The following is a 71358-nucleotide window of genomic DNA, read 5'->3' on the forward strand; positions in this document are numbered from 1 at the left end:
TCCCCAAAGCCCTGAGAACTGGGAACATTCGGCACGTGTTCCCCTACTGTTCTATTAACGATTATTGCCATCTTTCCATCTCAGCCCTTGCTATGAAGTCAAGTGGCCTTCATCCACCCTTAGACAAATGAGAAGTTTCTGCTCCTTGGAGAAGATTTTAAGGAAGGCATTTCCAGAATGTTCCTCAATCCCTCCTCCCACTGCCTTGTAAACGTATAACTCCTGGGAACCTCTGGCCAAGATAAACTCTCCCTCTGGTTCCTACCCAACCTCCACCGCTGTCTGTGCCCAGTGAAGAGGAAAACCCAAGATGGCACCCCTGATGTCAACCCTTGGGCACTGAAGAGCACAGTTCTTACACCCTCCGACCTTCTGCTGCCTCACCCTGTTGCTTTCCTCCCTCCTAGGCCCCTTCGTCCCGAGGCTCTTTCCCTACGGCTCCTCCCGGTTCACAGAGCTGCACAGCACACTGCCCATTAGGCACCCCACTGACCACATCCCCCAGAGCCTCAGGCCCAGGAGCACAGAGGGGAGACGGAGGCGGTGGCATCCTCACTCTGCCCAGCTCAATGGCTGAGGCCACCCAGAAACCATGTGTCCCGTCCTGTCCTAGTCACAGGACAAGTGGAGTCACCGGGAAGTCCCTGCCTTGCCAGTGGCCTGATTTGCCACCAGGCACACCTCCTTCTGGGGTGGCTGAGCCACTTGCCTGACACCTGTCAGCACCAGGTCCCTCAAGTTCACAGAGTAGTCTATCCAGCCAAAGACACGGCATTTGGACGCCTGTCACTCAGCCCGCCCTGCAGTCACCTGGGAAGCCAGGGAGGTTCCCACGCCGCTCTCTCAGGCTACCGGGGCCCAGCAGTGGAGGTAGAGGAGGAGGAGGTGGAGGATGCATTAGGAGGTGCACAGAGGGAACAGGCACCTTCTCTGCTTTCCTTTCCAGGGGTGCCTCGAGTAGGGGGACAGCAAGAGGAACTACAGGAAGGCCTCCCATGTGGCACCTCCTGCCCCCAGACTGTCTCCTGGCTTCTCCAGGGGAAGCTGCCCACCCTACCATTGCACGCACACTGCCTGGAGCAGGTGCCAGCCGGGATCCTTCTCCCCATTGCTCCTCCCCAGAGGCTGTCACGCCCCGTCCCCCGCACAACCCTATCCCTCTCCACTGTGGTCCTCTCTTCCCCTTTCATCTCCTCCTACACATGTAACCCACATCTGTGAATCCCTGCTCACAGCCCATGGCCATCAAGGATTAAGGCTCTGGACGGACTACTCCACCCCTGTCCCCCCACCACCCTGCACCACCCGTGCTCAGCGGGACAACCCACAGAGCCCCTTAGCGACAGCACCATTCCCCTGGGGTCCCCACGGTTCAGCAGCCCAGAAACTCTGTCTCCCTCCCTCTCCCCAGTGGTATGCTGCTGGTCCCAGCACTGCCACACACCATCTGCCTTTCCCTCCATCCACTTAAGCCACACTCTAAGCTCTGGGACCCCCAAGGTTCCACATTTAAAATCTGAAAACCCCACTCTCCCATTCTAATCGTAGTCTACTATGAGACTGAGAAGAATGAGGCAAGAAAGAAGAGACGGTTTTACCTAAGAGAGACAGAGAGCCTTTGCTTGCCCCTGCTTGAGTTTTCAATCCATCAGCCCTCTCTGGCTCTGCTGCTTTGCCTAAGGAGACCGAAGCCCACAGCTCCACACTTGGTGTCAGCTTGTCTTGGGCTCCCCTGCCCTGCAGCACCTCAGCCCTGTCCGGTCAGCACCGTCCCTCCTGCACGGCACTGCTGAGCCCCACAGGGAAAAGTGCCACTATTGGGTGAGCTGACATCACCCCAGAATCCCCAGGCTCAGACGGCCCCACATCCTGCCTGGGAAACCTATTAGAGGCCCCAATCAGATTATTTCCCCCACTTTGCCCTCATTTCTCCAATGCATTGTACCACCTTCCCTCATTCCTAGCAAACACCCTTACCTTCTCCCTATCAGAGAAAACCAAGGCCAGCAGGTGAGAACCTTCCCATCTCCCCATCCCAATCCCTACAAAGCTACCCACAAAACCACCCACCACACTCTTGTCTCCTCCCCTGCCAGTCCTCCTCTATTCCCAAAGACAGCCGCTTCCTGTGCGCTCCCCACCTGCTGGTTGGCCCCCCACCCATCAACCATCCCATCTCCCCTGTGTTGGTGACAGGGGAAAGGGGGAGGAGGGAATAGAGATGAACCATGGCCTGCAGACAGAACTGATGGACCTTGCTCAAGAATTGTCATCGGATGAGAACGAGGAAAAGTCGGGGGTGTCTTCTCCACCCAGTGTCCCTCAAGCAATTCAAATACAATTTGTTCCATGTTGAACTCATCCTGTAAGCTCAGGCACTTGGCCTCCCTTATCATTTTATCGTATGCCTTACAAAGTAGAGGTTCAATAACAACACAATTTGAACTCATCATCTTCCCCACTAAGCCATCCCTCTTCCTTCTCTTAATTCTTCTTTAGCCCCCTCCTCTTCTTCCCCATTCTTCCTCCTCCTCCTATTTGCTGTCTCAGAGAACGACACTGCATCCACCCAGCTGTCCAAGCCCAACCCCCGGCCTCAGTCCTGCCTCCTCATTTACCCCTTCCATCCAATAAGCCACCAGGTGCCAGGAATCAGTGACCTCACGGACCACCCTCACCCTCGGGCCTTCTCTCCATCTCCCTGGCCCTGATTCATTCAAATCATGCTCACTTCTCCCCTGGATCCTTGCAATTTCTCCTGCAGGAATGTTCCACCCACTCCCACTCCATGTCTTGTCCTCCACGCTGGACATCACAGTTGCAGTTCACTTTCTTTTTTTTTTTTTTTTCTTTTTTTTTTTTTTTTGAGATGGAGTTTCGTGCTGGGGTGCCATGGTGTAATCTCAGTTCACGGCAACCTCCGCCTCCCGGGTTCAAGAGATTCTCCTGCCTCAGCCTCCCAAGTAGCTGGGATTACAGGCAAGTGCCACCATGCCCAGCTAATTTTGTATTTTTAGTAGAGATGGGGTTTTACCATGTTGGTCGGGCTGGTCTTGAACTCCTGACCTCAAGTGATCCACCCGTTTCAGCCTCTCAAAGTGCTGGGATTATAGGCATGAGCCACCGTGCCCGGCCCAGTTCACTTTCTAAACACCAATCCAATCATGCCCATCCTCTGCCTAACTTCCTTCCTTGGTACTTAACCTTTGGTCCAGAGTTCAAATCCCTCAGCAACACACCCCAAGTCGCTCCTGATGTGCCCTGGCTTCCTCTTCCTCTTGTTCCTCTTCCACCTGTCGCCTCCCTTCACCATACATATCCCCAGCCATGTGCTGGTGTCCAGGGTCATCGTCCAGCTCATGACTTGAAGGTTTTGCAGGCCAGGCATGGTGGTGCACTCCTGTAATCCCAGCATTTTAGGAGGCCAAAGTGGGAGGATCACTTGAACCCGGGAGTTCGAGACCAGCCTGGGCAACATAGTGAGAACCCCTGTCTCTACAAAATAAAAATTAGCCAGGCATGGTGTTGTATACCTGTAGTCCTAGCCACTTGGGAGGATGAGGTACGTAGGAGGATCGCTTTAGCCCAGGAGCTCAAAGCTGCAGTGGACTATGATCATGCCACTGCACTCTAGCCTGGGCAACAGAGTAAGACCCTGTCTCTAAAAATAAATAAATACGGACATGAAAATAAGATAAAGTCTCTGCACATGCTGCTCCCTCTGTCTGAACCCCAGCCCCCAACACCAACACCTGCACACACATGCATGTGTGATGCACACACGTCCTCCCGCTCCTCTCCCCAATCTCAGCTTCTTCCTTCCAACTCTGCCTTCACCCTCTCTGAGACACCTTCCCTGACACCAGACTTAACTATTCCTCCTAACTGCCCCACATCCCCTGCTGGAGGGGTACCGCCATCCATGGAGGGCCATCTCTGGGTTTCAGGGCTGTTTCCTTCCACAAGAATCTCAGTCCTTCAGGACAAAGGCCATAATCTTCTTCATCTTCATCATCTTCATAGCCTGACATCCTAACACTGAGCCCGGGATACAGTAAGAGCTACTGTGTGTGTGTGTGTGTATGTGTGTGTGTGTGTATGTGTGTGTGTGATGGAGTCTCACTCTGTTGCCTAGGCTGGAGTGCAGTGGTACAATCTCAGCTCACTGCAACCTCCACCTCCCAGGTTCAAGTGATTCTCCTGCCTCAGCCTCCCAAGTAGCTGGGACTACAGGTGCCCGCCACCACACCCAGCTAATTTGTGTGTGTGTGTGTGTGTGTGTGTGTGTGTATTTTTAGTAGAGATGGGGCTTCATCATGTTGGCCAGGATGGTCTTGAACTCCTGACCTCAGGTGATGCACCCACCTTGGCCTCCCAAAGTGCTGGGATTACAGGTGTAAGCCACCATGCCAGGTCGAGAACTATATTTAGGCAGCACTTACCATGTGACAGAAATGATTTTATATTCTCAAAGCAAATCTTTGAGATAGAAACTATCCCAATATTTAAAGAGGAAGTAAATGAGATTCACAGAGATTAGAAATATGTCCAAAAGCACATAACTCAAGAGAGTCCAATTCTGTTCAAAGACCACCTCACCTCCACGGTCACGCTTTTAACCACCACATCTTGTTATGCAGCTAGTATTCAGGACACATCGAACAGATTCAGGGACGACAGTGGTTACTGTCCAAATATAGAGAGCATAAGAAGAGGGGTAGCCCCATGGGCATGACCTGTGCAGTCACACAGGGCTGGCACTTGGTTTAATGTTCTGCTATTTCTGTCTTCACATTCTTAATAATTTCTGAATAAGGGACTCCGTATTTTTACTTTGCCCTGGATCCTATAAATGAAGTCAACCAGTCCTCCATAAGAACCACACAGGAAGCAAGTTTCAATGCAGACTCCCAGGCCCCTCCCCGAGCTTCTAACTCAGGGGGTCTGGGATAGGGCCAGTGGTAACAAGGTCTCCAGCTGACTCCTTCTGGACCGCTCCTCTTCAATGCCACAGGCTCTCTAAGGCCCGATGTATGCTCAGCTGCAGTTCCGCATCTTGCCACACAGTGGCAGTATAGCCCCGGTGTTTGCTTAACCTTTAAAGAGGCAGATGTACCTGACATCTGCAAGATCCCTGCCCAGCCAGCCATCTTCCCACATGGATGCAATGATGCTTCCTCTCGGCAGAGGTTTCTAGCTCGCACTGCACATCAGTTAGTGTGGTTCCTGCAGCTAGAGCCACAGCAGAGGTGCTGCTCACCCACTCACCCATAAAAGCTACCTCTTCAGAGAGTTGGGTACAAGAGCAGTTAGGGTAATGCAGGGGAAATGGGCAAGGAGGCTGAGGCATCCTCAGAAGCCCTCTGCAAAAGTTCAAAGAATGGACAAGGTGGCAACCGTGGGGCGTGAAGTCTGGCAAACAGCTGACCCAACAATGGTCCCATAGTAACCCCTCCCATTTTATACAGTCCTATAGTTTTCAAAGCACCTTCACATCTAGTCTCACACTGATACCACCCTGTTATTTGAGGCTGATAACATCCCCAACAGACAGATGCGAGAAGGTGGATGGCACAGCCCCAGGCGATGGAAAACGAAGTGGTGGGAAAGGATCCAAGCCCAGGTGTCCTGACTACGGCATTCTTCTTGCCTTATCCCTGGGCCACAATCACCATGGAACCTAAGAAAGGAGAAGGAACCTGCCTGGGCTCCGTGGCAGACCAGTTACATCAGAATGTCTGAAGCTGAGGTACTGGCATGAGTTTTTGTTTTTGTTTAAGTGCCCCCGTCGAGTCAAATGTTCACCAAGATTGAGAAACACCAGGCTTCCCAGGAGAGCAGGCACGGGCTGCTCCACCCAGGGATAGCAGCTCCACCCGGGGACAGCAGCCGCGGTGCTGACTGCTCTTTGCAGCAACTGAGAGGACCGGGGGAAGGGCCAGCAGCAGCACGCATGCGCTGAATGAAAGCCAGTCAGACCCCACGCAGGGACTGCTGAGCTTCAGGCCCCAGGTCCATCCAGTGCCCAGAGCCCTCTAGGCCCTCTCCAAGCATCCCGCCTGCTCGTATAATTCAGGGGTGGGTGGGTGCCACGCGCTGGAGTTAGGGGTCCCCAGACCCAGGGCAGGAGAGTTTGGGCACTTCTGGGGACCCTTTCCTCATCTGTAAAGTGTAACTAACAATAGTGCCTGTTTCATGGATGCACAAGGATCCGCTGAATGAATACTTTTGGGGCAGTGGCCAAGTGCTGGCCTTGGCCCGGTGCAGCCTAGAACACACCCTCCTGGCAGGACTCCATCTATTCTTGGGGATCTGGTTTTCCCGCACTCCAAGAAAGCTCATCTTGTGCCACTTCCGAAAGCTGTCTTGCATTCCAGCTACACTTATGTCACACCTGGTAAAGGGCCCGCCATCCCTCCGCCTCTCCACACTCACCAGATGGAAGGTCTGGAAGGTAATGGATTGGGCCAGGTCCCTGGGGAGCCCCTCCTCTGTGGGAAGGGATCAGACTCCAGCCACAAGAGAGGGGAGTGACAGGAGAGGCCAGGCCCTGGGCCACGTGCTGAGGAAGGTTAGGGGGCAGGGACTGTGGGCCTCGAATGCTGAGCTTTCTCCCCCCTTGGCCCATTGCAAAGGCAGGGGTGGGGGTGCATAAGCCCCCTGGAATTCACTGGAGTTGAGAGGCCAGAACAGAGTGGCAGAGGTAGGTGAGCTCTGATGTGGAACTCTGCTAAGGAAACAGGCCACATTCTGTGTCTCCTTCCACAGTCCCTCAGCCTGCACACCTTGACAAATCACAGCACTTTGTTTCAATTGATATTTGCTGGTCTGGAGACCAAATCATTTGGTCGCCTGAATTCTCAGTGGTGTCGTCTTTATGAATAAGCCAGTTAACCACAGCCCAACTCCCTTTCTTTGGGGGCTGAACAGAAATATCTCACCCTGGGCAGGAGGGAGCTTCCTTTATTTCAGGGGCCAGACAACCCCAATTCCAACATTTCCTGTTCCTTGTCTCCCACTGCAATGTTATCTGAATGTGGGAGGGAGGAAGCTGGACCCACGCTCCACGTCTCCCCTGACCCCCACCCCATGACTCATGCTGCCCCTGTAAAGTGCCAGGCAGGGGCTGCATGGGGGCAGAAGCCTCACCTGAGAGTCCTAGGGCTGCACTGGAGGGTTTGATCTGGATTCATGAGGTTCCCATTCTTTCTTATTGCCATTTCATGAATGAGAAACGGAGACGGGGCCTTTCCCATTTTCCTAGGAGCCAGGGGCAAAGCTGGACGCTGGTAGGTAGGCCAACCTAGGCCAGGCTCCGCATCTCTCCATAGAAGACCCCAAAGACTCAAGCAAAAGACACACACTTTACTTTTCCTTCCTTTAATCTTATGCAAAAGGGACACAGGGGTTCAAAAATAAAAATTTCTCTTCCCCCTCCCCAAACCTGTACCCCAGCTCCCCCACCACAACCCCCTTCCTTCCCCGGGGAAAGCAAGAAGGAGCAGGTGTGGCATCTGCAGCTGGGAAGAGAGAGGCCAGGGAGGTGCCGAGCTCGGTGCTGGTCTCATTCCAAATATAAATACGTGTGTCAGAACTGGAAAATCCTCCAGCACCCACCACCCAAGCACTCTCCGTTTTCTGCCGGTGTTTGGAGAGGGGTGGGGGCGGGGGCGCCAGGCACCGGCTGGCTGCGATCTACTGCATCCGCTGGGTGTGCACCCCGCGGGCCTCCTGCTGCTCATTGTAGAAGAGATGACACTCAGGGTCCCCCCGGATGGTGGGGGCTCCCTGGATCAGCTTCCCGGTGTTGGGGTTCACACACCAGCACTCCCCACGCTGCCCGTTCAGAGACATCTTGCACTGGGGAGAGAGGAGAAGAGCGTGGAGGAGCCCGCAGCCAGCAATTTTCCTTCCCTCCCGCAACCCGGCATCCACTGAGCAGCCACCCCTTGCAGCTACCCACACGCTGCGCTGCCAGGTGGAGCTTCGCAACCTCAAATAAGCGCCAGGGAACCTTGATGAAATGCAGATTCCCATTCAGGAGGTCCCTGGAGGGCTGGAAATTCTGCATGGCTAGCGAGCTCCAACGTGACGCTGATGCTGCCCGCCCAGGGACCCCTCTGATTAGCAAGGCCATTCAGGACACCCGAAGACGAAAAGACTCAGTCCCCAGTCTCAAGGGAGGTCCTATCCAGTGGAGGGAACCCAGCCTGCTGAAGCTTAGTCACACTGTAAGGTGAAAACCCTCATGTTGCGATCAAAATCAGTGTGTGCCAGGTACTGTGTGAGCAAAGACACACCGCTCATTCAGTTTCTAACAAATACAGTCACTTAATCCTCACAACCACTTTGTGAATTAGATGCCATTATTATCCCTGGTTTACAGATGATAAAACTGAAGCACAGATGGGCTAAGCAACGTGCCCAGGGTCACACAGCTGGTAAGAAGCATAGCTGAGATGGAAGCCAGGTATTCCCCAGGCATTCCCACTCCAAGGTCTGTGTTTGACGCATAAGCTAACTACTCCTGCAAATCACATTAGTTACCCAAAGACGCAGCAGACAGCCTGTTTTCCATGAGAAGTGATCAAGATTTTTTTCTTCTGAGCTCCAAATGGAGTTAGCTGGCTTACATTTAGAGGGCATGTATACAAACAGCTTTTAATACTAACGAATATTTAGAGGGTCAAGGTGCCGGGATGGTGAAGAGGGTGGAGAGGTGAGACCCCGGGATAGTGAGGAGGGTGGACAGGTGAGACCCCTGGGCCATCAGCAGAGCCCTGTTCCCACCTTCTGGCCCCACACATCCACACTATAGGTCAGCCCAGACTGCCATTAGAACCACCAGGGCAGCTTTATTAAGTCCCAATGCCCAGCCAGGTGTGGCAACTCATGACTGTAATCCTAGCACTTTGGGAGGTCGAGGTGGGCAGATCACCCGAGGTTAGGAGTTCAAGACCAGCCTGATCAACATGGTAAACCCCATTTCTACTAAAACTACAAAAATTAGCCAGGTGTGGTGGCGGGCACCTGTAATCCCAGCTACTCAGGAGGCTGAGGCAGGAGAATTGCTTGAACATGGCAGGCGGAGGTTGCAGTGAGCTGAGATCGCACCACTGCACTCCAGCCTGGGAGACAAGAGCAAGACTCCATCTCAAAAAAAAGAAAAAGAAAAGTATGTTACAGGGAAAATATTGCATATGCACACTTGACTATTAAAATGTGTATGAACAGAAGGTGGAAAGAGGAGGAAGAAGGGCTCCTGAGTAGTTTACTTAAACTTCATTTTCTCCAATGTATTTACAATGTTGTTCTAGCTGGCTTTTCAAAATCTTTCCAACAGCATTTCTCCATCCCTGACTCTTCATTCCCTGAGATATTTCGAAACCATGAAGGCAACTCGGCCAATGGTTGAAATCAATGATGGTGAGAGTGTGGCTCTCAGATTATCAGCCTCACCTGAGGCTTGTTAGAGCTGCAAACCTGACCTACCACATGGCAATTTGGGGGCGGGCCCAGGAAGAGCTCCAGGTGATGCCAATGTCCGATCAAAGCTAAGATGCTTGGTTTAAGCCACTTCCCTTCTCCAAGAGCCTCCTCCTAACCCAGAATCCAAGTGAGGCCGGTGGGTGGTTGGGCGAGTGGAGCCAGCAACTGACCCATCGCAGGCAGGGAGAAAAGCCACACCCTCCCTGGCCTGGCAGCTGGCACTCCAATTCCCATGGTGACAGGAATCTGAGTCTCTCACTCAGCTCAGACCTCAGAGGATTATAGGCGAGTGGGGCAGAAACAAGGCACATCTGGGGCCCAGGGCTGAGGAGGAGACGCCCTGGCACAGACTGGCCCCACACTTACCTGTTTGAGGTTGTACAGGCCATGCTTGTCACAGTTGGGGATGTGCAGGGAGTAGAGGTGCTCCAGAGGGCCCCGCTCATCCGGAAGGCGCATGGTGGAAATCCGCTCCAGGACCTGGTCCAGTTCCTGTTGGCAGGGAGTCTGCGCGCACAGACAGCAGGGGACGCCCAGAGTGAGGACAGCAGGCCCACGAAGCACGCGCCAGGCGCAAGCTCAGGGAGAAGGTGCTGCATGGGGAGGGGACTTTCCCATGGTCGCACAGCCAGCAGGGGGCACAGGGATTCTGACAGCCTACCCAGGAATCTCCCTGCCATGCTGGGTGCCCAACCCTAGCCCCTAAAGAAAGTTGTATGGATGGGAATGTTCACTCCTCTCCTTGTTCTGTGACCGTGGCTTTCATGTGTCAGAATGGGCTCTACCTCCAAATATCGATCCAAGTGGCTGTCTCCAGAGTCTCTATGCCCCCACCCCATGCCCCAGCTCCATTTCTTTCCATAAAACCAACCAGGGCCAGGACCCAAGATGGCAGAGCTGGGAAGGAAAGAAGAGAGGAGGTAGCTCAGTGAGAGAAGCATATGGCAACGAGAGTGACTAAGTTTCAGGCCAGGTGCAGTGGCAGGCACCTGTAATCCCAGCACTTTGGGAGGCTGAGGTGGGAGGATTGCTTGAGTCCAGGAGTTTGAGACCAGCCTGGACAACATAGTGAGACTCCCATTCCCACAAAAAAATTACAAAATTGGCCAGGTGTGGTGGTACACGCCTATAGTCCCAGCTGCTCAGGAGGCTGAGGAAGGAGGATCACTTGAGCTCAGGAGTTGGAGGCAGCAGTGAGGCGTGATGGCACCACTATACTCCAGCCTGGGCAAGAGAGTGAGACCCCATTTCAGGGGGAAAAAAAAAGAGTAAGCAAGTTTCAGGGACTCTGTCTTCATCTCTGGCATTCATTTTCTTTGTCTGTGTTCCAAAACCATACAGAAATGTGGAGGTTTTAAAAGGAAAGAACATCAAGAAACCACACGTCCAGTCTATTTCACAGCCAGAGATCCTGACTGCCCCAAAGGTCACTATGTTCCACAGCTATGTTTGTGGAAAGAAAAGTGCTTTGCCTACAGGTCACACCAGACGAGGGTCCTATCGGGATGCCCTCCTCCAGCTGAGACCCCACTTTCCTTGTCCTCCCACCCCTCCCACCAGGCCTGACCCTCACTGACCCTCGCAGGGGGCGGTCGCAGCTTCTTGGGCTCCTCCAGGCCGAGGTGATGTTTGCCACCCTTGCCCATCTGCCGGTGCTGCTCAGTGACCTTCTCCCGGAACACAGCCAGCTCCTTCATACCCGACTTGAGGGGCTTCCGGCCTGCACTGCCTCCCCCGCCCAACATGTTCATGGTGCTGTCCACATGGTTCTCCACCAGGCCTCCTTCCGAGTGGTCATCGCCATTGTCTGCCGAGACAGGAAGGGAAGAAGAGCTCCAGGTCCAGTTTCCCAGAGAGACGTGCCCTCCGGGAGCCACCTGGACTGTAACGATGATGAGGGTAGAGATAACGCACGGCTAATGAGTGCTGATAGCCTGTCAGGGCCCATGCTGAGCAATTTACACGGATGATCAATTTCAGCTTCACCCTAACTCTTAGGTGGGTACTACCAGCAGCCTCCCCAACTTTCAGAGACGGAGAATTTGAGGCTCACAGAGGTCTGTTACTTGACCAAGATCACAAATCTGAAAAGTGATGGATTCAGGATTTGAACTCAGGCTGTCTGGCTCTAGAAGAATGACAGGGACCCTCTTACAAGGCTGGGGCAGAACAGAGGCGCACAGAGGGACGAATGTATTCGAAAGGCCCTGACCATGGAATGGGTTTAAGTCCTTTTCGGGACCCCCCCCAGATTCTACCATAACCCCCAGTTTAAAGTTCTTCATTTTTGGTCTGGAAGAGCACCAATTAGTTGAGTTTTTTTTTAAACTTGTGCCACAGACATCACCGGGCTGCAGCATGTATGGCAAAGAAGTGAGAAGGTGGAAGGCCATGTCGCCACCCAGAACCTGGTCCCAGCACCCTCCCTGCTGGTACTTTGCATTTGCCCACCTGGCCCCGCCTGAGGTCCCATAGTGCTGCTCCGAAGCAGCTACAGCTCTGCCCCACTGATGTTCCCTTGTTCCCAAGTCTGTCTATGCAGCCCACCCCAACCCCATTATACTGAGAGCACCAGGAACAGGGACTATGACTCCTTCCACTTCATAGCTTCAGCTTACTGCGGGGCATGAAGCTTCGTGATGTCTGTCCAAGAAGCATCCATTAAGTCCCCTTAGACTTTCTTCAACCTTTTGTGTGCACAGCCCAGGTGAAGGAGGCCTTGAAAGCAGCTCCAGCCTGCCACGGTCTCACTCTGGCTGAGGCACGTCCAGCCAAGGGAGGCAGAGGGGATCTGAATCGCACAGCAGAGCTGTAACCGGGTGACAAGCCCCAGCAAGCTCCAGAAGGGCAGGGACTGCTCAGCCCCAGCCCCAGCCCCAGCCCCAGCCCCTTGGAACACAGCAAACAGCCCCAGACCATCCCACCCACAGCTGCTCTCCTGCAGGTCCCAACACGATCTGGGTGGGTGCAGAGGGGTGTTTTTCAACCAATCTTGCACATTTTCTCTTCCCCATTAATGCATCTTCAAAAACTTACAGCCCTAAGAACACAAATGAATAACTCCTATTCTATACGAGGGTATTAGCTCACTCACCAACTAAAGGAGGGGGCGCCTCTTCCATGCCAGGGACGGCACCGGGTGCTGGCACTCCAGCAGCACCTGCTGTCAAGGCGTGTCCAGCACAGGCCCCGGCATATGGAACATTTGATGGAGGTTTGCCCCGTCCCTTCCCCTCCCTCCGAGCCTGATAACTAATCAGTCTTCACTTGCAATGCAGCAGCATCCTTTAGAAGCCAGCACGCCGTCCCCAGGGTAGCAGCACTGGTTAAAGGGGTGTAGTTAGGTTCCCAGCTCTGCCATTTTCTATATCAGCTGCACATGTTCTCCCCTGCACAGACCCTCTCTGTGCCTCTACTTTCTTAACTGTAGGATGCTGGATAATAACAATTCTTTTTTCACAGAGCTGTTTAGAGTTATGACGAAAGAAAAACAGTTAAAAGACGATTTAGGCCAGATGCGGTGGTTCACACCTGTAATCCCAGCACTTTGGGAGGCTGAGGCAGGTGGATCACTTGAGGTCAGGAGTTCAAGACCAGCCTGGTCAACATGGTGAAACCCCACCTCTGCTAAAAATACAAAACAATTAGCCGGGCATGGTGGCACACATCTGTAATCCCAGCTACTCGGAAGTGTGAGGCAGGATAATCGCTTGAATCCAGGAGGTGGAGGTTGCAGTGAGATGGGATCGCACCATTGTACTCCAGCCTGGGCAATAGAGCAAGACACTGCTCAAAAATAAATAAATAAATAAATAAATAACGACTTGGAACACAGAAATTTTATATGCATGCTGCTGGTGGCTATTACGCTGATGGTGATGACGAATGCCCCAGTTATCTACTACTTCAGCAGCACGGGACCCAACTGAGAACAGGGAAACCAAGGAAAGTAAGCTCTGAACATCCTCATAGCCGTGTCCGTGGCTGGGCATGTTTAAATGTTGGCATTCTCCACTCAAGACGAGGGGAGAATCATCCTGTGAAGAGCCTTGACAGTCCACAACAGTGCTGCTCCAGGAAGCCTGACTTCTGGATGTCCGTTTTCCAAGGCTGCTGCGGAAGAAAGTCAACAAAATTGAAGGGACAAAGAAGGAATGCATGTGGACGGTGGCAAGAAGGATCAAATGGCAGAGAGGAAAGAGAACATTAAGAAAACAAAACACACAAGCTCCGGTACATTTTGTGCGTGGCAAACAATGAATGCCACACCCCTCAATGACCCCTGGGGATTTCCATGTCTTATAGCCCAAAACAAGAATTATGTTGATGACGATGATCTTGGGACACCAAAAGGGGGAGGGAATTAAAAGTCTACCTATTCATCATTTTAAAAGGCTTTTATCCAAAATTGTTGAACGTCAGAAAAAAAAATCGAAACATTTAAATGTATAAAAAACCTCTGAAACCTGGAAAATTCTTTTATTTAGAATGGCTATTCCCACCGGGGCTCTGGGGAGCCTGGGTTGTACCATAAATGAAGCCAGCACAGATTAAATTGTTCCAGCAGCCCGGCAGCCCAGCACCACCAGCAGGAAAGGGTCGTTTTAGCGTGCACCTCCAGGCTAGGTTGGAGTCCTGCCCCACCATGTCTAATCAGACCCAGGCACCAGCCCACAGCTTTCCTCATCCATCCTGCCCTGCCCTCTGTGCTCCTCCACATGGATAGCAGCAGACACCCAGGGGCCCAGAAAAGCAGGCTGAGTGAGTCCCCCTGCTCAGCTGCCTGCCAGGTTCCCAAGAATAGGGACACTGAGTCACCCCATCGTGCAGCACAGATTTCTTCAGTGCCAGCAGGTCCACACCCTCCTAGACGGGTGGTGTTTGGGGGAGCAACCATGGAGAAGAGTCCCCTTTCCCTCTTCAGATGGACCCCAGAGGTCAGGAACAAAAGGGTGAAAGAGAAAGGCCGGGAAAGGTCTGAGATCAGACAAACTTGGACAACAAACAGAAGAGGTCAGGTTCAGTCAACTTTCCATCTCAACACTAACCTCTAACGCAGCACACAGACGCCCGCGCAGCGCACGCACTCATCCCCAGCCTCCCTGCCTCTGTTCTGCTGCCCTTCCCAGACAGGGTTCTGTCCCCAGACCTGAGTGGGACCATCGCAGGCTCCCTGCCCCTCCCCTCTTTAGGCACCAAAAACACAGGAGGAGAGTAAAGTAGCTAGAAAGTCTCCCCACTCTCAACACCTGCATCTGAACATAGAGAAGAGCCCTTTGCCTCCATCCCAGCTACTCAGGATCAAAATGAGAAAGACAAAATGAAGTGGGAACTTCCAGTTCACTGTCACCCGAGCCCTTGGTAGCTGAGATCACCCTTGGCGTCACCCTGCTTACTGCACCCTACCCAGCTTTGTGCCCACAGCGGCAGGAAGGATTTCTGGAGACCTGGATACCGCATTCTGCTCAGAGGGTATTAGAGAAGACAGGGGCTCTGGGAGTCTGCTGGTACTGCACCCTGCCACCATTTCTGGAACTCTCCACTCTGGGACATGAAGTCTGTGACGCTCAGAGGCTCACCTGGCTCTACCCTTTTGGGAAGTGGCTTGGGTGAAAGCAGCCAGACTCTATTATGGCTATAATGAATGACATGTTGTTTGGTTGGAGAAGGGAAAGGTAGCTCATGTGTAGCTCTATCCAGGAGCTTCTGAGAAGGCTCTGCTCACCCAAACTCGATGCCTGGAACATCCTCTGGGATCGGGGTCTCCACCTCAGCACTACTAATAGTGGGCCAGATAATTCTTTGCTGCAGGGGGCTAACCTGTTTACTCCAGATGTTGTGCAGCATTCCTGGCCTCTACCCACCAGAAACCAGCAGCACCCTCCCCAGGCTGGAACAACAAAAAATATGTATTCATTCATCGCCAAATGGCCCCAGAGAGGCAAAATCGCCCAGGGTGAGAATCACTGTTCTGGAGTCAGGACTTTTAGCCCAACATCTGGAAGTTGATAGCCAATTGCTGAAATGGCTCCAGGCCCCATAAAAAGCAAGACTAGCTCCACTATATTCCGCATCCACAGCTAAGACCCCTCCGCTACCCTTCCGTCTGCAGCCACACTAGCCCACAGTTTCTTGGGGACAGGGCACAGGGTCTTCCCTGGGCCTCCCAGAGGACTTTCAGCCTGCAGCTCCCCCTCTTCACTAAGCCCTCTTGTACCACAGACAGTGGCCAAAGAAGCATCCCTTGGCTGCATCCCAGAGGTCAACCCAACATTAATCCTCAGAAGAAGGCCCTCTGCAATCTCTGAAAACACATTTGAAAAAGGAGAGGGGCACACACAGATAAATGTGCATTGGGGCCTGAAGGCGCCAGGCAGGGCCAACTTGTCCATTAGGCTCTGGAGGCACAGTGTCTAGGACATATTTTTATTTCTATTAACATCAGAAAAAAAATTACTTTTAGATTAAAAAGTCTTAATATATAATATGAATATATTTGCACTTATTAAACAAGTTATAAAATGTGGTTTTTTGTTGGTTTTTTGTTTTTTGAGACAGAGTCTTGCTCTGTCGCCCAGGCTGGAGTGCAGTGGCATGATCTCGGCTCACTGCAACCTCTGCCTCCCGGGTTTGAGCAATTCTCCTGCCTCAGCTTCTCAAGTAGCTGGAACTACAGGCATGCATCACCATGCCTGGCTAATTTCTGTATTTTTACTAGAGACGGGATTTCACCATGTTGGCCAGGCTGGTCTCGAACTCCTTGCCACAGGAGGCCCACCTCGGTCTCCCAAAGCGCTGAGATTACAGGGATGAGCCACCACGCCTGACTGTATTAGTCCATTTTCACACTGCTATAAGGAACTGCCCAAGTCTGGGTAATTTATAAAGGAAATATCTTTAATTGACTCACAGTTCAGCATGGCTGGGGAGGCCTCAGGAAACTTACAATCATGGTAGAAGGCGAAGGAGAAGCAAGGCACCTTCTTCACAAGGTGGCAGGAAGAAGTGCCAAGCGAAGGGGGGAAGAGCCCCTTATAAAACCATCAGATCTCATGAGAACTCACTCACTATCATGAGAACAACATGGGGGACCCGCCCCCCATGACTCCGTTACCTCCACCTGATCTCTCCTTTGACACGTGGGGATTACAGGGATTACAATTCAAGATGACATTTGGGTGGGGACACAAAGCCTAACTATATCACCTTGTCTCTGCTAAAAATAAAAAATAGCCAGGCATGGTGGTGCCACCTGTGGTCCCAGCTACCTGAGAGGCTGAGGTGGGAAATCACTTAAGCCCAGGAGTTAGAGGCTACAGTGAGCCATGATCATGACACTGCACTCCAGCCTGGGTGACAGAGTGAGACCCTGTCTCAAAAACGAAAAATAACCCACAGATGTCATATGCAAACCTGGCTCCAGGTCCCAGGAGGCAGGGGGTCAACTTGGCAGTGTTCCCCCAGGAGGACAAAGTTGATTTCCTGTCCTGAGATGTCCCAACCTCTCTGAGGTGAAGGTCAAGTTTGTACACCCTCCCAGAGGCCACCTAGATTCAAGGGTATGTTTCATTCCATTTCTTTATTGATCTCAGCAGTGCCAATGAACATGCCAATAAGATGAAGAAATCCACAGGCCTGGTTTGCTTATGCAAGGTCTTTTAAAGATGGTTTAACAAGACCATGCGTCAGCATCTGTTTCTTTCTCCGGAAAAGGCTTCTGGACTCAAATTCAGTGGCCAGATCTGAACTCCACATCTTGAAGTAGAAGTCCAGGGAAGGGAAATGAAAGACTTGACTGGGCAGAGATCAGAAAGCATTGTAGGCTGAGAAAAGTCTTCATTCCTTGTTACTGTTCCTAGCCAAAGAGATTCAAACTCCAAAATCTAACTGCCTGAGTTGGAATTCAAGTTTTTACTACTGAGCTGTGCAGCACCAGACAAGCTCCTTAAGCTCTCTGTGCTTCCATTGTTCATCTGTAAAAAGAGGACAAACAGGATGCGCCTCCTATAGGCCATTGGGAGGATCCAAAGAGATGCTGCCTGCATCTACAGTGAGGGCCTGGCGCACAGTTAGGCGCGCACGGGGTTAGCTCTTAGCCACTTCCATTTCCTGCCTACCAGGGAAGTACCCACATAGCACCCCACCCCCCTAGTCAGACAAGGGCATCATCACACGTTACCAAGTTCTTCCCATATATCCTTTTATAGGCTGCAGGAACAATCCACAGGAAAACATTCCAGATGTTGAACTCCAGCTAGAGATGGAATTTGCCCTCAGAACAAAAATACCAAGTTGTATTTTTTTTCTGCCTAAGAGAGTTGAGTTCAGAATAATATTTATTAAGCAACCACTTATGTATGCAACTCCATGGGCTATGGTGCAAAGGTCACTATAAGAAATGGTTCTTAGCAACCCAAATGACATCAATGGAAAAGGTTCACGGGCTTAGAAATGGTTGACAGAAACCTACAAGGCCCCTGAAGAGACTTTCCCTGTAGATTAGTAAGCATTAGCTCTTCTCCCCTACATAGCATCTGGGGAAACGGGTCAACACAGAAGCAAGGGATTCCACATACAGTAGGTTAAGCTTTTCCAAAGAGAAGTCAGGGAGATGATAGACAACCCCAGAGCCATTAGTTGGAGGCTTGAAGGGCACGGGAGAACTCCCACCCCTGCCTTGGGTAGACTGCCACACCTTTCTACCTAAGACCCCTAGAGGAGAGCTGGAGATGAGGAAGGCAGATGGGATGAAAAGAAATGGACCATTGTCCCATTTTACAGATGGCAAACCTAAGCCCAGATGGACTAACCATCTGAATTCACAGGAGCAAACACAACCTCTCTGCCGTATCAGCAGTGCTTCACAATTATCATGGGGTCCCTACATTGTCTTTTGGCCCACCCTTACTAATTTAGCCAAGGAGAGCAGCTGGAAGCTGACAGCCCAAGAGAAAGAGCCTTTGTTGTTCACTTCCATGCATTCATACCCAGGTTTTCAGACTTAATTTTGGCATAGCCGATTTTTCCAATGTAATCCTGTTTGTTGCATCAATGATCTTACTCATCCAACTCCTGTTCGATAGAAACTGACTGCCATAAAATCTTATTTTCTCCTAGCACAACGTTCTGACCTCAGTGCTGTATTTGGAAATTGGTGATTCCTGATCTAAGAGAGACCTGAAAAAGCCTGCTTGGGAAACTAAGCCCCAAGAATCTAAAAGTATCTCCCTGGTCCCTCCTGCTCAGAGTGTGTGGCCTCAGTCCTTATCCAGACCTGGTGAGGAAATGAGAGCTTTTCCCTACCTAGAACAATCACATCTTCCTAACAGTTCAATGTGTCTCCCTTCTTTCTTCTTTTCTTTATTCTGAAGAATGACTTTCTCCTCCTATCTCATGATTATCTTGAAATCTAAGAGCAAGGTTGGGGAAGAGGAGTACCACAGAGATGATCTAAGCCAACCCTGAACCTATCATTCCTCCAGTGGTGTTCACCTCTTGCAACAGGTAATAGCATTCCAGGCCTTTCAAGAGTTAATTCTGAGTAATGGGCCAGGGGAATGAAGGCTGGCTGCAGCTTCCTGGTTCCACCCTAGCTGGGCAGAAAACTCATATGGCTCCGTCTTCGTTAATTTCTCCCAAAAGGCACTTAGCCGTGACATATGTTGGGCAATAGAATAAATACTAACCACCATCCTCCTCCCCCTGCTCTCTAGACGACTCCACTAAGATCCACAGCAGTGGACGATTCATTAACAAACTGGAATGAGCAGTGAACACCAGCAATCAAGAACCCTGATGCCAGTGCTGCCCCTTGAGATTCACTCACGAGTCAGAACCTTTAACCTCTCTGAGCTCTAATTTTTCAAGTCTGAAAAATGATATTAACAATTCTGCTAAAATGATGGCTGCTATTAAATAGGACATGATATTTTTACCCCTCAAACTCTCATTTTGGGCAAAACCAAGCTTTAGAAAAAAATCTGTGGTGGCCGGGCATGGTGGCTCATGCCTATAATCCCAGCACTTTGGGAGGCTGAGGTGGGCAGGTCATTTGAGGCCAGGAGTTCAAGACCAGCCTGGCCAACACAGCAAAAACCTGTCTCTGCCAAAAATACAAAAATTAGCTGGGTGTGGTGGCGCATGCCTGAGGTCCCAGCTACTTGAGAGGCTGAGGCAGAAGAATCACTTGAACCCAGGAAGCGGAGTTTACTTCTTGCAGTGAGCCAAGATTGCACTACTGCACTCCAGCCTGAGCGACAAAGCAAGACCCTGTCTCAAGAAAAAAAAAAAAAAAGAAATGTGTGGACAATCAATTTCTTGAATGGGTAAATAAAAGGTATATCGGCCATGTGAGCAGAAGGCTAGAAGGCTAGGTGATGTCTGATCCGCAGAATGGCCAAATGCATGGAAAAAATGAGTTACGAGAGAGTTCTGCAATATGATCTATTTGCATAATTCTTCTAAAGCTTGGTTTTGATTGCATAAATTCTATATATTGCTAAATATCAAAGCTCTCTGCCATTTGATGGAAGTCCTTAAGCAAGAATGAATTTGCCTAAATTACTTTAATTTTGTTTACAGAATTTAGGGGAAGGGATAAAGGGAAGGAGGCCAGGCAGTGGCTCATTATCACCAAGCACGCTCAGTTGAGACAGGGCTCATAAACACACCAGCACATACAGGAAACAGCTTTTGTTGGAGAGAATTCAAAGCCAGTCCTCTTTGGATGGCTAATGGTGGTCATCAAACTCCATCTATCATGTGGCCACTATGTTCTATAGCACAGCCCACCAACCGGCTGGGATGAGTAATTCAGGCCATGCTAGAGGTAGAGAGGGAGGCAGAAGTTAGGAAAAAGGAAGAGTAAAATGGGGGTTCTATTTGTTACTTTTTTAGCTAAAGTTTAACCTGAGGTCCTGAGACTTTGTGGGTGAGTAACACTGTTCATGTGTCTTCCCCTGACTTTTTTTTTAAAGGTCAGAGGGAGCAGTGGCCTCTCACACTGGAATTCTGAATAGTGTGCACAGATGTCTGTCATGGTACAAGCTGGCACCCAGGACACATTCCAGCTTGGTTAATGACATCCTCCTGATTGATCCTTCTATCTCCTGAGGATACCCACTTTCATTCACTGTAAACTCCCTTCCTATTCCTTCTTACCCCCTGAGCCCTTCCTTCCTGCAAGGGAGCCAGCCATGCAACACCTGACATCCTTCCATCCTTCAGCAACACACCAGTCACTCCTGAGCATGGTTTTCCAACAACAGGTGGTCCCTCCTCTCCCAGTTTCCTTTGTGGTAGTAAATGACTGCAAACAGCCTTTTCAGATGTTTCAGATCCACAAGTCCCCTAGGTTAGAAGACTAAATGAGTGCAAGAACTGGCCTTTCTCTTCTGAGAATCATCTCCCTCCACTTGGAGCTACTACAGGCCAATCACCCAGCTGAGTGCTGAAGAGCTCAGTGACCTCTGTGTTGAGTGGCAAGCCTAAGAGGCACTGGCCACTGCCCTTCCACGGAGACAGAACACCTACAGGAGATGATGCAGCACCAAGGGAGGGCAGAGAGGCCCCACTGGGCTGATGAATCCCCTCCACATCAAACCACTCTGCAAACTCTTTTTGGATTTCCTTTGGGGCACCAGCTTTTGGGTTTGAAGTCTTGGCCAAGCAGTCCTAGTGTGGGAGGAAGGACTGAGGTTCCATCTTGACTTGGCCACCACCCCTAGGATTCTGAGTGATGCTAAGCAGGGTGTTGAACTTGGGCAGGTGTCAGCGTACTCGTGTGTAAATTCAGGGAATTAGACCAGGTCAGAGGTTCCCAAACACAGCTCTTCATCAGAAATCATCTGACGACCTTGCTAAAAATAAGAGCCCTGGACCCCAGCCCCAGAAAGAGGCAAGGACTAAGGAATCTGTATGTTGAGTGATACCTCTCCTCTCAAGCTCTGGCATTGCCAGGCCCCCATGCCTTTGTGATTCTCTCTGTTCTGTCTGGGTTTCCTGAAAAACTTCTTGGTGAGGAGAGAACAATGCCTCTTCTTTTCAAGAGAGGTGGTCTCAGGTACATGCTTTGCAGAGACACAGCCTTGTGAGCTCATCCACTCACGGGTTTGTAAACATACACATATGCTTGCTTGGATACATGCAGAGGGGCCTCTCCTGGCCAGGCGTCATGGAGGTTTCTAGAGCATGCGCTCATGCTGCCATCTCATCTCGGGCTCCCCCTGAGTGAGCAGAAACAGCACAGCCTCTCCAGAGCCTCCCTGCATGTGCACTCTCCAAAGGGCTCCTTTATAAACATCAGGGTCATTCCTGGAATTGCAAAGACCTGGGGAGGGTCAGGGCTGAGGCAGACAGTTAGAGAAAACAAAAACATGCTCAAATTCAGCCAAGGTCCTCTGGGGCCCTGTAAGCCACGCTGTCCTTGAAGAGCCAGAGAAATTGATATCAAGATGGCAAACAGCACTATCAGTTTTCACGCCTTTCCACGGGTCCCAGACATCTCTCCTCGGGTTCAACTAAAGCCATCCAGGAACCTGGCAAGGTGACCTAGCTGCTGAGGCCCAAGTGAGTAGACTGTGCTTTGATTCAAACTTGAACCAGGGACTGTGGGAATGGGAAGAATGTGCCTGACCCAGCAATTCTACTTCTCTCTACATGTGCACAGGGACACATGTACAAAAATGGTCATTACAGCATTATTTGTAGTTGTAAAAACACTATTAGCAACCAGATCCAAAAGTCTTTCAATGGCTGAATGGATAAATAAAATCAGTAGGGTAATACAAAGGAACAATATATGGCAGTTAAAAAGAATATCTCTGACCTATGGATGTCAACATTAGATCTCAGACATCTAATATTAAGAGGGAAAAGAATCAAAACCACAATGAGATACGATCTCACACCAGTTAGAATGGCAATCATTAAAAAGTCAGGAAACAACAGGTGCTGGAGAGGATGTGGAGAAATAGGAACACTTTTACACTGTTGGTGGGATTGTAAACTAGTTCAACCATTATGGAAAACAGTATGGCGATTCCTCAAGGATCTAGAACTAGATGTACCATATGACCCAGCCATCCCACTACTGGGTATATACCCAAAGGATTATAAATCATGCTGCTATAAAGACACATGCACACGTATGTTTATTGCAGCACTATTCACAATAGCAAAGACTTGGAATCAACCCAAATGTCCATCTGTGACAGACTGGATTAAGAAAATGTGGCACATATACACCATGGAATACTATGCAGCCATAAAAAAGGATGAGTTTGCGTCCTTTGTAGGGACATGGATGCAGCTGGAAACCATCATTCTTAGCAAACTGTCACAAGAACAGAAAACCAAACACCGCATGTTCTCACTCATAGGTGGGAACTGAACAATGAGATCACTTGGACTCGGGAAGGGGAACATCACACACTGGGGCCTATCATGGGGAGGGGGGAGGGGGGAGGGATTGCATTGGGAGTTATACCTGACATAAATGATGAATTGATGGGTGCTGACGAGTTGATGGGTGCAGCACACCAACATGGCACAAGTATACATATGTAACAAACCTGCACGTTATGCACATGTACCCTAGAACTTAAAGTATAATAAAAATAAAAAATAAAAAAAAAAGAGGGAAAAGAAAACCTCCATGTACATTTTCAATTTTTTTCACAATATTGGACAATATTGGTCTTCTATCACATATATGCATATAGATGCAATATATGGAAACATAGGCATATTAGTCATCCATCATACATATGCAAATGTGCTTAGCTAAGAAAGATCAACATTAAGTACTGCAGGCTAGTGGGCTAAATATCAACCACTCCCAGTTCTGGGTGGTAGACTTGTGTTATTACATTGTTCTTTGTACTTTTCTGCATTTTTTAAATCTTCTTTTAAAAAAGTCACCTCTTAGGGCCGGGCACAGTGGCTCATGCCTGTAATCCCAGCACTTTGGGAGGCCAAGGCAGGTGGATCACGAGGTCAGGAGTTCAAGACCAGCCTGGCCAATATGGTGAAACCCTGTCTCTACTAAAAATACAAAAATTAGACAGGCGTGGTGGCGCACGCCTGTAATCCCAGCTACTCGGAATCACTTGAACCCAGGAGGCGAAGGTTGCAGTGAGCCGAGATCGCACCACTGACTCCAGCTTGGGTGACAGAGTGAGACTCTGTCTCAAAAGAATAAAGTCACCTCTCACACCAACCACCCCTCACCTTCCTCATCAAGCAGAGCTATCAGTAACCTCAAGTGTCCCTGAAGCCCTACTGGAAGAGGACCAAACAATAGCGACATGGTGGACATCACCACCACTCTCATTGGCCAGGGTAATGGTGTTACCAGGGTCACTTGTCCACCAGTCGGAACCTAGCCCTGGGCTCCTGGCCAGTTCTCTATGCCATGAAGAACTTGGAAATGAGTCAGAAAGAAGACCCAAAGATAGCAGAAGAGGGTCACAGAATTAAGAAGGGGAAGATGAAGTAATCAAGATGACTCAGGCCTGACAACTGAAAGCCAAGGGACAAGTCCATCCCGGTGCGGCCAGAGGGTGCTGAGTAGTGGAGGTGAGGTGTCCAAGGACCAGGAAAACCCAAGGGAAGGGAAAGAGCTGTTCTGTCTCCCCAAGGATGAGAGAGAAAACAGCCTTAAACTAAAACAGGAGAGATCCAAGTTAGAAGCCATCCAAGAATTTCATAAGAAAGAACAAAACAAGTGATAAATTGCAGATGGGAAGAAATTGCACAGACTCCCTCTGGTATAACTTAGGAGAAACCTTTTGAGGAGGAAGAAGGATGAACAATATGGCCTCCAAGTGGCCAAAAGCCACTAGATTGCATTGATGAAAAGCACTGCTGTAGGTGGGAGGATGGGCTTGAGCCTGGGAGGTGGAGGTTGCAGTGAGCTGAGATCGTGCAACTGCATTCCAGCCTGGGTGACAGAGCCAGACCTTCTCTCAAAAAAACAAATAAATAAGGGCCTGGCACGGTGGCTCACGCCTGTAATCCCAGCACTTTGGGAGGCCAAAGCTAACGAGCCTCACCCTGGCTAACATGGTGAAACCCTGTCTCTACTAAAAAATACAAAAAATTAGCTGGGCATGGTGGCAGGCACCTGTAGTCCCAGCTAATCGGGAGACTGAGGCAGGAGAATAATGAGAACCCGGGAGGCGGAGCTTACAGTAAGCCGAGATCGCACCACTGCACTCCAGCCTGGGCATGAGAGGGAGACTCCATCTCAAAAAAAATAAATAAATAAAATAAAGCAAAATAAAATAAATAAAAATTTTTTAAAATTTTTAAAAAGAAAAGCACTGCTGGATAAAGTCTTCTGGTAATTTGACCCAACTGTCTTCACAGCACTCTAGCCTGAATTCAATGCCAAAAAGCTGTAGGTCCATGCATTCTCTTAGTCCTTCTAAGGATGGAAGCTTCCTGAAGACATAAACTTGATCTTAGCCTCCATACAGCCTTCCATACTTAGTGAATGGAGGACAGGAGAGAAGACATTCCGTGTCCTCAATTTACATTTTTGGAAGGAAGACACCATGCTTTTTTCTTCCAAGACTGAAGAAGGAGAAGCCTGTCCAACTTGATTCTCCTACTTTCGTAACTTTATTCACCATGAAGGGACTTCATTGTTTAACATCAAGCTCTTCCCAAGAGCCTTGGTCAAAAGACTAAAACAGCTACCTATTTGCATAGGATGTATATACATCTCTACTGACTTGGTTTCTTCTTTATTCACCTTTCTAAAATGCTTTTCTTGTCCCCTTCCAGCATGAAGAAGCATGTGTTACACATGGTATGACAACTGCTTTATCAATATGGTCTCCCAGCTGACACATAGCATATACTTAATGTTTACACATTAGAAAAGGTGACCATCTGATATGGTTTGGCTGTGTCCCCACCCAAATCTCATCATGAATTGTAGCTCCCACAATTCCTACATGTTGTGGGAGGGACCCAGTGGGAGGTAACTGAATCATGGGGGTAGGTCTTTCCCATGCTGTTCTCGTGATAGTGAACAAGTCTCATGAGATCTGATGGTTTTATAAAGGGGAGTTTCCCTGCACAAGCTCTCTTGTCTGCCGCCATGTGAGATGTGCCTTTCACCTTCCGCCATGATTGTGAAGCCTCCCCAGCCACATGGAACTGTGAGTCTATTAAACCTCTTTCTTTTGTAAATTTCCCAGTCTTGGGTATGTCTTTATCAGCAGTGTGAAAACAGGCTAATACACTATCAAAGAGCATCTAGCACTTGCCCAAGAGTACCCTGTTACATTAAGTTTTTTTCTCATTCTTTTGGTGTTTGCCTCACCATCTAGGGCCCATATCAGCAAGAGTAGTTAAGAGTCAAGAAAGGCAGTGAGCAAGTAGAACCATGAGATGGGATGGGAAGGACACATGCCTCTCCCAAGACCCACATTCAAACAACTCAGTTTCGATGATGCAGTCCCACAGCCCCACTCCCATAGTGTAACAAAGGCTGAATCCTACCAACATTTCCCATCACCCTCCCCTTTCACTGTCCTCTTCTCCATCCCCATAACTCTGCTCTCAGATATTCCAGGCCTGACAAATTGAACCCACAGGATGCAAAAAGAAATTTAAAACCTGCAAAGATGTCCAGGATTGCTGGCCACTCTCAGACCAGCACAAGAAGTGTCTTGAATATAAATAAGTGTCTTTAAATAGGTCACCATGCTTTTCTCTGTCTTCAACTAAAGTTCACTAATTTTGTCTGATAGTATATCACATCAATCACCTTCCTTGGCTATGCTCTCATGGTTTAAGAGGCAGTGAACCAACCCAGAGACAACCAGCAGAGCCTCAAGTGGGAGTCCTAACTTCTGGGGTATAAATGGGACATGGTTGGTCATTAAGCTGTTGGTAGAACCACAGGCGCAATGGTCATGACTGCTCCCTGGAAAACTCAAATACTGACTCCTCTCTGGACTCACTGAAGGCTTTCCAAAGCAAAGTGGCAGCTGTCCAGGTAAGTCACACTCAAGGGAATAAGTCACACCTGCTAACAGGATTCTTGAAATGACCAATCAGAAAACATCCAAAATCAGGTTTCTGCCATTCTCCTATTCTGTGTTTCAAGAATCAGAACCTGCACTACCTCATTTGATTATCCGAGTTTCTGTGCTACGTGGCTTGCATGTTTACCGTTATTATCAAGCAGGCACATGAGGTTGATAATTTCTTATCCCCCTCACACTTGATAAATGAGCTAGAGAACTGGAGGCCAACTGCACAAAGTCATGTAGCCAGTGGCCAAAACCAAGCCCAGGTTGTTAACCAACCAGATGGCACCTGGTCACTTGGCATCACCTAAGGAAAGACTCTCAGGCAAGACCTTTTAGCCCCAGGGCTTCATTTCTTCCCCTCCCCATCTCCATGGGACCCCAATCTTTCCCCAGAAGTAGGCTATCAGTCACGTCAGCAGCCCTGCCCAACCGCAAAAGCCTCTTTGATCCAGTAAACCCGTCCTACCCCACCCCCTTTATCCTGCCTGACACACCTCCTGCCACTGTTGCTATAGCAACTGCTCAGCATTATCAGGAAGTCACAGGGGCAGGGCACAGGGCACAAGGGAATTGCCATTTTCATTTTTTTCTTGGCCCTGGGCATTTTAGAAAATAAGTTCACCACCCAGAGGCAACTTGGCACCTCCATCCAGAAGTAAAGACAACAGACCTAAAAGAAACTTCCTAGAGAGTGGCATAAAGGAACATTTTTGAGAAGATATGCCTTAATTACTACCTCCCAGGGAAAAGGAGCTTTTCGAGAAAGCAGTATATAATTCACTGCTTTTCTGCATGTGTGAGTCTGGTGAAATGGAGAGCTGGAAGAAGAATCTAGAGACCCAGACTACAATCTGGTCTGTGCTTGCCTTGGCAGTTGAACCTGAATGTAGCCTTGATTTCTTCATTTGTTAAGTGGAGAGAATCGAGGCTAAAACAGAGCTGGGGCAGGAAGTGGGGGGGGAGCAATATAAAACAAACAAACAAAAAAACCAAAATGAGCTTTTCTGGTAGAAACACAATGTTTAGAAAAAAGTCATTTTGTTTATCATTGTTATATCACTTATTCTTTGAGGTGGCACCCTTTGTTTAGTGCCAATGACTGACTCTCTCCACCCCCAGAGACCAACCTGAATCCCTCCAGCTGAAACACCCCCCTCTTCTCAACTTCTAATAGAATGGAACACACTGAGTAGGCACAACTTCCTCCCTACCTCCAACCTATCAAGGACTTCCGGGGCTCAGTCCCCCTCTTCCCTTTGACTTCCTGGCTCAGACAGCTCAGTTCCTTGAATGAACACAGGCTGCCACACCTTCACAGTCCTCCACTAATTAGAAACCTCCCCAGGCTTCACTAGAGGCCAACTCCACCAGGGCCTATGGGCGAATTCCACTGCCCAGCAGCTGGTGGTTAGCCAGCCCCTGCCCCCTTCTCCCCAATCTTCCCTCCTGCCCTGCCTCCCAACAGCCAGGAAGAGATGTGGGGCTGGCAGCCAGAAGGGCCCCAAGGACTGCCAAGTGTCCCTCCCCCCGCCCACAGAAAAAAGGAAAGAGAAAAATTCCTGACTACAGTCGCTCTGTATTTCTTTCCGGGAGAGCTGGCTTTTTGAGCAAAGTCTCCCTCTGAGTCTTGACTGACACCCAGGGGCTGAGCCAGCCCAGATCTTCCCTGGCTTTGTTAAGGAACAGGAGTGGCCAGAGAAGGAGGAGGGAAGAGTCAGGGGTTAGTAGCCAAGGAGGAGGAGAGGCATAGGGAGATGGTCCATTCTCCAGAAGAAAAAAAATCGACATCCCATCCAGCCTGCTCTTTGTGAGTGTGGAGGGTGGGAGCAGATGAAATTACTCTGGAACTGAAAACCAACACATTTCTCTGGACCTACTATCCCATCTGTAAAAGGGGCTTTTCCTTTCCTGCCTCCATCATGAAAGCCCTCCAAGAGTCTAAGACAAGTTTGTCCAACATGCAGCCCAGGAGAGCTTTGAATGTGGCCCAACACAATTTCATAAACTTTCTTAAAACATTATGAGTTTTTTTTGCAATTTTTTTTAGCTCATCAGCTATGGTTAGTGTTAGTGTATTTTATGTGTGGCCCAAGATAATTCTTTTTCCAAGTGGCCCAGGAAAGCCAAAAGGTTGGACACCCCTGGTCTAACATGATCATCCACCCCAGATTCCCAGTGGCAGTACTGTGCTTTGTCCCCAGCCCTGATTTCACCATAAGTGTATTCTGACCCTCAGAGACTGAAGCATCTGGTTCTCTGCTTTCCTGGGGCCTTGCCTCATTAGATGCTGGAAAAGAAAGTCTTCGGCATCATTGTGCACAGACAGGCTGCCATTCAGAGGGCTTTTTGGTACCACAGATGGAATCAGACATTAGGTAGAACCCCAGTACTCAGAAGACACTCCCCCAACCCAGCGTTTCTATGGAGAATCCATCAGCCGCTTGCAAAATGAGATGCTGCTCCCCAACTCAGGAGTAAACTCTGGAGATAATGTAGCAAGAAAACATCACTTTTTTGGAAAGAGCTTCCAGTTTCTCTGCCAGGATCAAGTTCAGTGCATTCTGGCATCCCAGGTTCGGAGATGTGAAAGGTCCATTTTCCTGGTGCAGGAAATGGGTGGCATCGGGGGTCCTCACTGGCTTTGATGACTGCACAGTTGCACACCCTTGAGCATGCCATATGTGCTAAATGTGCTAGGACCACTTGGATTCGCTAATACTTAACCTATTATTCTGAAGTCTGGATCCTTGCAGACTTCCCCTGGAGGGCCATCTATACAGAGAGGACCTTCCCCCACCAGGAGATTTAGTCTCAGAGATTCTCCAGAGCTCTCTGGACACTGATAGCCAGAAGCCTAGGTCTTCCAGGTTGGCTGGCCAGGTGAAGGAGGAACTCAGTCCTGGGTTACCTGCTTATGAACAGCAAGGCCAGCATGAGAACCCAGGTGTCCAAGCTCTGGGGCCACCTCTGTTCCCCATAGTCCCTCCAACCCCCATTCTAGACACTGCAGAGAGAAGCTCCCGTACCAGAAACAGTCAGTCCTAGACCTTAGGACATGGGATCCAAAGAGCACTGCCCAACTAATCAATTAAAAATGCAAGCCTGGCCAGGTGTGGTGGCTCACGCCTGTAACCCCAGCACTTTGGGAGGCTGAGGCGGGCGGATCACGAGGTCGGGAGATCAAGACCATCCTGGCTAACACAGTGAAACCCCATCTCTACTAAAAATACAAAAAAAAGCAGCCAGGTGTGGTGGTGGCGGGCGTCTGTAGTCCCAGCTGCTGGGGAGGCTGAGGCAGGAGAATGGCATGAACCCGGGAGGCAGAGCTTGCAGTGAGCCAAGATTGTGCCACTGCACTCCAGCCTGGGTGACAGAGCAGGACTCCGTCTCAAAAAAAAAAAAAAGCAAGCCTGATGGCCTCCAACCATTTATGCACTGCATTTCTATTGTATTTGTCAACTGCATTTTATATTGTATTTTTCAACTGCATTTCTATTGTATTTATCAACTGCATTTATATTGCATTTAAAGCACAGTTTCATTGCCCTTTCCACAAGTGGCCTCGCTACAGCCCCGTGAAAGTAGGTTGGAGAGGTATGGATATTTCCATTCATAGGTGAACAGATAGAAATCAAGTGACTCATCACCAAAATGCAAGAGCTTAGGTTTTATATGTAGTTTATAGCTTTACGCACATCTGCGTAGTTGACCCAATGAAGTACTACCAATTTCTGATTTACAAATAAGAAAACTGAGGCTTAGCAAGAAGAAATCTCTTACCTTGGGTTATGAGTACATGGTAGACCACCTGGGATTTGAACCTCCAGAAAGGAGTGGCCTGCCTGACCTTTCCAGTTTGGCTTTCATTTTAAAGGCTAGCTAACTGTCAAGGAGGAGACATCGCCTGCCAAGACTGTTAAGGCAGCTAACATGTACAAGAACCTACTATGTGCCAGGTACTTGCCATTATCACAGCCACCCTAACACGCACCCTGGGAAAGAGGTAAAATCATTGCTATTTTACCAACAGGGAAATGGCATTGGAGGAAGAGCCTTACTAACTACTGAAGTATTAAGAGATGGGTCTGCAATGGAACCCAGGTCAATATGACAGCAAAGGCCAGGCTGCCTGTGCCATCATCTGCTACCCAGCAGCTTTTCTCTCAAGAGGCCCACCCTGTGACTTTTTTGTCCCTCTTGACTGACCTCTGTATGCTGGCTACTTACAACTGTGAGGTCCCCAAGCTCCAGGACTTGTGACTCTCCATGGAGTCAAGGGAATCTACATAATTGAAATCTGACAGAAATTTACTGTACCCCATACATCACCTGCACATGGCAGCTGTCCAGGAACAAAACTGCTGGCCAATACAGTCAAAAGCTTTTCTCTGCCAACAGCACAACTCCTTGTCCAGCCATGGAGGTAGAGGGGTACAATGGGAAGGTACCCAGGTTAGCCTCTCAGCACTTTGGTATCGCTGAGTCACCCAGTGTCCACACCTGTGAAAAGGAGGTAGAACGGCCTCCCTCGCAGGGAGGTGGAAGACAGGAGACAAAGTAGGCACAGAAGCCAGTTCATAATAGGGTGAAGACAAATGCGAGCATCACCAATCTCCTGGCACCTGCCTGCCATCTCAGTGAAATGCTGGCCAGGGACAGGAGAAGCAGAGGGGTCTAGAATATCTGCCAACCAGGTCACCAACTCCCCTCATGAATTCAAGGCATCACCTTGCTCTTCTATGCCTTGGTTTCAGCGGAAGCCACGCTAGTGCTAACCCTTATAGGAGAGAATCCCCATTCCCTGGCCTATAGAAGTCCTTTCCCTCAAAGGCCAGTCAACCACCCTCCTCATTTAAGGATTCCAGTTTTTTCAAGCATTATAGTCTCCAGTCACCTACATAACATCCCTCTGATTGGATGGATCTCTGAGGTTGAGACCACTATATTTTCCACACCATTTTTGAGCCCCGCCCACCTACCTAGCAAGCAGGTGTTGTAGCTGAGCTGGAGTGGGAAAGGCATGGAAGGGAGAAGTGTGGGACAGGAAAGAATGGTCTGCAGGGACCAAGAGGACAGCATGGAGAAGGCAGGAGAGGGAAGAGGGAGTCGGGAACATAGAAAGGCTGAGACAAGGCCGGGCGCGGTGGCTCAAGCCTGTAATCCCAGCACTTTGGGAGGCCGAGACGGGCGGATCACGAGGTCAGGAGATCGAGACCATCCTGGCTAACATGGTGAAACCCCGTCTCTACTAAAAATACAAAAAACTAGCCGGGCGAGTGGCGGGCGCCTGTAGTCCCAGCTACTCGGAGGCTGAGGCAGGAGAATGGCGTAAACCCGGGAGGCGGAGCTTGCAGTGAGCTGAGATCTGGCCACTGCACTCCAGTCCGGGCGACAGAGCGAGACTCCGCCTCAAAAAAAAAAAAAAAAAAAAAAAAAAAAAAAAAAAAAAAAAAAAAAAAAAGGCTGAGACAAAATGTACTCCCCAGATACAGAGTTCCTTAAAAAATTAAAATAGGCCGGGTGCAGTGGCTCACACCTATACTCACAGCACTTTGGGAGGCCAAGGTGAGAGGAAAACCTGAGGTCCGGAGTTCGAGACCAGCTTGGCCAACATGGTGAAACCCCGTCTCTACTAAAAATACAAAAATTAGCCAGGCATGGTGGCAGGTGTCTATAATCCCAGCTACTTGGGAGGCTGAGGCAGGAGAATCACTTGAACTCTCTGGAGGCAGAGGTTGCAGTAAGCCGAGATGGTGCCATTGCACTCCAGCCTGGGTGACAAAGCAAAACTCCATCTCAAAATAAAAAAATAAAAAGAAAAATACAAATGAAAATAACAATTCCCAGATACACAGACTCTTTGCAACAACAACAACAACAACAACAAAACGAAGCTTTTTTCTTTTGGGTACAGTGTTTTAGTACATGGGAAGGACGAACAACAAAAACAGAAGTGGGCGTGGCCTCACAGCCCCTTTCTGTTCTGCTCCTCCTTCATTCCTTTCAGCAGCCCCCTGTCCTGTCCTGCTAGGCATCGTAGGTATTTACCTGTTCTCCATTCCCTTTGGTGCAGAATTTTCAGAACTTCCTCATATCAAAATCGAACAGTTGTGGCCAGGTGCGGTGGCTCATGCCTGTAATCCCAGCACTTTGGGAGGCCAAGGCAGGCAGATCACTTGAGGTTCAGGAGTTTGAGACCAGCCTGACCAACATGGTGAAACCCTGCCTCTACTAAAAATACAAAAAATGTTAGCTGTGTGTGGTGGTGCACACGTGAATTCCCAGCTACTCGGGAGGCTGAGGCAGGAGAATCGCTTGAACCTAGGAGGTGGAGGCTGCAGTGAGCCAAGATCGTGCCACTGCACTCCAGTCTGGGCAACAGAGCGAGACTCCATCTCAAAAAAAGAAATTGAGCAGTTGTACCTCCCATTTTCTATGGGAATGAACAGCCCAGCTGAGAACCAACTGGAAGCCACCTGATGACTATAGAACAGTTCTCTCCAAGTCAGCTCTCAAAGGTCAGATAATGAGTGAATGGATATGCTCCTACTTTCGGGTACCCCATGGCTTTTTTTTTTTTTTTTGAGACGGAGTTTCACTCTTGTTGCCCAGGCTGGAGTGGAGTGGTGCCATCTCAGCTCACCACAACCGCCATCTCCTGTGTTCAAGCGATTCTCCTACCTCAGAGTCCCGAGCATCTGGGACTACAGGCATGTGCATTTTTAGTAGAGACAGGGTTTTACCATATTGACCAGGCTGGTCTGAAACTCCTGACCTCAGGTGATCTGCCCACCTCAGCCTCCCTAAGTGCTGGAATTACAGGCGTGAGCCACCGCGCCTGGTCAACCTGGCTTTTTTTTTTTTTTTTTTTTTTTTTTTGAGACGGAGTTTTTTTGCTCTGTCGCCCAGGCTGGAGAGCAGTGGTGCAATCCCAGCTCACTGCAACCTCCGCCTCCCGGGTTCAAGCAATTCTCTTGCCTCAGCTTCCCAAGAAGCTGGGACTACAGGCATGCTCCACCACGCCCAGGTAATTTTTCTATTTGTAGTAGAGAAGGGATTTCACTATATTGTCCAGGCTGGTCTCCGAACTCCTGACCTAGTGATCCACCTGCCTCGGCCTCCCATAGTGCTGGGATTACAGGCGTGAGCCACCACACCCGGCCCCATGGCATTTTTATAGAACTAATTTCCAGCCACAAGCCTGAAGGAATGATTTGCCTGAAAGTCTTAAAGCTCAGTATTGAAGTAGGCCAATAGTGAGTACTATCTAAGCCTCCCTCTTCCCTCTGCCTGACAGGAAACTCAATAGTCCACTTGGCCAAGAGCCATTGTGTAGACAGACCCTCGGGAATATAACAGATGGGTTTTTCTCTGCTTCCAGGCTCTACTACCTATTCTAACCCAGAGATTCCTATGCCCCATTTTTCCCAGATTCCTTAACATTGTTACATAGAATTTTTCGGTTCTCAAACCTTCCTCAAATATCTTATCATTTTTTTTTTTTTTTTTTTTCTGAGACGGAGTCTCGCTCTGTCACCCAGGCTGGAGTGCAGTGGCGTGATCTCAGCTCACTGCAAGCTCCGACTTCTGGGTTCACGCCATTCTCCTGCCTCAGCCTCCCAAGTAGCTGGGACTACAGGCACTACCACCTCGCCCAGCTAGTTTTTTGTATTTTTTAGTAGAGACGGGGTTTCACCGGGTTAGCCAGGATGGTCTCGATCTCCTGACCTCGCGATCCGCCTGTCTTGGCCTCCCAAAGTCCTGGGATTACAGACTTGAGCCACCGCACCCAGCCCAAATATCTTGTCTAAAGAAGTGGGTCATTACGACCACACAAAGGGACCTATCACAGCAAATGTTTTGGGCATATGTGGAAGGCGAGTAGGGAAATTTCAAACAAAGAAGACCCGGATTCTGCAGCTTCCTCAAACTGCAGTCCACCATGGGCAACGGCAGCCCCAGGCGTCAGAAAGCACGCCACTTGCCTCACTGGTCCAGAATCTGTCGGGCCACACCTTTCAGAGAGGCCCTGCCTCCAAGGCCAGGGTGCACACTGCCACACCCTGCTTGGTCTCCTAGACAGGAGCTTCCCCATCTCCTTCTTTCATGAACAGTGGTGACTGGTGACTCAGGCAGCACTGCTTAGCGGAACTAGCGCTGGGAGTTTTGTCCAGATCGGGGGAGGGGAGGTGGAAGGTAGTGGTGTTAACAATCAGTGACAGTAGATCCCACTCATTTCCCTAGTCTATTTTACGACTTTGAACTCAGTATGCAAATTTATGCAAGACGAGATGCAAAGCAGTACTCTGAGCCAGAAGTCCCGTTGCTTTTTCCCCCTTTTTTTTGAAGCTGCACTGAACCACTGTAAATCAGTGCTCGCCTCTTCCCCCCTTTATTCTTCCCAGGCAACTGCAGATGCAGAGCCTCCCCAGGCCCGCCCGCCCGCCCGCCTGCCTGCCTGCCTGCCTGCCTGCCTGCCTGCCTGCCTGTCTGCCTGTCTGCCTGTCTGCCCGCCCTGGGACTTTGAATGACTACACATTTCTATAGCACCTTTATATGTGCAGCGGGCCAGACGGCCACTCGGGCGGCCCCGCCCCTCAGTATAATCCCCTGCATTGTACACGGTAGGGAAGGAGGCTGGGGAGATACTGAGGGAACCGGTCTAGCCCAGCCTTAATTCTGAAAGGGCCTGGCCTGGCCCAACCCTGCTCCCTCCTCGACCCTGACATTTCTAGGCACTTCTGTCCTCTCCACCACCAAACACATACACATGCTTTTAGAGTCCCAACTTCAAGCAGATCTCAGGGTCTCCTTTCGGTTTTTCTTCTAGGCCTACCCACCCTTTCCCCCAAGTCTGACTTCTCAGTTTCTTTGAACCAACAAGCCCCAGCCCACCATCCCCGTGGGATACAGGCTCACCACCACCCACTCCTTCCACCCACTGATGTGCCCACCCCCACCCCTGCATCCTTGCCATCCCCAGGAAGCCAGCAGCAACACAGCCCCTGAGTCCCGGGAACAAAGACAAAAGAGCTAACAGCAAAGCCGGAACTGCTGAGGTTCGCTGCCTCGAAATAAGAGGGTATGTTTAAAATTCTCAAAAGCAACCTGCTCAAAGAGGAATGCAGGCTGGAGGGGGGTGCTCATTCTTCGGAGGGGAGAGAAGAGGGGACAGGAGATGGAATGGGAGGCAGAGGATTCAGCGCTAAGATCTCCGTCTGGGCCAGGCCCCACCCAACTCGGACCCAGCACTCTCCATCCAGTGACCCCAGTCTCTGCCCCAGTCTCTCTCCCGCACAAAAGCCTCCAACCTTGACCCCTTTTCCTCCTGCACCCTCAGGCTCCTTCCTGAAGTGCTCCCCTCCCCCAGCCCGACTCTTTCTCAGGCACCCCTGACATTGGTCACTTCTTTTGAGTGCACCCACTCAGCTTCCAGCCCCGCCCCCCACCTTCCACCTCTGCTTAACATCCCCTCTTCCCAGGCTGGTGCACAAAAATGCGGAAGGCGTCCGGGCACTGGAGAGGAGAAGGCAGCTGGGGCAAGCTGGCGGAAGGGAGTCCCATAACCAGGCAGAAAATCCAGAGTGACATTCTTCCCATGAACTCAACCCATTGTCCCTGGCCTCCCCTGACAACTCCCCCCCACCCCCTTCAGGCTCCAGGGAAAAGTGAATGGGAGAAAATCTGCCGCATCTGTTCCTGGCTAAAGACCCTAACCGGCTTCAGGGATTTGGGAAGTAGAATTGGTTTTCAGGCCTAGAGTGAAAGGAAGAGTAGAAGAAAAAAAAGTAAAACGTTAAAGAAGGAAAGGCATCACACACTTTATTAAAACCGTCAGCAGCCGAACCATCCTATGAACTTCGAGGCCTTTCAAAAAGTTCACCCTGCTGAAGAAGATGTTTAGTTTGTCAGAGTTCAGCTCAGAAACTGCAGAGCACCTCCCCGGTGGACCACGAGGGGTGATGAGGAGGAACGCAGGACTGGGGGACAGGCACCCCGCAGTGAAAGGATTTCGTGGGGGCTTTTTCCTTTCATTGTTACTTTCTAAGAGAAGCAGGAGGGAAGGGTTAACTTGCAGGCAGGCTAGGGAAGGAAGCGAGCCGAGGAAGAAGAAAGGGACTGAGAGGCTCCACTCAGAGGAAGCCCTAACTTGCTCTGTACTCCAGAGCAAAATGTGCTAAAGAAACAGAAGAAAGATTTCACCTCTGACCCCTAATTCCATTCTCAAGGAGAACAGGGGAAAAAACAATAGCAGACCAGAAGAAGGGAGGCGAGCTGGTGCATGGGATGGGGGGCTTACGAAGACCTCAGAAGCTAAAAAGCAAGATTCTTGTTTTCACTTTTTCTTTTAGAGTTTGATAAACTTAGACTCACTTGCTTTTTCAGCAACAGCAGCAGGCAGCGGACACATTTCACCACTGTCTCCAAGAGGAAAGAAAATAATTACAGCTTCCTCCCGACCACTGGGGCAGGAGACTTTCGTAATTAAAAAAAAAAAAGTGACCTCCTTAGAGACTGGTTGTGTCCCTCAAATAACTTTTTGGGAGGGATGAGGGCCCCCGAACAAAGAATATCGGGTCCCCATTCTATCCTACAGGAAGGGGTCCCTCAATTTAGGATACGGGCGGGGGTGGGGGGTGGCAACGCATCTCTCTTGCCTTTCGATCTGGGGCCCAGATGCGAAACTGCACAACCTGGCTGCCCCCGTCCCGGGAATGCAGCCGGCGATCCGGCTTAAGTTACATTGATTCAGCTGCTAGGAGACCCCTCGCCTACCAAATGCCTCCCTTTTATTTTTCCATTCAACGTGGTAGCAAGAGCCCTGCTCGTTCCCTATGGAGAAACAGTAGTGTTCGTTTTCATTTTTCTCCTAAGCGACCCACCCTACAAAGTACCAAGTCCTTTCTTTCTAACTCACAACCTCAGTTTAAGGAAGGGTCCCTTGGGACGCCGGTGCCTCCTCCTAGCTTACCTCCTCTTCCAAGGTTCCTGGTGTCACTGGCAGCCCGCAGCCTCGGCCTCCCAGCAGCGATCCCACCAGGACCCTTGGGTCCTCAACTAGTGCCCCAAATAAGATTCGAGTTCCTACTCCCATGGATCTGACCACCATCCCCCTTCTCAGCAAATCCCTCCTCCAGAATAGAAGTCTGGGTCCGTTCCACGCGGGTAAGACTATGGCAACAGGGATGCCTTTCCTCTCCCCATTCATCCCCACCAAATGAGTCGCCACGGCTCTTCCACTTGCTCTAACTCCAGTTCCCCTCCCTGGGCCTGACTTCCGGGTCCCGCTCGCAACAGTCCCCCTTGATCTGGTCCAAGGTCTCCGCTCTGCCGCCCTTAAAACAGTCCGTGAGGTCCAGCCGCCCGTCGGGCTTCCCCGCTGCCCTCCAAGTTTCTCCCAACTACTTGTTCCAGCCCGCGTTACCTGCAACCTGCTCCGGGCTGGCGCCATACTCGGCGTCCCGGCGCTTCTCACAAGTGCCCTCGCCCATAACCAGCGCCTGCAGGGGCAGCTCGGAGCCCGGGTGGGGATAGCAGCGCAGCCCCTGGCCGCAGCGCGGGGTGTAGACGCCGCACGCCTCGCCCTCCAGCCGGGCGCACACCGAGCAGCAGCCGCAGCCCGGCTCCCGGACGAGCTCGGCGCATGGCATGCGGGCTCCTCCGGCCACCGCGGCCACCGCGGCGGGCGGCGCGACCGGCGGGGGCCCGCAGGCGGCCAGGCGCTCGGGTGTGCAGGGAGGGCAGCGGAACAGCACCTCCGCGCGCGCCCCGCCGCCGCCGCCACTTGCGCCCAGCAGAAGCAGCAGCAGCGGCAGCAGCGGCGGCGGCGGCAGCGGCAGCGCAGGGCAGCCCACTCTCGGCAGCATGCTGGCGGTCGGCAGTGCGGCGCGGCGAGCGAGCGGGCGGGCAGGTGGCACGGCCCTGCGAGCGCGGGAGCCGCCTCCTCCTTTTCTTCCTCCTCCCTCGCCGCCGCAGCCGGGTCCTAAAGGGCCGGCTTCTCCCCGCCCCCTGCCTTCTCCCCTCCCCCTTTTGGAGACCACTCCCTTCCCCCCGACACTCCCTCGCGCCGGCAAGTGCGTGCGCGCACGCCCACTCGCCCACCCCCGCGTTGGCTGCGGTCTCTGGGGGTCGCCTACTCTTCCCGGGCAACGTCCCTCCACGCTCTTCTGGCCCTGACTCTGACTCCTGGAGGAGAATACGGATAACTCGCGGGTTTGGGTAGGACCGGCGTGGCGGTGGAGAAGAGCGCGTGCTTTTGTCTGCTCTCAGTTCAGTTCGCTAGGACTTCGTTTGCGCACTTCCCATGTAGCCGGCACTGGGCTAACCGCTGGGGAACACAAAGGACATTACGGCACCGTTTTGACCTTCCAGTAGATTTCAGTCGGCTCACACCAACTCCTTCCATCCCTTGGTGTCACCCGCCACTGACACGTGGCTTGGAACAATGACTTGTTGTTGGGTGGTTCCTGCGGAGTTTCAGACCGGTCTAGACCAGGCTAGACCCAAACAGCCCCGAATGGTCTTAGTGACTGTTGCAGTTTTCCAAACCTGGGAGCTCGTGACTACAACCTATGAGAACCCTAAGTGCAATGCCCCGCAAAACCTGCCCCCTTCCTCTGCCCCAGACCCCCTCCCTTCTCCGCCTGCTAAAATAATCCCTTAGCACCCTGGGCCCCCACCTACAAATCTCGAGGCACTTGTTGCAGGACAGATCCCAGAACACCCAGTTGCAGGGGTCTTGGAGAGGTCAATCAGCTCTCCAGGTGTGAGAGACCTGCTCTGGGGTAAGGCCATTTATGGCTGTCTTCAATAATGCAGATGGACAAGGATGACCTCCTTTCATTGTTCTGTTTGATTTACTGAGTCATCTACCCAAGCCACCCCCAACCCCCATCATTCCAGGCTGGACTCAGCCATAATCATCAACCATCTCCTGGGTTGTGACCCTAACAAAGACCCCTGTCAGAGAGATTCCCTGAGTGAGAGATGGACCATTAAGCTGCCTCCACCGCAGGTTTAATCTCCCTATACCTCAGCGCCCCTCTTCCCCAACCAGACCCCTCCACTCTGGCTCTTTCTAACTTTAAGGCTCAGAGCCTGTTTGATTCAATTCAACAGCTAGTTAACCCAGTGGCCACCTGGCTCTGAAGGTGACCTAGATGCCTCCAGGAAGGCAAGTTCCTGGTCTTAAGACACTAAGCTGGGAAGAGTTATGGGGAAAGACTTTGGTAAGATAAAATAAATAAATAAATGTTTATCAGAGGCTTTGAATAAAAGAAATATTTTGGTAGAGAGGTGATGTGGTGGTTGAGGAAAGGGGAGTTTCTTGGGTGAGTGGGAACTGAAATTGAAGCTTGTAATTCTACCAGAGGAAATGGACCATTAGCAAGGGCACAGGCAGAGGGAACACCTGAAGCAAAAACACAGAAATGGGGCCGGGCGCGGTGGCTCACACCTGTAATTCCAGCACTTTGGGAGGCCGAGGCGGGTGGATCACCTGAGATCAGGAGTTCAAGACCAGCTAGCCAACCGTGGCCAACATGGTGAAACCCCATCTCAACTAAAAATACAAAAATTAGCTGGGCATGGTGATGCACGCCTGTAGTCCCAGCAACTTGGGAGGCTGAGGCAGGAGAATCACTTGAACCGGAGAGCTGGAAGTTGCAGTGAGCCAATATCGCACCACTGCACTCCAGCCTGGGCGACAGAGTGAGAATCAGTTTCAAAACACACGCACACACACACGCATACGTGCGCGCGCGCACACACACACACAGAGAAATGGGAAAATGAGGCTGGGGATCAGAAAGTCAGTCCACTTCAGCCAGAGTGGTGCAGGATGCTTGCAGAGAGCAGCGGGGTGGCAGGAAAATCCAGCTGACTGTATGGAGGTTTGGCTTAATATGCTGGGCAGTAAGGATACAGCATCCATGTTTGAGCAGAGGAAGACATGGACGGAGCTGGACTTCTGGAAATCATTAGCACTATGTAGAGTGCCGATCTGAAAAAAAAAAAAAAAGGTAAAAAGCACTATGTACAGTACCAATCTGAAAAAAATAAAAATGAAAAAGACACAGGAAGGATCGTGATCATTCCAGCGTCATTCTCCCTGGTGTCTCCTGCCTGCTTTGTAAGATGTTTCTGTTGGTCCCACCCACTGAGCTCCTGCAGAGTAGGGACAGGGTCTAGAACAGCACTGTCCAATAGAAATCTGCAAACCGGCCGGGCGCGGTGGCTCAAGCCTGTAATCCCAGCACTTTGGGAGGCCGAGACGGGCGGATCACAAGGTCAGGAGATCGAGACCATCCTGGCTAACACGGTGAAACCCTGTCTCTACTTAAAAAATACAAAAAACTAGCCGGGCGAGGTGGCGGGCGCTTGTAGTCCCAGCTACTCGGGAGGCTGAGGCAGGAGAATGGCGTAAACCTGGGAGGCGGAGCTTGCAGTGAGCTGAGATCTGGCCACTGCACTCCAGCCTGGGCGACAGAGCGAAACTCCGTCTCAAAAAAAAAAAAAAAGAAAAAAAAAAAAAAGAAATCTGCAAACCGCAAACTTGAGCACATGTGCAATTGTAAATTTCTAGTAGCCATATTAAAATATAGTAAAAAGAAATAGGTGATATTTATTTTAATAATATTCTTAATTTGGCGGTATGTCCAAAATACTATCATTTCAGTGTGTAATCAACACTAAAATTAATGAGAGTTAACATTCCTTTTCTTATACTAAATCCTCAAGTTCTGATGTGTATGCTATACAGTACATTTCAGTTTGAAGTAGCCAAAGTTCAAATGCTTGATAGCCGTGTGTGGCCAGGTAGCTAGCAAATTGGACAGCCCACAGTTCTAAATACTGCCTGGCACTAGGTAGGCACTCAATAAATATTTGTTGAGTAAATGAAAAGTACAATCTCTCAAAATATTCCTGGCAGGGCCCCTCATTCTCTTTCTGTCTTAATTGCAATGCTCAGGAGCTGGGGATGAAAGGCTGTGATGAGTCTATTAAGAGGCTAAGAGTGGCTGGCATTCATTCATTCATTCATTCATTCTTTCTTTCTTTCTTTCACATGCAGCTGCTCACTTACCTTTTGAGATTCATTCTCTTTCCACCTCCTTTTAAAGTTCTTGATCTTTTAGCCAAGAGCAGTGGAGATGAGCAGGCAAAGTGATGCTGACTTGACAAATGCAAAGTACTCAATGAGATTTCACTTTCTAATGAGCCTGAAGGTCACACCCAATTCTTTTCTCCTAGTTCCCAGATTAATGGCCAGTTTTACCCTTCCCCACCCTAAATACACACAAACACACAACAAAATAATCCCATCTTTTTAAAGCTTTTCCTAACCTCTCCTGAGCCAGGCCAGCTGCTACGGAGGCTTGAATCACAGAGCATCCTCAATCCATTGAAGCCTAAAGAAGTAGCAGGACTCAGCCCAGGACCCAGAGCTGGTTACTGGCTGGCCTACAACTTAACCATTTTGCTTATTACTGTAGGCCCAGGGCTAGAACAATGCCTGCACAGAGATGCTCAAAGAATATTTGTTGAGTGAATCCAGGTTCTCTGCTCCGTGTCTCTTGCTTTGCCCATCCCATTGTTCCTGGAGCATTCTTCACTTTAGATTTCTCATGAGTCCTCTGCAAAGGTATGTCCTCAGGCTTCAGAGCCTGTCTGTGCCCAGCGGTGAGGACTGGCTGAGAGATGGGGACAGGCTAAGACTGGTTTTCTCCCTTCCCCTTAATCCCTGCCTTTTTCCATCTCAACCATGTTTTATGAACCCCACCCTTACATGGTTTACTGTAACTAGGTACCATCTGTACTATTATTTACATAATTTTTTAAAGTAAGGCAATTCACTTTTTTTTTGGTTACGATCGTTTTTAAAAGGAACTTTGTATCACTACCATAAATGGAAATGCAGTATTGATGGTCATCTATAGATGGTAACCATAAAAATAAACACAATGAAAACAAAACAATGTTATTTGATTTGAGCTGGATACTGTTACCTGCTGAAACTTCTGAAGCTGGTAAACTCTCCCCAAGTTAAGAAAGATGAGACAATCTAAAAGAAGCATTCAAGTTAAGTCGACCCAAGCTGAGATTTTCTCCAAGTCATCAGGAGAGGAATGTTTTTAAAAAATATTTTGTTAAAATACACATGCAAAAAAAAGTAGATAAACTAGATAAATATCCAAAAATTGACGGCACCATATAACCAGCTCCCAGATCAAAAAGAACATTGGCCAGGCACAGTGGCTCACGCCTGTAATCTCAACATTTTGGGTGGCTGATCACTTGAGCCCAGGAGTTCAAGACCAGCCTAGGCAACATGGTAAAACCCTGTCTCTACAAAAAAATAAAAATAAAAATAAAAATAAATAAGTCAGGCTTGGTGGTGCATGCCTGTAGTCGCAGCTACTTAGGAGGCTGAGGTGGGAAAGTCATTTGAGCCCAGGAGGTCAAGGCTGCAGTGAGCTGTAATTATGCCACTGCACTACAGCCTGGATGGCAGAGTGAGATGCTGTCTAAATAAATTAATAATAAAGAAAAGAATATTAACAGCATGTGGAAACCCTTTCATGCCCCTGCTGGTTATTATTCCTATGTCCTGCAAGAATAAACATTGTCCTGACTTCTACTGGTGTGGATGAGTTTTCACATAAATGAAAACTTACAATAAGCAGGGTTTTTTGTTTTGTTTTGTTTTTTGAGACAGAGTCTCGCTCTGTTGCCCAGGCTGGAGTGCAATGGTGCGATCTCGGCTCACTGTAACCTCCACCTCCCAGGCTCAAGCACTTCTCCTCCCTCAGCCTCCAGAGTAGCTAGGATTACAAGTGTCCACCACCATGGCCGGCTAATTGTTGTATTTTTCATGTGAACCAAAAAAGAGTGCAAACAGACAAAGCAATCCTAAAGCAAAAAGAACAGAGTCAGAGGCATCACATTACCTGACTTCAAACTATACTATAAGGCTACAGGAGCCAAAACAGCATGACACTAATACAAAAACAGACACATAGACCAATGGAACAGAGTAGAAAACCCAGACATAATGTTACAAAGTTGAGAAAAATAAGCAGTGGGGAAAGTACCTATTCAATAAATAGTGCTGGGATAGCTAGCTAGCCGTACGCAGAAGAATGAAACTGGAGCCTTACGTCTCACCATATACAAAATTGAACTCAAGATAGATTAAATATTTAAGTATAAGACCTCCAACTATAACAATTCTAGAAGAAAGCCTAGGAAACACCATTCTGGACGTCAGCCTTGGGAAAGAATTTATGACTCCTCAAAAGCAACAGCAACAAAAACAAAAATTGACAAGTGGGACCTAATTAAACTGAAAAGCTTGGGCAAAGCAAAATAAGCTATCAGCAGAGTAAACAGACAACCTACAGAATGGAAGAAAATATTTCCAAATTATGCACCTGATAGAGGTTTAATGTCCAGAAACAATTCAACAAGCAGAAAAGCAAATAACTCCATTAAAAAGTGGGCAAAGAACATGATCAGCCACTTCTCAAAAGAAGACATACAAGTGGCCAATAAACATATGAAAACATGCTTAACAACACTAATCATCAGAGAAATGCAAATCAAAACCACAATGAGATACCATTTCACACTAGTCAGAATAGCTATTATTAAAAAGTCAACAAAACAACAGATGTTGGCAAGGCTGCAAAGGAAAGGGAACACTTACACACTGTTGGTGGGAATATAAATTAGGTCAGCTACTGTAGAAAGCAGTTTAGAGATTTCTCAAGGTACTCAGAACTACCATTCGACCCAGCAATCACATTACTGGGTATATAGCTAAAAGAAAATAAATTATCTTACCAAAAAGACACATGTACTCATATGTTCACTGCAGCACTATTCACCATAGCAAAGACATGGAGTCGACCTAGGTGCCCATCAGTGGTGGACTGAATAAAGAAAATGTGGTATATATGCACCATGGAATACTACGCAGCCATTAAAAAAAAAAGGATGAAATCATGTCCTTTTCAGCAACATGGGTGCAGCTGGAAGCCATTATCCCAAGTGAATTAACACAGAAACAGAAAATACCACATGTTCTCACTTATAAGTGGGAGTTAAACACTGGGTACTCATAGATGTAAAGATGGCAACAACAGACAATGGGGGCTACTAGATGGAGAGGGACAGAGGGGGAAAGGGTTGAAAAACTAACTGTTGGCTACCAGGCTCACTACCTGGGTGATGGAATCATTCATACCTCAAACCTCAGCATCACGTCACAACACATATAATAAACCTGCACATGCACCCCGTGAATCTGAAATAAAAGTTGAAATTATATTTTAAAAATTCCTCCTATTTTATCATACATATATAAACCCCACTGTGAATAGCCCACTGTGAATAAAGAAGGTGTTCAACCAGAACTGGTAAATTGAGAAAAGATGGAAAGTGCTCACGCCTGTAATCCCAGCACTTTGGGAGGCCGAGGCAGGTGGATCCCAAGGTCAGGAGATCGAGACCATCCTGGCTAACTCAGTGAAACCCTGTCTCTACTAAAAATACAAAAAATTAGCCGGGCATGGTGGCGGGCGCCTGTAGTCCCAGCTACTCGGGAGGCTGAGGCAGGAGAATGGCGTGAACCCGGGAGGTGGAGCTTGCAGTGAGCCGAGATTGCACCACTGCACTCCAGCCTGGGCGACAGAGCGAGACTCCGTCTCAAAAAAAAAAAAAAAAAAAAAGATGGAAAGTGCCAATTGTTGGCAAGGATAGGAAGCAAGTGGAACCCCAGGTACTGCTGATAGGAGTATACGTTCATACATTTACTTGGTAAAACTTTTTGGCTCTGTCTACTAAAGCTGAACACATGTGTACCCTATGACCCAGAAATTCCATGTCTAGGTACGATTATAGGTGTGAGCCACCATGCCCAGCCATCATACTTGTTTTTAAAGATGGGGTTATTATATGTCACTCTGGCTGGAGTGCAGTGGTTATTCACAGGCACAGTCATAGCACTTTGTAGCCTCAACCTCCTAGGCTCAAGTGATCCCCCTGCCTCAGCCTCCCAAGTACCTGGGATTACAGGCACATGCCACCATGGATGGCTCATATACTTTTTTTTCATGGGGGAGTTTTGAGTTTGAGTTTTACTTGTTGTTTCGAGAGGAAGGGAAGAAGCACAAAAGGATAAGAGCATTGCTTGAGCAGAGGAAATGTCCTCTAGTTTTTATACATTCCCCTGGGATTTGCCAAAGACCAGCATAGCCTCCTCCTTGGTGAACCTGAAACAAAATGAACAGGGGTGAGGACCTCTGGCTTTTCTGACCCAGATCCTTGGAAAGAAACTCCCTAATGGAAATCTGGGGAACATCATTACGGAAAAGATGAAGAATGGAAAATGTGCTTTGTGGTGATTTTCTGAACAAGCATCAAGTGGAGGTCAACCACGCAATCGATCACTGTCATCATCTTTGTCTTCAGAAAATCTTAACCAAGTGCCTCCTCCCAGATGATAGGTTAGGCTTTGTGTAGCCCTGCCATCTAGAAGTTGCTGATCAGGTTGGATGACTCCACAGCGACCAAATGGAAAGGACACAAAAGAAAAGAAGCAGAATAGAATGTGGACCCTGGAGGCAGGTAGGAGTTAAGCAGAGAAAGGGCCTTGGGACCAAACTGCCTAGATTCATGTCCACCTCCTCTGCTTACTGGCTATGTAATTTGGAGCCAGTTATTTAACCTCTCTCAGCCCGTTTCCTCATCTGTAATAAGGGGTGATAATAGTACCTGTTTCAGAGACTTGTTGCAAAGAGTAAATTAGGCTAGGCACTGTGGTTCATGCCTGTAATCCCAGCAGTTTGGGAGGTTGAGGTAAGTGGATCACTTGAGGTCATGAGTTCAAGACCAGCCTGACCAACATGGTAAGACCCCATCTCTACTAAAAATACAAAATTAGCCAGGCGTGGTGGTGCACGCCTGTAATCCCAGCTACTGGGGAGGCTGAGGCAGGAGAATCACTTGAACCCTGGAGGCAGAGGTTGCAGTGAGCCAAGATCATGCCACTATACTCCAGCCTGGGAAATAAGAGCAAAACTCTGTCTCAAAACAACAACAACAACAACAACAAAACAGAGTAAATTAGGCTTGGCACAATGGCTCAACCAATAATCTCAACAATCCTGGAGGCCAAGGCAGAATTGCTTGAGGCCAGGAGTTCAAGATCAGCCTGGGCAACACAGTGAGACCCCATCTCTACAAAAAATTAAAATTAAAAAATTTTAATTTTTTAAATTTTAAAAATTTAAAAATTTTTAAATTTTTAAATTTAAATCCAGGGATTGTGGAGGGTGCCTGTAGTCCTAGCCACCCAGGAGGCTGATGTAGGAGGATGCTTGAGCCCGGGGATTCAAGGTTATGGTGAGCTAGGACTGCAGCACTGCACTCCATCTTGGGTAACAGAATGAGACCCTGTCTCTAATTTTATTTTATTTTATTTTATTTATTTATTTTTATTTTATTTATTTTTTTTTATTTTTTTGAGATGGAGTCTCGCTCTGTCGCCCAGGCTGGAGTGCAGTGGCATGATCTTGACTCACTGCAACCTCTGCCTCCTGCGTTCACGCCATTCTCCTGCCTCAGCCTCCCAAGTAGCTGGGACTATAGGCGCTCGCCACTACACCCAGCTAATTTTTTGTATTCTTTAGTAGAGACGGGGTCTCACTGTGTTAGCCAGGATGGTCTCGATCTCCTGACCTTGTAATCCACCCGCCTTGGCCTCCTAAAGTGCTGGGATTACAGGAGTGAGCCACCGCGCCCAGCCTCTAATTTTAAAAAATAACAAAAATTTTAAATAAGAGTAAATAAAACAAGGTGAAATCCTTAACCCACTGCTGGTATACAACCCTCAGCCAGAGACAGTCCTGCCATTATGATTGCGTTAGGCAAATGAGAGGCGCCCATGTCTTTTGGCATGTTGCAGGAGTAGGGTATGATGTTTAGAGTTCCTTAGGGTGAGGTCAGGAAAGCACTACGTCCCTCCCTCTGTAAAGATGGGAAGATGTTTGCAGAGGAAGGAGAAATTCAAAGGACTACTTGGTTGGAAGGGATTGGAGTTGTTCCCCAAAGTGTAATGAGGAAAGAGAGGGAGAAGTAGATGCATATTGCTTCCAGCAAGTGTGCTCAAGAGTAACAGAAAAGTAACAGAAAAGAAATAGAAGAAACCAGAGCACAAGGGTCCTCGGAAGCCTGGAAGAAAGGATGGAAACCAGCCACAGGGTTTGGAATCTTATCCGCACTCTTAAGTCGAAGGCCTGGCTGGTCTGCATGGCCTGGGTAACAGGCAGGGAAGTGCAGTGACAACAGGAAAAAAGGAACAAAACTAGCACCGCTAAGTCCATGCAGATACTTTTACAGGTGCTATTTCATTTAATTCTTACAAGTGTCAAATGATGCTTAGACAATGTAAGTGACCTGCCCATGGTCATCCAACTAGTATGTCAAAACCTTACCTTTCCACTACTTCCAAAGGAGCCAAGAAATGGCAACTCTAACTCAGAACCTACTGCCAACCTCAGGGTGTGTGGCCTTGGGCATGCTGTGGCACTCTACTCAATTTCTCTTGAGTTTACTCAAGTTCTTCTGAAGGATGAGGGTATTGGACTGCATGTTCTTGGGCACTGGATGAAGGAAATGATGATTCACAGAGGCAGTTTGGTGTGATTAAGAGCAAGGATTTTGAAGCCGCATGACCTAGCTCAAGTCTTGGTTCACACTACTGCGGTGGAGCCTGCTGATATTCACCTTTATCCCATTCTCTTTTCCTTCCTTCACACACAGAAGCTTAGCTCGCACAGTCACAAGTGACTAGCTGTGGGCAGTGAGCTGTGAGTGAGATGAAGTGACGTGTCAGTCCTAGTCTGAGGCAACGGAACAAAACCTACATGACTCCTCAGTTTCTGTCTTCTTCATGTTTTAAATGGTGAGGCTGCAATATGGCAGAGTCTCCACTAGCCTGGATCCTGAGTGACTGTATGGATTAGAGATTAGAGCCTCCTGCCTTGAATAGCTAATGAGTGTGAATTAAACCTCTGTTGTTTTAAGCCATTAAGATTTGAGAAGGTTGTTATTGTAGTATAGGCTAGTCTATCCTGACTAATGCAACCATTTACTAGCTGTGTAAACTCGGGCAAGTTTCTTTTTTTTTTTTTGAGATGGAGTCCTGCTTTGTCACCCAGGCTGGAGTACAGTGGTGTGATCTCGGCTCACTGAAACCTTCACCATCTGGGTTCAAGTGATTCTCCTGCCTTAGCCTCCCAAGTAGCTGGGACTACAAGCGTGTCCCACCACGCCTGACTGATTTTTACGTTTCTAGTAGAGACGGGGTTTCACCATGTTGGCCAGGCTGGTCTTGAACTCCTGACCTAAGGTGATCTGCCCACCTTGGCCTCCCAAAGTGCTGGGATTACAGGCGTGAGCCACCCCGCCTGGCCCATCCAGCCAAGGTTCTTAACCTCTCTGTGTATTAGTTTCCTCATCTATAAAATGGAGACACTGATAATCCCTACCTCATAGGGTTGTTGTGAGCATATAAATAACAATATTTTAGGGACTTAAGACTTAAAAACAACGTCTAAAATATTTAAGTACTATGTAAGTATTATTTATCACATTTATTTTGTAGGATGTTTTTCCAGTAGCAATAGAAATTGTCAGTTTCAATTAATATTCAAACATGCAACAATAGATCTGAGTTTGCATCCTGACGTTGCCACTTGCTTGTTGGATGAGTTCAAGCCAGTCATCTGACTTTTCTGAGCCTCTGTTTCCTTATCTTTAATGTGAACAATAATGTCTACCTCAAAGGGTAGTTGTGAAGATACTGTGAGCTCAGCACCTGGCATGTTGTAGGCTCGAAAAAAAAAAAAAAAAATCCCTTCTTGATTTATATTTTGTAGGTAGGGAGTTTATGATGATTCCCCTTTAAAAAGGAGATACCAAGGCACAGAAGGGAAAAGTCAAATATTCTACTACTAGAAGAAGCTTTCCAGACCAAAGCAATGGAACCCCACCTGGGACTAACCAGATGGCCAGCCTCATCCCCTATTCTGCTCACAGCTCACACTGCCATTGCCTTGTTCTCATGATCTTTCCCGTATAACAAACCATCCCAAAGTTCAAGTCTTGAAACAGCCATTTATTTTACTTCTTGTGGTTCTGTGGGTTGACTGGATTCAGCTGGGCTGTTCTCATGTGGGCTCTTTCATGTGGTTATAGCAGATGGTGTCTGGGACTGGAGTCATCATCTGAAAGCCCAGCTCAGCTGACACCCAAGAGGGCTGCGCACTCCCCTGGGGGCAGTGGGTGCCGGCTGCTGGCTGCGAGCTGAGCTGGCTGGTCAACGACAGCACCTGCACCTGGCTTCTCCTGTGGCTCAGGCGGCTCAGAGCATGGTGGCTGGGTCTGGGTTTTGAGAGGGAGTATCCCAAGAGTGAGTGCTCCAAGAGACCAGATGGAAGTTGCAAGTCTTTTTTTTTTTTTTTTTTTGAGATGGAGTCTCACCCAGGCTAGAGTGCAGTGGCACAATCTCGGCTCACTGCAACCTCTGCCTCCCAGATTCAAGCAATTCTCCTGCCTCAGCCTCCTGAGTAGCTGGGATTACGGGTATGTGCCATCATGCCCAGCTAATTTTTGTATTTTTAGTAGAGATAGGGTTTCACCACATTGACCAGGCTGGCCTTGAACACCTGACCTCAGGTGATCCACCCTCCTCGGTCTCCCAAGTTGCTGGGATTACAGGCGTGAGCCACCATGCTTGGCCCCAGAAGTTACAAGTCCTTTTGGCATTGAGAAGTCCCACAGCATCACTTCCCCTACATCCTACTAGACACACGGAAGGTCAGCCCATGTTCAAGGGGGTGGAGAAATAACGAGTGGGACAGAGATATTGTGGAGGCCATCTTTGGAAAGCGTAATTGGCACAGCAGCCACACTTCCTCACTGACGGGACATCTGCATAGAAGCCAGGCCTTGTTCCAAGGAGTTGAGGGGCAACTCCACTCACCCTTGTCTCCTCTGACTGCTGGGCATTCCCTGGGAAGCAAGGGCCAACTGCTGCTCTCCAGAGGCAGGCCAATTTGGATAAATGAGTCAACCCTCTACCAGGCTAGGAGTCCTGCACAGCTTCTGGGGCTCACAGTTTTACAAAGAGCACTATAGACAGAGCTCCAAGCCTTGGGTAGAGGCGGTTCCCATTAAACACATTACAAACAACCCTCCCCTTTTGGAGGGTTGCATTGGGGTCAAGGAGTTGTGGAAATCCTTGATGGCTCAGGACGGGGGTCTTTTGCATCTGACAGAAAGGGGTGTTGAGCAAAGCATCCCTCAGCCAGAATTTTCTAGATGAGAAGTTGGCAAACTTTTGCTGTAAAGGGCACTGTGGTAAATATTTTAAGCTTTGCAGGCTTCATGGGGTCGCAAGGACTCAGCTCTGCCATTATATCCCAAAAGCAGCTAAGGGCAATATTTAAACAAATGAGCAGGCTGTGTTCCAATAAAATTTTATTTACAAGAACAGATGGCGGCCAGAATTAGCTTACAGGCTGTAGCTGGTCCACCCCTGCTCAAGGGCTTCCTCAGTTTCAGAGAGCAGATTTTCAAAGGCTTCCATGCCCAAGAGATAACATAGGGCCTGAAGGATCACTTCCCAGCCTGCATCCAACCGACCCCCATTAGAGCAGCCATCTGCGTAACCCCAAGAAAGCCCTAGAATGCCTGTGAGAAAGGCCAGCTCCACAAATGTCAAGTTTTTTACGAGGGTCCCCACTCCCTCCCAGGATCCCAGGGTGAGGTGTTCCCAGTCCCCAGCGTCCCCAGAGGAGAATCTCAACCCAGCCCTGGCCAGGCCCTGGCAGGCCCTCTCTGTTCAGTCAGGACAAGATTCAGACGTGCACCCTGAGAATTCTTGGAGAAAGGAAGAGAGACAGGCGGCAGAAGGAAGCAAAGCAGATGCCGCGAGAACGGGCCTGGGAAAGGCTTCAAGCAGAGTGCAGCATCTGTGGACAATGCGAGCGGCGCTGCGGCCTCCACTGGACGGCCCGCCCCCGCTTCCTGCTGCAGCTTTTCTTTCGAGGAACAAGACTACATCTGTTTGGCGATATTCTATCTGGAATCGTTAAATAAACCTTTCAGGCCTGGCAAACAACAGCCCATCTTATTCCAATGGGGGAGCTCCTGAAACGCAGCAGACTTCTTAATCCTAAATCTGTCTGCTGGCTCCCCCCTCCCCTCTAAGCAAATCCCTGCTCGCCCCATTCCCTAGCCAGCGACTTGGACAAAGACGGCACATTTGCCACCTTCAGCTCCTCTCAACACTAACAGATCCTTGTTTTGGAGTCTTCGTGTCTACTTTTTTACTTGTTATTTAATTTAATTTAATTTTTTTTTTTGAAATGGAGTCTCGCTCTGTTGCCCAGGCTGGAGTGCAGTGGCATGATCTCGGCTCACTGCAACCTCCGCCTCCCAGGTTTAAGCAATCCTCCTACCACAGACCCCCCTAGTAGCTGGGATTACAGGCACACACCATCATGCCCGGCTAATTTTTGTATTTTTAGTAGAGACAGGATTTCATCATGTTGGCCAGGCTGGTCTGGAACTCCTGACCTCAGGTGATCCACCCACCTCGGCCTCTCAAAGTGTTGGGATTACAGGCATGAGCCACTGTGCCTGGCCTTCATGTTTACTTTTGGTATTATTGTACTTGGTGGTTTCTCTCTCTCTTTCACTAGCTCAATGGTCTCAGCCACACAATACTGTCTGAGCAAACTCGTCCAGGCCCCCACAATTATCTCGTCTCCCCATTACCCCCCACCCTCACCCTCCTGAGGCCACTGAGTAGCAGGCAAAGCTAAACAAATAAAGGATGGGAAGCCACCCAGCCAGCATTTCCAAGGGCCTGGCAATGGGAAATTACAAGCTCACTGATCAGCTTGTCTTTACGCCCCACAGACACCAGCCTGCCCCATAGACACACCACACACACACACACACAAAACACACACACACCCCGCAGAGACGTACTGCAATGCAGGCTACAGACCCTGTGTGCCCAGCTGTGCACACAGCCCTCTCCCCTTCCCAGTCTCCTCACTCCCTTCCCTCAATGCAGCAGACGCTCATTGTCCTAACTCCCCTTTCCAGGAAATCTCTTGTCTCAGCAGAGAGTCACGTCATGGAAAGCAAGAAGTTGCTGTAGGCACATCTGATTTCTGATGAAATTGCTGCTGGATGGTGGTGAGAAACGAGTTTGAACTGCACCCTTCTGCCTCCCCAACTCTTTTCCGCCTGGGAGAAGGATGTATAGACTACACGCTGCAATTTCACAGACAGGCCTTGTTTCTCTGTTGCTCTGTTGCTCTGTGATTAAACCGCTGCCTCTCGTTTCTAATCAGAAGCCAGGTGGTGAGGCTGTTACTGCTCTACCAAGACAGAGGGAGAATAGGGGAAGGAATAGGGGGAAATGATGAAATAATCCAGTTTGGAAACAGCCATTGCGGGGTGGAGGTAGCAAAGAATCCTTCCCTAGGGGAGAAGTAGAACCCTCAATTTGGAGACTCTTTATAGGGCAGTTTGGGGATTAGAAACATGCTTTGTAGGAGGAAGACTCTCTTCTAAAATGATTCCTGATTCAGTCCTTGCAGAGCACCTTCCTGAAGGTGAGGCAAACTTCATCCAGCCTGTTTCTCACTCCTAACACCAGGTGTGGAGCCCCCCTCAAAGCTGTCCTAAGATCTGAGTTTAGGTTGCTTTGTGTTTCTTTTTGTGCCCTACCTCCCTCTCCCTGATGACACTGAAAGCTCAGTGAGGGCAGAGACTGGTATTCTCTGATTCCTGTACCCCCGTCCTCTCACCCGTCTCATCCATCTCCCCACAACCCTCCTGCCTGGCTTTGCCTATGGTAGAGAGGTTACTGTATTCTCATTCTCCTGCTATGCCACCAAGTGAGCAGTCTTGGTGATTCTCTTTTGCATAGGTGGAAGAATCGCAGCCTGAGGAAAAGAAGCTCACCCCGGAGGGCCACTGGATGATCCTGTAACTCCCAAAGCAACAGCCATTCTATTTGGCATTCCTGCCTTTTCATCCCGACTGTGGCCAGGGAGGAAAACACAATTCAGCACCATTGTGTTCAGGGCTGACACCAAGCAGTATTTCCCAAACATCAGCCATTCAAGAACTTCTTCCTACTCCGTGCGTTATCTTTGAACCACCGAATATCTTTCGATTATTATTTCTCTAATATTTATGTTTAAATCACTCATTTATTTATTTATTTAGAGACAAAGTCTTGCTCTGTCACCCAAGCTGGAGTGCAGGGGTGTGATCTCAGCTCACTGCAACCTCTGCCCCCAGTGTTCAAGCGATTCTCTTGTCTCAGCCTCCCGAGTAAATGAGATTACAGGCACATGCCACCAAGGCCGGCTAATTTTTTTTTCTTTTTTTTTTTTCCTGAGACTGCATCTCGCACTGTCACCCAGGCTGGAGTACAGTGGCATGATCTCGGCTCTCTGCAACCTCCACCTCCCGGATTCAAGCGATTCTCCTGCCTCAACCTACCGAGTAGATGGGATTACAGGCGCCCACCACCACACCTGGCTAATTTTTTGTATTTTTAGTAGATACGGGGTTTCACCATGTTAACCGGGCTGGTCTCCAACTTCTGACCTCAAGTGATCCGCCCACCGGGGACTCCCAAAGTGTTGGGATTACAGGCGTGAACCACCACACAAGGTCACACTTATTTTATTGAAATAAAAACACTGCAAGTAATAATATGCCCCAAAACACAGCTTTAATATATTGTTTTCCTATTACACATAAAGACAAAATACATAACTTAAATAAGAGATCTTCCTTCTAATCCCACCTAAAATCAGCTTGTATGCTGTATGTTGCTACACAATGTGGAAAATATTTTAATCTTTTGGCCAAGTTAAGTGATAGACATGTCTCTGAGACTCAGTCCATTCATCTATAAAATAGGAATAATAACTTCTGCTCTGCCTTCATGAGATAATAAATACCTCATGGAGGGCAATGGATAGTATAAAGAGCTATCAAGTAGGAAGGGGATTTTTAACAAAGAACATGGCCAGGAGAATGGCATAAGATGTAATAAACTGGGAATTTTGTAAACGAAAAAATTGCTAAAGGGGAAGAAGTGGAGTGTTATACATACCCAAAAGAACAGAAGCACTGCACCAGATACTGCTAAGGAGATAGAAATAGTAGAGAAATGTACAGACTATTAAAAGAAACAATACACACCCACAGGAAAAACACAAATAAAAAAGGCCTATAGAGAATTATAACCCTAATTATAATTCTACAGAGCTATGAAGGCAACGCAAAGGGACGATGAGCCTCTAGATGAATCATGGGGAATTCTGCAGTCTTGCAGCCTAAATTGTGGGCTGGGAGGACTTCCTGGAGGTGGCATTAGAAATCACAGCTCTGTCTCCTCGGTCGTGAAGGTGTTTTTGGGATCCTTTTTCTGTTTCCCACATCTGAACTCCACATTCCCCTTGGGTTTCAGCCGTGGACAACAGGTGCCTGCTGGAAATGGTTTTTCTGGAGGCTGTTGGGGGTTGGCAGGGCCTCGGGGCTATGGGTAGCAGCAGCACCATGTCTCTGCAGTACCCCACAGTGCCCAGCACCCACAGTCTCTCTGAGTCCTCTCTACGGCCATCCATCACCCCCTCTCATCCACAGCTCTCCATGTGCACTGACTTCCCACTTGAAATCTTTCCCACTGCCGCCTCCAGTGAAACTTCTCTTGCTCACTTTCTGTAAAGTGTTTCTCTCCTCTCAGCAACTTGTCACAGTGCAACTATTTCTATCTCTTACATTGCTGTTTCTCCCTGTCACATTGTAGCTTATCTTGGGGTTGGTCTGTCTCTCTCTTTCTCTGTGTTCTATGGCTCTTCTTCCTCCATTGGTATTATCTTCATCCTCCCACCACCTCCTAATCCCCCGAATGCCTGATCCACTGAAGGCCTCCTTCTATGACCCAGCCCTTTCCTTCTGTAGAGCAGAGTCTGAGGTGACTCTGCTATAATATAATAATAATCAGTGGCCAAGGGACTCTAAGGCAGGGGTGCCCAATCTTTTGGCTTCCCTGGGCCACATTGGAAGAAGAAGAATTGTCTTCAGCCACACATAAAATACACTAACACTAATGATAGCTGGTGAGCTAAAAAAAAAAAAAAAAAAAATTACAAACAAATATCATAACGTTTTAAGAAAGGTTACGAATGTATGTTGGACTGCATTCAGAGTCATCCTGGGCCGCAGGCTGGACAAGCTTGCTCTTGCTCTAAGGTATCATTGTCTGGGGTTTGGGCAGAAAGGAGGTTTATAGGGTCACAATGAAACCTCTACCACAATTGCAATAGACACACACCCACACCCACCTATACACCCACCCACACACCCACCCACACACAAACACACTGCATGGCTAGGGTGCAACATTGGGCATCTTGCCGATACTTTCAAAACTGTGCCTTCTGCCCAAGAGCCAGAATGCAGAATCAATAATTATTTCTATCCACATCTTTACAAAATAGTAAACAACCCCAAGGCTTAGCCAATCAATGACCTCAGTTCCTGCTCTTTGTCCAGAATCCTGCTCTCTGGACTTTCCCTGTGTAAGGGGCATTTGAGTTGTAACACAAAAGAACTCAGAGCTCAAAACAACCAGAGCAAGCACAGCACACTTTAGAGGCACTTACTGGGGAGTCCTTGTCCCAGCTCTGCCAGATAACCTACAATGTGACCTATTTTGCAAGTCATCACACCTTTAGGAGCCTCAGTTTCTGCATCTGCAAAATGGGATAAGAACACCTAGTTCATGAGGCTTTTGTAAGGATTATGTGGAATCATTCTTGGAGGTTTCTTGCAGGATATCTGACCCAAAGAAGGGATTCAGGTCAATGTTTGCCAAACCTGGAGTTGGGTCTTTGCCGTGGATATTTGCCTCTTGGAGCAATCTCTTGACTTTGAAAAATCTGATCCACGATATGGGATGCCCTGTGTTCTTTAAGACCATCTGATGGCACCCTGAGTCTGGTCTCTCCTTCCCTGGGCATAGCAGTTCCAAGAGGACCCACCACGTGACAGCAGCACCCTTGCATGGAGACCTTCACCTTGCATTGTGCCATCTGTCACTGCCTGCCCATTCGACTTGATCCTGGCTGTCTGGAACAAGACCTTCTCTCTGGGGAAAATATTATTGTTTTTTTGGTCACTTGTTTGATCCTCCAGAGTCAATATTTGCAGCGATAAGCACAGTGTGATGGAGCCAGTGGAGTTGTTTATAACTCTGCCCCTATCCTGTTGGGTTCTGGTTCCTTCTGGGCCACATTGTGAGGTGAGCGGGTGTGCATTTCAACAGCAGTTGGTCCTGGTACTCACCAAAACTGCTTTGGAAGAATATGGAAGAGGAGCTGGAGTCTGTTTGCTCCTGTCTCCTGAAGGTGTGCCCTCAGCCTACGCTGAATGCTAAGCAGGAATTTAGGTGACCTTCCCAGGAGGCTGGCGGACGCCTTTCCCTCCTAAGCCTTTCCTGTAACACAAACCTCAGGGCTGCCCCAGTCTTCTCTACTAGATAGTGAGATCCCAGAGGAATCTTTCTATAAAAGTAAGATTTTCTGTTTCCACTTCACATAAAAATGCCTAGAGAGATTTTCCACACAGTTTGGAGGGCTTGTTTCAAATGATTTGACTTAAAATATAGGCTATGAGGAGTAGGCAAAACTCCCTTTGAATTGGCCCATAGGAGGGTAGCCATAAGGCTGGAGAGGTGGCCATTCTCTGGAAAGAATGACTACTCAGGGGATACCACAAGAGGCCACAGTGACATCTGATTAGGAGAGACAGGCTGCACATATTAATCCATGGAGGACAGAGATGACAAACATGGTTTCAACTGTGAGTTCAAAACTGTGAGCTCAAAACAATCATAATTGAGCTGCTTCTTATGTGGGCAACTCTATATACCTCTGAGAGAGTAGAAGCAAGGGTGGATTTTTTTTCTTTTCTCTTTTCTTTTCCTTCTTTCTTTTTTTCTTTTCTTTTTTCTTTTTTCTTTTTTTTTTTTTCTTGAGACAGAGTCTCTCTCTGTCACCCAGGCTGGAGTGCAGTGGCCTGATCTCGGCTCATTGCAAGCTCCACCTGCTGGGTTCAGGCCATTCTCCAACCTCGAGTAGCTGGGACTACAGGCGCACAGCACCACGCCCAGCTAATGTTTTTGTATTTTTAGCAGAGACGGGATTTCACCATGTTAGCCAGGATGGTCTGGGTCTCCTGACCTTGTGATCCGCCTGCCTCGGCCTCTGAAAGTGCTGGGATTACAGGCGTGAGCCACTATGCCTGGCCAAGGTGGATTTTTTTAACCATGGGGAATGGTTTTCTGGAGAAATACAGGCGGCGAATGGTTTTCTGGAGAAATACAGGCAGCCTGGATAGCTAATAATAATAATAATAATAGCAACAACAAGAGAGGAAGTGGAAGAGGAATAGGAAGGAGAAGGAGAACGGAGGAGGAGGAAGGGAACAGTGGCATGGCTGGGTAGTCCACTATGTGCCAGCCTCTTAGCAAAGTGATTTCCAAAAGTGATCTCATTTAATTACTTCATTTAATCTTCACAAAACCCCTACAAAGCAGCTCTTATTATCTCCACTTTTCAGGTGAGGAAAGTGATGCTCTGAGAAGTTACAGCTACTTGCCCAAGGTCATGCAGCTTACCAAAAGCAGATACTGATATGGTTTGCCTGTGTCTCCATTCAAATCTCAACTTCAATTGAATCTCCCAGAATTCCCACGTGTTGTGGGAGGAACCCAGGGGAAGGTAATTGAATCATGGGGGCCTGATCTTTCCCATGCTATTCTCGTGATAGTGAGTAAGTCTCACGAGATCTGATGGGTTTATCAGGGGTTTCCACTTTTGTGTCCTCGTCATTTTCTCTTGCTGCCGCCATGTTAGAAGTAGCTTTTGTCTCCTGCCATGATTCTGAGGACTCCCCAGCCATGTGGAACTGTAAGTCCAATTAAACCTCTTTTTCTTCCCAGTCTTGGGTATGTCTTTATCAGCAGCGTGAAAATGAACTAATACAGATACTGAGATTCTCCTGACCTTGATCAAGGAATGTCCAACAAATCCATTTTTGATGAACTCATTATTGTGCACTGTGGACAGTTGAGCCCTTATTGTTATCCTGCACTTGCCACTTCCTTGATTGTTGTCTCGTCCCCTTGAGGCAATGGGATCCTTTGTATCCTCCTCTTGTGCACTTGCTAGGTCCCAGTACAAGTTGGTCAAATGAATCAAGATGACTGATGCCTTAGTCTGTCAGTCAAGGATCTGAGATTGATGTAAACCTGTCCTGAAGCTCTTGGGAATTTTTGAAGCATGCATGCATTTTGGAAGCAATTGCTACATGCCAGACATAATTTTAGTTGCTTGGGATACATCAGTGAACCAAATGGACAATTCCCTATGCTCTGGTGTAGCTTACAGGGGGAGGGGAGCAGCAGAAATGACTAGCAAACACTCTTAAGAGGTTTCTGCTCACTGCTTTCTTATTGAGAAAGCAAAACTTTGCCCCAATCTGCTTTCCAGATAGTCGCCAGAGAAGATTCTTTTCCCAACATAAATGTGATCAACTCGTACCCCTGCTCAGAACCCTCGGTGACTTCCCATGGCTCTTAAGATAAAGCTCCCACACCTTAGACCTGCCTTCAAGGTCTTGCATAGGATCTCTGCCCCTGGCAAGCCTCATTCCACAACCAGTTCCCCCATCAAAAGCTCTTCCAGTCCCTCCCCTTTTACTGTTCAACTCCTCCTTCAACTGTCTTCTCATGGAAGACCTGTCCTCCCTGCATCAAACTTTCCCTACCAACTCCATGGATCTGTCACACTTCTCATAATTACAGCTTCACATTGATTTGTGCGAATTTCTGATGAATGTGTGTCTTCTGTACTGAACGGTAAGTTCCTTACACATAAGGAATGAGTCTGCTGCACTCCCCACCGTGTGTCCAGAACCTCACCAGGGCCTGGTACAGCACAATGTGCTGAATAAATGCCTGACACACCATCATTCTCTCCACCCCATACTGCCCATGGTCTTCTCATCTGATCTGTGCAAATCTCCCTTTTCCATAGAATCAAAAGGGCAGGGGATCCAGAGCTGTGGGCAAGGCAGCCACAGCACCTAAACCTCCAATTAGGACTGTGGTCTCACAATGCATCTGCATGTAATAGGGCCAAAGACAGAATGGTTGACCTCAGAAAGTCCAGGTCATATGGTTACTGCAACTGTGATGAAAAATAGAACCCAGACCAGGCACTGTGGATCTCGCCTGTAATCCCAGCACTTTGGGAAGCCAAGGTGGGTGGATCACCTGAGGTCGGGAGCTCAATGCCAGCCTGTCAAATATGGTGAAACCCTGTCTCTACTAATAATACAAAAATTAGCCGGACGTGGTGATGCATGTCTGTAATCCCAGCTACTCAGGAGGCTGAGGCAGGAGAATCACTTGAACCCGGGAGGCAGAGGTTGCAGTAAGCCAAGATCGCGCCGTTGTACTCAAACCTGGAATGGGGCAAAATGAGTTTCTAGCCAAGCCTATCCCTAGGAAAACAGTGAGCAGAAGCCCTCCAGCTTCACAAAGCTTGGAGTTGCACACCTGAGAGCTCTGCTCAATATCGCCTACTCATCTCTTTTTTAGAAAGGTATAGTACTGGACCAGGAAAGTTACTTTCTAATCAGAGATGTGATTTATTTATTCATCAGCATTGATTAAGCTCCTACTGTGGGCTGAGTTTTAAGGATGTAAAAGTGAGCTAGATTGATACAGTTTTATCTTCAAAAATCTGACACCCCAACAAAGCAGGCAGGCCATGCAGGATTACAGGGCATGGGCAGTGCTAAGGACACCCAGGGCAGTGTGGCAGGGCAGCTGCTCAGCATGGGAAGTGGTAGAGACTCAGGAACTGAGTTTAGAGGAAGACGTTGCACGGGCTGGGAAGGGCTTTCCAGGCCATCAGAATGGCACAGCCAAGGGCATGGAGGCAAACAGAGCCACCAGTAGTTTGTGTTCCTGGGAAAGTCCAGGGTAAAACTGGTCCAGGTAAAAATGGAGCTGGAGCAGTAGGGAGGGTGTGAGTCACAGAGAAACCTTAAGTCCTACCGAGAATCTCAGACTCTCTCATGTTGAAACAATAGAGCAGCATCAGAGGTTTTCAGCAGAAGAGTACCATGGACAAAACTGCATTTCAGGGAGATCACCATGCTGGCAGAAAGGATCTGAAGGGGACCAAGGAGGGTCAGGGAAACCAGTTAGAAAGCAGTTACCATGTTCACGGAGAAGTGGCAAGAGCATGATCTCGAGTTGTAGAGGAGACATCAGAAGAGAGATGTTCAGGAAAGGTTTAGAAGCCAGTCCTTGGAAGAACTAGAGTATGGTACAAACAATAACAACACTTTCCATTTATTTAACTTCTTTCACCTGCCAGACATTCTGGAGAACTTTTCTCTGTTTTTGTAAATTTTAATATTCATCCAAGTAGGTAGGGGATGCAGGATGAGTAAAGGCCTGAAATCCCAGGACCCTCTATGTAGAGTCTAAATGTCAGAAATGATGGGCAGGAATGAAGGCTACACCCAGAGTACTGGAATTGCTCCGGCAATGGAGGGATCCTCGTACACCACAATCACGTCTATTATGTCCTATAATGGAGGAGCCATCATGGCCATGAAGCAGAAGAACTGTGTGGCCATTGTTGAAGACAGGCACTTCGGGATTCAGGCCCAGATGGTGACCATGGACTTCCAGGAGATCTTTCCCATGGGTGATCGGCTGTACATCGGTCTGGCTGGGCTTGTCACTGATGTCCAGACAGTTGCCCAGTACCTCAAGTTCCAGCTGAACTTGTATGAGTTAAAGGAAGGTCAGCAAATCAAACCTTATACCTTCACGAGTATGATGGCCAACCTCTTGTAGGAGAAACATTTTGGCCCCTACCACACTGAGCCAGTCATTGCTGGTGTGGACCCAAAGACCTTTAAGCCCTTCAGTTGCTCTCTAGACCTCATCAGCTGCCCCGTGGTGACTGATGACTTTGTGGTCAGTGGCACCTATGCTGAACAAATGTACGGAATGTGTGAGTCCCTCTGGGAGCCCAACATGGATCCAGAACACCTGTTTGAAACCATCTCCCAAGCCGTGCTGAATCCCGTGGACTGGGATGCAGGATCAGGCATGGGAGACATAATCCACATCACTGAGAAGGACAAAATCACCACCAGGACACTGAAGGTCCAAATGGACTAACCCTGTTCCCAGAGAATACTTTTTTTGGAAATAAAATAGCCTTTCTTTGAAAAAAAGAAAAGAAAAGAAAAATGTTGGACAAATGGTAATGCCAGCTGAGCTGAGATTGGGGCAGAGGAATGGAGTAGGGGATGGCGTAGAGGATGGAAATGAAAAAGAGCATATCCCAACAGCTAGTTAAGAGAATAATTGTATTAGGGACTTTTTTTTTTTTTTTTTTTTTTTTTTGAGATGGTATTTCACTCTTGTCACCCAGGCTGGAGTGCAATGGCACGATCTCAGCTTACTGTAACCTCTGCCTCCTGGGTTCAAGAGATTTTCCTGCCTCAGATCCTGAGTAGCTGGGATTACAGGTGCTACACCCAGCTAATTTTTGTATTTTTAGTAGAGACGGGGTTTCACCATATTGGCCAGACTGGTCTTGAACTGCTGACCTCAGGAGAGCCACCTGCATCGGCTTCCCAAAGTGTTGGGATTACAGGCGTGAGCCACTGTGCCTAGCCCTAGGGACTTCTTAAGAGTCCAAAGTTTAGGCAAGGGTTTGCAAACTCAGATGTCTATATATACCAGAAAGGGTATATTAATCAGTTAGATAAGCAGAGAGCTGTGATGATTCGTACATAGATGCTTCTTGACCATCGGGAATGGTGGGGACTGTGCCAAGGGGAGAGCCCATATACATCTGAAGGGGTCAGCTTCTGCTCAGCTCCAGCTGATTGTGGCCTGGCAGGAATGAAGGTCCAAGGTAGCTAAAGGGGCTCATTTCAAAGCAAAATTAGTTCTGACTTTTCCATGAATTCTCTCAAATTGAAAGTGTTGGCGAGTAATTCGAAATTCAAAAAGAAAAGAAAAACATAGTATAAAGCACACCCAGCATGCTGATAAGCTAGACGTGAATATAGGATTGGTACTGAGTCCTCTGCATAGACTTTTTTTTTTAACAGTAGAGGTACACGAAGGAAAGGGAGACACAGGCAGGGCACACCAGTGCAACGAGGACCACAGCTGCCTGCCTGCTGACAAAGTGTGGTGTTGTCTCCTGTCCACCACGTGACAGGGTCTGCAACAACATTCCCTCCTAGAGTGAGGGAGATGTGTTAAGGTATGAATAGTGGTTATCAGACATCAGAGAATATCTTCAGCTTTCCAGACGCATATCAGGAAGAAGCATGTCCTACACTTTAAAGGATGCTGTAGCCCAGATGTGGTGGCTCAAGCCTGTAATACTAGCACTTTGGGAGGCCAAGGCAAGCAGATGACCTAAGGTCAGGAGTTTGAAACCAGCCTGGCCAACATGGCGAAAACCCATCCCTACTAAAAATACAAAACTTAGCAGGGCGTGGTGGCACATGCCTATAATCCCAGCTACTCGGGAGGCTGAGGCAGGAGAATCGTTTGAACCCGGGAGGTGGAGGTTGCAGTGAGTCAAGATCGCACCATTGCGCTCCAGCCTGGGTGACAGAGCAAGATTCCATCAAATAAATAAATAAATAAACATAATTTTTTTTTTTTTAAAGATGCTATGAGTGAGCCAACAGCTTGCTGCAGTTTTCAGAGGCGTTCGAACCAGAGTGACTCTATCTTGAGTAGGGGCTGGGTAAAATAAGGTTGAGACCTACTGAGCTGCATTCCCAGGAGGTTAGGCATTCTTAGTCACAGGACGAGACAGGAGGTTGACAGGACTGGTGTTACAAGATACAGGTCATAAAGACACCGCTGATAAAACAGGATGCAGTAAAGAAGCCAGCATAACCCACCGAATCCAAGATGGCAAGGAAAGTGACCTCTGGTTGTCCTCACTGCTCATTGTATGTGGCAGTTACTCCATGTGGTCTAAAAAGGGGAGGAATCCTCAGTTTCAGGAATTGCCCTGTTTTCCCAGAAAACTCATGAACAATCCACCCTTTGTTTAGCATATGATCAATAAATAATCATAAGAATAGCCAACCAGCAGCCCTTGGGGCTACTCTGCCTATGGAGTAGCCATTCCTTTGTTTCTTTCTCTCTCTAATAAACTTGCTTTCATTTTACTCTGTGAACTCACCCTGAATTCTTTCTTGCATGAAATCCAAGAACCCTCTCTTGAGGTCTGGACTGGGACTCCTTTACCAGTAACACAATGACGCCCCACTGTCCCACATTTCTCTCTCATGGTCTGCCTTCTGCTGCCCTTGTAGAGTCCTCATTTTAATGCCTATTTTGTGACTCTGGTTTTGTGGCCCTTCCCTCTCATAGCTTAATACCTTCTCTTCAGACCCCCATAACTGCCCTTGGCTTCCCTCATCAACTCCAACCTGGCCCCAGGGTGGACCCAGTGCTCGGGTCCAATGCAAAGATTCCAGGTTTCATCTTGTAGGTCCCGTGAGTCAAGACAGAGGAGAGGATGGAAATGTCACCATGGAAAGAAGCAAACTTTAAGATCAGTAATTATAACAGCCAACAACGAGTGGGAATAGAAGCTGTGTCCTCAGAGATTCCCAGAAAGAGTGTCAGTGGACAGTGATCTTGGTTTGGTCGACTCAAGTCAAGAAGCATCTACAAATAATCACACACGCCCCGCTACTGTGTGTCTGGTGCCCCACGGTGCTTACGTCGTGAACTTGTAGAATTCTTGCAACTGTCCCATGAGGTAAGAGTCAAGATTGTCCCCATATTACAGAGGAGAAACTCAGATCCATAGAGGTTAAGTCACTTGCCTCCAGACATTTATCCTCTTTCCAAAACTGGACTCAACTGAGTGCTGCTCCGAAAGAGTGCCTTTCAAATCACCTCTGGCAAAGAACCCGTTTTTGCACCCTAGTTCATCACAGACTGACACTTTTGTAAAATACAATCACAAAGTGAATGACTAGCAAAACAATTAGGCATTGGAAGGTGCAGCAATGTCAGATTATTCCCGAAGTTTCTGAATGTTCTCTGTCTCTATCCTTATCACATTGTGGTTCAGCAACACAGTACCCCAGCAGCACAAGCCACATGCACCTGGGGTAGCGCTGTGCCAGTCCATCTCACTACACACTCAGGCTCTCAGGATGTAAAGTACTTTTGGGAACCACTTGTCTATATTCCAGCGGCTGAACTGTTCACCTCCATGGGTTCATGACTCTCGCGCCGTGTTTCTGGTTTTTGTGATTTTGGGAGAGCCACCCCGTATTGTACAAGAATGAGATTAATTAGCCCCTCAAGTCCCTTTCAAAACCAAAATGCTAGGATTCCATCTCCTTTTACAGCACCCCAGTTCAGCAGTACGTTTGCAGGGCCAGCTGTTTTTGTTCTTGGATTCATTAATAAAAGTAGTGAATGCAACAAGAGCCACCCTTTTCTTTCCTTTGTCTTGTCTGAAAGGGGGCAGGGAGGGAGCAGGAGAGCCCGCAGACGCAGGGGACGTGTCAGACGTGCGACAGGAAGGGCTCAGCGAGGCGAGAGCGGAGCTGTGAGGAAGGAAGGCAGGTGGGCGGAAGGCGGGTAGGGGGGCCAGGAGGGGGCTGGGTGGCCCCGCAGACAAACACATGGAATCAATCGCCCCAGGCAGGGGGTGGAGGTGCACCTGAGAATTACAGAAACACCTGGCCTGCTTTCTGAAGTAGGGGAGGATTGAGAGCTGCTGAGGAAGGGGGTTGATGATGGAGCAGGCTGGGCGGGATGGGAGCTTACTCCAGGACATTATTGTGATATCTGGGCTCTTGGTGATTGGAGGGTGGGTACTTCTTATTGTCTGTACAGTCAGGGTCCAGCCAGGGAAGCAGGAGGGAGGGAGTTCGCTCGCTAAGTCTTATTCAGAGACTTTAATGGAGGGAATTGGTTACAGAGGTACTAGAAAAACTTCCTTGGACTGGAGGGGTGACAAGAAGAGGTGCTTTTTCAGAGCCCAGGAGCAACAGTCACCGTATAAAATACAGGACACCGGTTAAATCTGAATTTCAAATGAATAACAAATAATTGCTAGTATTTTAAAAGCCAGTATAGAATGCATTAAATGCCACAGAATTGTATAATTTAAAAAGATTAAAATGGTAAGATTTATGTTATGTGTACTTTATCATAATCAAAAATGTAATATAAAAATGTATCTGGTTGGGCCGGGCGTGGTGGCTCCCGCCTGTAATCCCAACACTTTGGGAGGCAGAGACGGGTGGATCACCTGAGGTCAGGAGTTCGAGACCAGCCTGGCCAACATCGTGAAACACTGTCTCTACTAAAAATACAAAAAAATTAGCCAGGTGTGATGGCACACTCCTGTTGTCCCAGCTACTAGGGAGGCTGAGACAGGAGAATTGCTTGAACCTGGGAAGCAGAGGTTGCAGTGAGCTGAGATCACTCTACTGCACTCCAGCCTGGGTGACAGAGTGAGACTCCATCTCCCAAAAAGAAAAAAAAGTATCCAGTTTATCCGCAATTCACATTTAACTGGTGGCCTGTATTTTATTTTAAAAATTTAGCCACTGTACATTCTAGCAGACACTAGAATAATGGTGGGGGCTGCCCCCACGGGAGCTGGGGCCACAAAGGAGACACAGCTGCTGCCCAACAAGGCAGGAAGTGGAGGGACCGGAGTAGGAGGAATGGCCAGCTTCTCCCCTCCTTCTGGTGGCCCTCCAGTGACCTACCAGTTCCTCCAATCAGCCATGGCTACCTGGAAGCCAGAGGGCAAAGGCACCTCAGAAATGCAGATGCAAGGAAAGGACTGAAGAGCAAGCATGCAGTCATTTTAGATGATCCAGGAAGGCTGGACCTCCCTGGCCCAATCGCCGCAGTTGTATTTTCTGTGCAGGCTGAAACGAAGCTGCAGGTTCAGTGGTGTTATCCCTGAGGTTCTTGCTCTCCCTACTCTGATCCATGAGTAAGTTGTTACTGCTTGCTGCCAAGGACGCAGACATGAATGCGTGTGTGGAGCAGCTTCTGTGCACAAAGCTCCCCACTAAGAATCCAGGAGAAGTGCTTCAGTTGGGAAGTTCAGGATATGGTTCCCCAATGCCCATTCATTCATTCATTTATTCAGCATCTGCTTATGAGATAGGCGTGGTCCTCGGCAGTTGAGTAGATGGTAGTATAGAAGGCAGACACATTTCACATTGTCAAGGTACTTATGAATCTACTCTGTTGGGAAGATATCAAATGCAATGAGAATTAACTAAAATATAAGATATGAATGGTAAATTCAGGAAGAGTCTCACAGAACAGTGAGGAGGGTGCACACGACCAAGAGAAAATGGACAGTATAAGTGATGCTCAGAGAAGGTAACGAGTGCCTGGCATGGTGCCAGGTGCTGGGGAACAGCAGGGCAGAACTGGGCATTTGCTCACCTCTCTTTCCAGGAACTCATGATGTTGCCCACAAGAATCTCCAGATGGCAACTACAAATATCTCTTTACTCTCTTGGCTTCTCATAACCCTGCAGGGAGGCCCTTGGAGGGAAGAGAACAGATTTGGTTGTCTAGAGCTCTTGGGTTCACGCCAGGCTCAGCCTCTAGCTCTGCGGGTCCTGGGGCCTCAGTTTCCCATCTGTGAAGTGAGGGGTGGCTTTGATGATCTCTGCCCCTGCTCTGTGATTCCTCAGGTTCTGTGATGTCAGCACTTCTGTGTTCCAAATCTGCTTCCCTCTTACTGCTGACAGCTCTCCAAGTGGCAGGAGCTACAATCAGTCATTTGTCACTCTGGAGCACCAAGCTCAAAGCTCTGAATGAATGACTCGATGAACGTGTACAGGTCACCTTGTGCAGTGACAAAGATTCTTTGCTGGGACAAACTTCAATTCGGCTTCTGAATCTCCTCAGAGATTCTTTCTTGTAAAATCCAGTTTTAGCAAAGAGCCCTGCTAAATCAGTTTAGCAAGAAGGTCCCTGATCCTTGTGATTTGGACACTGTTTCTAGCTGATCAGGTTCCTCATCCTCCACCAACCCCCAGGTGCTGTCTGATCACCCTGGCCTGTCTTCAGCAAGAATCATGTTAGCTCTGTTTGGCCAGAATCCCCCTTACCCCTAATGTTTACTCTCAGTAATTTTCCGTCCACTGACCCCCACCCTGCTCCTTAGCTACAAATCCCCACTTGCGCAGGTGAGCCTGGTCTTTCGTCCCTGCTGTCAGACCTTATTGCAGTGGTCCCTAAACGTATAGGAATAGTCCTGACTAAAGTCTTCCTTACTCTGGTTTAGCAAATATCATTGAATAATGTCTTTCTTTAACAGCAGGAATGTCCGAATATTGGACCGTGGCTGTTGCATCAGGCTGGAAGGGTTGAATCCTGGTTCTGCCACTTACCATCTTGAGCAAAGTTATATGAACTCTCTGGCATGTGTGTTCCTTCATTTGTAAAATGGGAATAATAATAGTACCTAATAGATTTGTAAGACCGAATAAAATCATGCATGTAAAACTGCTGAGAACTATGTCTATTTGCTTTCATTATTTATAAATATCATTATTTTTTATTCACCCTTCATAGATTTAGAAGCCAATAATAAATTTATTCTCACTGCCTATATTTATCGTTTTTCAATCTGTGGTTTATGAATCATTAGTGGATTATGAAATCACTTTAATAGGTACAATCATATTCGTGTTTAATGACTACTTATTATAATTATGTACAAAAGATAAGCATATGGAAAAAAGAATATAATAGAAATATTAGTGTATCACATGTAGTAAGCGTAAGTATCTTCATGTGAAGCTTGATTTTTCAGGCTGGTGTATGTGTGTACACATGTGTGCACACACATAGTGTAGTTTGCTGGGTTGTGATGTAAAATGTGTTTCTTACCGGGTGTCATAGTCCAAGAAATTTGAAACCACTGCTTTAGGTTAAATCACCATTCCCCATAATTCTGCGCTTCATGCTTTTCAACACTCCAGTTCCTCTCTGACCTTCAAGCAAACACCACTTCCCCCTCCTCCACCTCCTCCTCCTCCCCTTCCTCTCCTCCCCTTCCTCGCACTATATTCACCCCTTCCTTCACCCTCCCTGCCTCTGAGAATCAGAACTGCTCGGCCTTGCTCTCCCTGGAAGCCCAGCTTCTCCTCCCCAACCCTCCCACTGTAGGGTGCCAGAAAGGTGCTTTGGGTGCCAGACAAGGTGGGAGCCCGGGAGCTGCCACAGATGCTGGTGGTGGCTGGGGCTGGCAGGAAAAGAGCCGGCGGCCAAGGGATGCGGTTTGGCATTTTATCATCAGAGCATGCTCCGGGTTAGGTACACAGCAAAATCAGAGGCCTGGGGTCAGTTGTGAGGGAAAGACGTTCCTGAGGGGAGAGAGGGATTAAGCTGGAGGGAGGATGAAGAGGAGAGGAAGAACTGAAAGACTACCTGGAGAGGAGTCCCCGAAACAGGAGGCAAGGAATGTTCTTCAGGAGCCAGCTGGGGAAGAGAAGCGGCCTGGGTGCAGGTGAAGGAAAGGCTGGGAAAGGCTGGAAGTGATGTCTCGGGCAGGCAGGGGCTCAGCTCAGCAACACCGCTGGCTCAGTCTGCAGAAGAGGTTTTCCTGGATGGCCGTCTCACCCTGCAAGGCCCTCCTCCTCACTGAGGGAACTCTCTGGAACCTCACAAAATCAGGAATAGCTTGCTCAGGATTAAGCCAACCTAGCTGTGGCCACCATCACTGTAGCCAGGGGACCCCTTGGCTTCATACTTTGCAGCTTCTGCCCTGGCAGTGTCTGGGCAGTGTCGGGGGGATGCTTGCTTTGCAGGAGAAAGCCCAGTATCTGGGCGGGGCCTTGCAGACAGCCAGGACCCTCTGTACACAGCACCTCCTCTGCCCTTCTGTCAGGTTGAGAGCTGAGAAAATGAACAGACCACTCCACCAGCTCACCGGCCCTCTCCTCACACCCAAACTCCAAGACAAAAGGGACATTATCTGCATCCTCCAGAGTCTTATCCTTGAAAGTGTCTCAGTGGCTTCACACTGAAGTCCTGGGCAGGGTTGGCAGGACTGGGTCCCTGAGAGGCTCTAATGCCTCGGCCCATCTTGGCCTCAGTTTCCTCAAGAAAGCAGATCTGGGAGTCACTTGGCTTTGGGTTCTGTCTGGAATTGACCATGACGGGCAACCAAGCCACCTCCCTAGTGGGGATTCTGCTTCCTCATCTGTGCAAAGAAGGGCTTCTGTGGAATAGCATTGACCTTGATGATAAAGAGTTCTGTAACAGGTTGCAGGGGGCAGACAGGTAAAGGGAACAAGTAAACCTTGCTAGGTGTAACAACAGGCCATAGCAGGGATATGGCAAACTGGAGAATCCTTGCTGTGTCTCAAGGGGCAGCTACTACTACATTCCAGACAAAGAAGCTGAAAATCTGTGATTTTATGTGAAATCTCCAAAATTGTAAACGTGGACACGTAGTTTCAAAATGTCCAATCATCATGCAGGGCAAGCAAAAATGTCTGTGAGTCTGACTTGACCTGTAGGTACCAGTTTTCTACCTTATCCAAGTGGTTCTCAAACATGAGTGTGCATCAGAATCAGCCAAAACGGCTTGTTAAAACAGATTGCTGGTGGCCGGGCACCATGGCTCATGCCTGTAATCCCAGCACTTTGGGAGGCCAAGGTAGATGGATCACTTGAGGTCAGGAGTTCGTGACTAGCCTGGCCAACAAGGTGAAACCCCATCTCTACTCAAAATACAAAATTAGCCAGGCATGATGGCACGTGCCTGTTATTCCAGCTATTTGAGAGGCTAAGACAGGAGAATCGCTTGAACCCAGGAGGTAGAGGTTGCGGTGAGCCAAGATCACACCATCGCACTCTAGCCTGGGTGACAGTGAAACTCTGTCTAAAAACAAACAGACAAACAAACAAACAAAACCAGATTGCTGGGCCCACCCAGAGTTTCTGCTTGATGGAGCATCAGCTTCTGATGAAGGTGACCTAGTAAACATACTTTCAGAACCACTGCCCTATACTATAGGAATACTAACACCACCGCCATGTTATTCCTTACATGCTGCCAAAGCCACTTGTCGTGAGGCATCGTTGAGATTCTAGGCCCCTATTTTGACAGAGTGATGATGATGATAATAAATGAATGAAGTAGGCACTGTAAATAGCACCTTATTTTAGATGAAAATAGCTATTATGTGGTGGATCTGAAGCCAGGCAGACAGACCCCAGAAACCACCTCCCCTGTGCAAGCCTTCTTCTTACACCCTATATCTGTCTTAGTCCTTTTGTGCTACTTTAACAAAATATCTGAGGATGGGTAACTTTTACAGAATAGAAATGTATTTCCTGCAGTTCTGGAAGCTGGGAAGTCCAAGATCAAGGCGCTGGCAGATTCAGTGCCTGGTGAGGGCCAAGTTTGTGCTTCCAAGATGGTACCTTGTTGCTGCATCCTCCAAGGGGACAAACGCGATGTCCTCGCATGGTGAAAGGGACAAACTTGCCCCCTCAAGCCCTTTTGCAAGATACAAATGTCAGAGCCCTCAGGGCCTAACCATCTCCAGAAGGCCTCAC

The 71358-nt window shown here is 48.6% G+C and overlaps 1 protein-coding gene and 1 pseudogene across 3 annotated transcripts; one reads left to right on the top strand and one right to left on the bottom strand.

The window, feature by feature from the left end:
* Positions 1–7364: 7364 nt before the first annotated feature.
* Positions 7365–39089, bottom strand: IGFBP2 (insulin like growth factor binding protein 2). Of its 3 annotated transcripts, none has more exons than XM_030916178.1 (4): positions 38640–39089; positions 11067–11296; positions 9856–9996; positions 7365–7860 (listed from the first exon to the last, which is right to left on the bottom strand). In XM_030916178.1, the coding sequence occupies exons 2-4, from the start codon at positions 11238–11240 to the stop codon at positions 7696–7698; spliced, it is 480 nt and encodes a 159-aa protein (XP_030772038.1). In that variant the 5' UTR covers positions 11241–11296; positions 38640–39089; the 3' UTR covers positions 7365–7695. The 3 variants fall into 3 exon arrangements, with proteins under 3 accessions (XP_030772038.1, XP_010360616.1, XP_030772037.1); XM_010362314.2 differs by lacking the exon at positions 38640–39089 and adding an exon at positions 37963–38527; XM_030916177.1 differs by lacking the exon at positions 38640–39089 and adding an exon at positions 12108–12282.
* Positions 39090–61272: 22183 nt separating this feature from the next.
* On the top strand, positions 61273–61917 carry LOC104661625 (annotated as a pseudogene).
* The last annotated feature ends 9441 nt before the right edge of the window (positions 61918–71358 follow it).

This window comes from Rhinopithecus roxellana, chromosome 14 (assembly GCF_007565055.1).
Source record: "Rhinopithecus roxellana isolate Shanxi Qingling chromosome 14, ASM756505v1, whole genome shotgun sequence".
NCBI classification, from domain to species: Eukaryota; Metazoa; Chordata; class Mammalia; order Primates; family Cercopithecidae; genus Rhinopithecus; species Rhinopithecus roxellana.

Coding starts and splice junctions, on each gene's coding strand:
- IGFBP2 (XM_010362314.2), bottom strand. CDS start 38,404: ATGCTGCCGAGAGTGGGCTGCCCTGCGCTGCCGCTGCCGCCGCCGCCG. Junction 11,297..37,962: donor CAGCCCGGAGCAGGTTGCAG/GTAACGCGGGCT, acceptor CTGTCTCGGCAG/ACAATGGCGATGACCACTCG. Junction 7,861..9,855: donor GCCTGTACAACCTCAAACAG/GTAAGTGTGGGG, acceptor CTCTCTCCCCAG/TGCAAGATGTCTCTGAACGG.